This window comes from Helianthus annuus, chromosome 9, assembly GCF_002127325.2.
Source record: "Helianthus annuus cultivar XRQ/B chromosome 9, HanXRQr2.0-SUNRISE, whole genome shotgun sequence".
NCBI classification, from domain to species: Eukaryota; Viridiplantae; Streptophyta; class Magnoliopsida; order Asterales; family Asteraceae; genus Helianthus; species Helianthus annuus.
In genome coordinates this window covers 19,520,702-19,592,790 of record NC_035441.2, presented here as the reverse complement: position 1 = coordinate 19,592,790, position 72,089 = coordinate 19,520,702, and the positions used below count along the sequence as shown (strand labels likewise).

Genomic DNA, 72,089 nt, shown 5'->3' with positions numbered 1-72,089 from the left:
TTATGATAGAAACTTCAAAAAAACAACTATGACGTCATACCATTAACCAATTTAGGAGCTTTCAGAGTTTCAAACCAGACCACAAACACCCAAATTAAAAAGCAAAATACCATTATTTTAGATCACTAACAAAAAACAACAGTGCTTAAACCCATGCACCTTTGCCCTGCAACTCCAACCCAGCATCAACCTAAACTATTTAAAGTAATAATATATTTACAATTATATTGAGTTTATAAACCACCTAATACTTTTTACAACTTTTGAAAACAAACCACCAAGAAAGAGTAAAGGCCAATAGCAAACTCATAGTCCATGATGCATATTAGAGTTTTAAGAATCAATAGGCCCATGCCATATACAAGGTGATCCATCTCTAGCCCAATGCAATGATGCATCACATTCTGGAGCCCATACTTACACCTCCATCAAGCTGGACATCTAACACTTGAACCCAATGCCATCTTAGTCCAATACACTGATGAAGGCCAATTCGACCATCGATCGGATAAAAATTGACAGAAAAAGTATCCAAGGGGCACATGGAAGGAAGTTCATCATCGTCCGGATGGGCTTGAGCATCTTGAATTGCGGTTTCAGCCAATGAGGTAAGCTCATATGGAATCGGCGGTGGTTCAGAACCATCCCTTGTGTAAATGGTGTTATACCTTGTTTCTGGATCCCAGTTTCGACCAAAACACATATGTTGTCGATTATCTGCTCCATTTTCTATTTTCTACTTATAGATACCGATACTTGTACCCTAGATAAAAACACAAGCAAATCAACAAACTGTATACCAACAATGAATATAAAAATGATTAGTTGAAAAGGCTGTGAGATTGTGTAGTATTGCCGTATCGGTTACCTTCTCTTGTGCTTCTCTTTTATCTTGTAGTGCAAACATCTTGTTAGAAATAATGGTTGCGTTAAAATCTGTCACACCCTGGCTTTGCGGAAGCGTGGTTAATTTGGTGTGACTTCTTAATACCATAGCTTAATCATAACAAGCTATATGAATTAAAAATATGCAAGATCATCCATTAAAATAAAATCAAAACATTGTCTTAACGGGTTAACACCCAACAACCATAAACTTGTCTAAACATTACAAACCCAAACATAACATAAACATGATTCAAGGACTGTGACTTGTCCAGGAAAGAGTCACATTCCCCGAACCCTGGATGACCCTGGTGACTTATGCAGCGGAAAACATGCCATACCGTGCCAGATCTTTAATTCCCTGAAATACATGTAAGTTGAAAAATCAACAATAATGTTGAGCGAGTTCATGCGAAAGTGAGTAAATAAACCTTTGTATTTATCAAAACCCTGGTATGTAGCAAATAAGGAAAAAGAGATCACCAATGGTTTGCAAGGCCATTGATATGTGTGAAGTGCAAGTAGGAAGACTCAAACCTAGCGGATTTTGCGTCGGGCACAAAGTCACCCCAAGGTCCGTTATGCTGGACCTGGAGTTGGGCTCGCTACACCCAGATAGATCTACCGCTTACGTCCCTCGGTCCTACCATGAGGATTAATGGCCTCCAGTTCCCGCCTACCCACTCACATGATCTAAGTAATAACCCTCCTTACGCTAACCATACCATGTATCAAGTATTTCATAATCATAGTAACATGTATTTCACCCCCGCAGTTTATAAAACTGAAAAGAGTTAAGAGAAAAGGGGGACATGAACTCACAGTCAGTGCGTCGCTATACCAAGTACTCCAAATATCCGATAGCTGTGCAACGACCTACATGTGCTAATTCTATTAGACGGATGGCCGTGCCTTAGCTTTATAGTTTAAGTTTTGGGAAAACAGTTAGACAACCGTTCCTTGTATATACTTGGTAATTTAATCTCCTTCCCAAGGTTGGGGGATTTAATACATGTGTATCCGTATCATCTCATTAAGTCCCACTTAATATATTTTTACTTCTCATTCCAAAATATAAATATTTTTCTCAAAAATATCATATTTTCTCTTCTCATATTACTTTCCAAAATAACACGTTGACATAGTGCGCGTTTATGAATATTTCCGCATAATGCGTAAGTTACGTTTTAACGATTAAGCGGTAATAGTAATTACCGGTGTAACTTATACGTTCGTCGTGTAAGCGTTTGTATTATTTTGGGTTCGTCAACGTTTGTAAATATTATTTTTACTCTAAAAATAATATTTATATATTTTCACAAAATAATCATAAACAGTGTGGTGAAAATATATTTATCGAATAAATATTTACCACGTTTAGTTTTGTGAAAAATCCCACCTCCGATTATTTAATAAATAAAGTCATGGCGAAATATATTTGAAAATATATCAAAAATAGTCTAACACTTGTAAATAATTCTAAGTGTTAGATTTTAGAAAAATTTCGCCAGAGTTTCCCCTGTAACTGGAGGTGGCCACGCTTTCAAGCGTATCATTTTCTTTTACAAAATCACTTCAACACTTCATTAAATCAACCAATCAATTTCCAACACATCAAACTAATTTTCAACTAGTCGACAAGTATGTAAAATCGCATTATTACATGAACTTGTAGTTTTTCCGAAAACTAAAGTGTAGATCTCCTTATATTTGGTGGATCTATGTGTGAAATAGTTTAATCTTGTAAAAACCCCGTTTTTAGAACAAATCATCCTTTACAACTTCCCGTCATCTTTCTCAAAGATTGATATTTTGTCGAATACTTCTTATTTCACAAGTGTTTATACACTTGTGGTTTGTAAAATCACATTTGTTAGTTTGTCATCCGACTTTTATAAAACATGATTTTCTCGACACTTGGTTCTATGAAAATACCACTTGCAGATACGTAGATCCGCTAGTTTTAAACACCATTTTACTAGTAATAATACTTTTACACAAGTTCATGTTTCTCGTGTGGTGGAGTTTCACCTTTTAACCCTCGTACTGACAGAAACAAGCTTATGTCAAGATCTATGATCTTAACAAAGTCGGGTTAAACGATGATAAGAGCCACCACATCGTAGATCGGGCCTCAATAATCAACATATTCAAATACTACAACTTTTACACATGTTATGAGCTTTTAACCAACAAAAATCAAGTTTTAGTAGACTTTAAAGATTCAAAACGCATGATTCCGACTTTTAACCGTTAAAAATCATATTAACCACTTTAAATACGTTCGAGAGTGAGTTTTAAAAGCAAAGAAACGAGGTCCTTCCACTTCCGCTTGCTTCAAGCTTCCTAATACGTGACCCGTAAGCCTTGTATATGCTTGAAATGGATGAACAAGAACTCGAAAATGGGTGTGTAGGTGGGGGTGGGTTCGGCCGAGAGTAGAAGAGAGGGGAGGAGAGTGATTTTTGTGAGGTGATTAAGTGTGAGAAACTCTAGTGTTTAGGAGATGGTATTTATAGAAAAATTATGATCATCGTCCAACGGTTTCTATGTCCCCTTGATATTAGGCAAAGGTAATATAATAATCAAAAGGTGTCCTTCTTGGTTACCTTAGTTTGGCCGATCCCATTAGGGGGGGGGGGGTATCCGGTTGGTTTTCAATCATTCAGTTAGAGTTTAGTTTAGTTAAGTAGGTTACTTTAGAGATTAACCCCGTTAGCTGCATGATGCGTTATATTGCGAGTGTTAGGGAAATCAGGGACCCTAACTGGCTCAGAAAAAGACTAATAATATTTCTGGCAATATTTTTATGTTCCGGGTATAGTCCGGTTGTTCGGTTGGATAGTAATCCGTTAAAGTGCTTAAGTAATCTTTTAAGCGTCGTAAATAATATTTTTAGCGACACAATTTATTCTGCAAAGTGTCAGAAATACTTCCTCATGTTTTGGCACTTTATTAGTTAGCTAGAAGCTAGTGTGTTGATAAAAGTGTTGTGTTTCGTGCTCAGAGTACGTTTTAGGCACATCCAATCATTACATCTTATTCCTAGAGACGCAGTTTAACAACCCTTGTATCCCTACACACACTATGGGTGTAGTAAAATATTTCTGGCTCATTCAGGCCTTTAGAGGCAGTGTCTGCCTGATGCTGGCTATATCAGCATGTTCAATAGGTTATCCGTTCAAGTGCTACTGTGCTTTTGTGCATCATGTTTGTCACTAGAGTTCAGTAAGTAAATAATGTAGTGACGGAAATCAAAGTATGATGCAGATATGTACAAGTATCAATAGTCAAGTAGCAGTTTATCAGTAATCTCAGTTAAGCACAGTAATTAAGCAACAATTAATAGTTAATTAAGTCGTACGGATACCTGGTTTAGTGAGGGTTGTCACATTCTCCCCCCGTTAGAAAAATTTCGTCCCGAAATTTTAAGTTCTGCTTGTAGAAGCAGGGTTCTCAGGAAATAAGTGGGGGTATTTCTCTTTCATTCGGTCCTCACGCTCCCAGGTGAATTCAGGACCATGTCTAGCATTCCAACGAACTTTGACGAGCTTGACACTGCTCCGGCGGGTCTTGTTCACTTTCCAATCCGTGACCTCAACAGGTTCTTCAACGAAGTGGAGCGTGTCATCAACATGAATTTCGTCGGTAGGAATGGCAACGTTATCTTGAGTTGGACTTCTTTTCAGATTGGATACATGAAATGTATCGTGAACACCATTTAGTTCGGCAGGTAAATCCAACTTGTAAGCTACTAACCCGATTCTCTCCAAGATCTTGAATGGTCCAATATACCTCGGGTTCAACTTTCCACGTTTCCCAAATCGGGCCACACCCTTCTAGGGTGATACCTTCAACAAAACCATCTCACCAACCTCAAACTCTAGAGGTTTCCTGCTTCGATCCGCGTAGGCTTTCTGCCTGTCACGAGCCGCGCTGATACGGTCTCGGATTTGCGCGATCTTATTTGTGGTTTCCTGTACCATTTCAGGACCAACCAATTGTCTATCACCTGCGTCAGCCCAACAAAGCGGCGATCTGCACTTGCGCCCATATAAAGCTTCAAACGGCGCGGCACCAATACTGGTGTGGTAGCTGTTGTTGTATGAAAACTCAACCAGGGGTAAATGCTTATCCCAGCTACCGCCCAAATCCATCACACATGCTCTCAGCATGTCTTCTAACGTCTGAATCGTCCGCTCGCTTTGTCCGTCGGTCTGCGGGTGAAAAGCTGTGCTCAGATTCAACTTGGAGCCAAAAGCTTCCTGGAAGGATTGCCATATCCTTGATACGAACCTTCCGTCTCTATCAGAGATAATCGAGAGAGGTACTCCATGGCGTGTAACAATCTCTCTCATGTAAATTTCAGCCAATTTGCTCGTATGATCCTTCTCGCGGATAGGCAAGAAGTGTGCTGACTTCGTCAATCGATCCACTATCACCCAGATAGTGTCATGGCCTCTTGGCGTTCTTGGCAATTTTGTAACAAAATCCATGGAGATTTGTTCCCACTTCCACTTGGGAATCTCTGGTTGTTGCATAAGTCCTGAGGGCTTCTGGTATTCCGCCTTAACCTTGGCGCATGTTAAACACTTGCTCACGTAAACTGCAACATCGCCTTTCATCCTAGGCCACCAATAATAATCTTTAAGATCCTAGTACATCTTATCCGCTCCAGGGTGGATAGAGTACCGTGACTTGTGAGCTTCATCGAAAATAACCTTCCTTAAACCACCAAACAAAGGAACCCACATTCTTTTCTCAAAACACAACGTTCCTTCCCTGATTGGTACCAACAACTTCTCCATCCCACGGAGATACTCTTCTGCAAGGTTTCTTTCCCTAAGAGCTTCTTGTTGCGCTGCACGAACGCGCGAGGAAAGATCGGTCTGAATGATCATCTCCAAAGCTCTAACCCTTATGGGCTTGATTCTTTCCTTACGACTTAGGGCATCGGCGACCACATTCGCCTTCCCTGGGTGGTATTTTATCTCACAATCGTAGTCGTTCAGCAACTCGACCCATCGTCTTTGCCTCATATTCAACTCCTTCTGGTTGAATATGTGCTGGAGGCTCTTGTGATCTGTGAAGATTGTGCACTTCGTACCATAAAGGTAGTGTCTCCAGATCTTCAAGCGAAAACCACTGCGCCAAGCTCCAAATCGTGCGTGGTATAGTTCTTTTCGTGCGCTTTCAGTTGGCGTGACGCGTAAGCAATAACCTTCTGGCGTTGCATCAACACGCAACCCAATCCTTGACGCGATGCGTCGCAGTATACCACAAAATCATCTGTACCTTCTGGCAGAGCTAAGATTGGCGCGTTACAAAGCTTATCCTTCAATATCTGAAACGCTTCATCCTGTTTGATTCCCCAATCAAACTTCTTATCCTTCTGCGTGAGGAGTGTCAATGGTTGAGCGATCCTTGAAAAGTTCTCGATGAACCTTCGATAATAGCCAGCCAAACCCAAGAATTGCCGAATCTCGGTTGGCGTCTTTGGCGTTTCCCAATCCTTGATCGCCTCGATCTTGGTTGGGTCCACGTGGATTCCATCTCCGTTCACCACGTGCCCAAGGAATTGCACTTCCCTTAGCCAAAACTCGCACTTAGAGAATTTGGCGTACAACTGTTCTTTCTTCAGCAGCTCCAGAATGGCTCTAAGATGCTGCTCGTGCTCAGCCTTCGTCTTTGAATAAATCAAAATATCATCGATGAATACAATCACGAACTTATCCAAGTACGGCTTGCAAACCCGATTCATCAAATCCATGAACACTGCAGGTGCGTTTGTCAAACCAAACGGCATAACGAGAAACTCGTAGTGTCCATATCGAGTTCTGAAGGCTGTCTCCGGGATACTTTCCTCCTGTATCCGTAGCTGATGGTATCCAGATCGAAGATCGATCTTTGAATAGAAGCTTGAACCTTGAAGCTGGTCGAATAGATCATCGATTCTTGGCAAAGGATACCTATTCTTGATCGTCAGCTTGTTCAACTCTCTGTAATCAATGCACATACGGAAACTACCGTCCTTCTTCTTCACAAACAAAACTGGAGCTCCCCAAGGCGAGAAGCTTGGTCGGATAAATCCCTTGTCTAACAATTCTTGAAGTTGTGTCGACAGTTCCTGCATCTCAGACGGAGCAAGTCTGTAAGGTGCCTTAGCCACAGGCGCGGCGCCTGGAACTAAGTCAATGTGGAACTCTACTTGTCTCTGAGGCGGCAATCCAGGCAAGTCTTCTGGAAAGACTTCTGGGTATTCCCTCACGACAGGGATGTCTTCGATCTTAGGCTCAGCAGCTTTCTTATCTACAATGTGTGCTAGAAAAGCGACACATCCTTTCTGCAAACACTTTCTCGCTTTCAGGCAGCTAATCATCCTTAACGGCGTCTCACGCTTCTCCCCATGAACAACAATGGTCTCACCATCATCGGTCGGGATACGAATAATCTTCTCGTGACAAACTATCTCGGCCTTGTTACTCGATAACCAATCCATCCCTACTACCACGTCGAAGCTTCCCAACTGGACCGGTAGTAGATCGAGAGCAAACTCACGCTCTCCCAGCTCGATTACGCAACCTCGAATCACCTCGTTAGCTTCTACTAACTTCCCATTCGCTAATTCGATCGAGTACGGAATATCTAACTTACTAGCAGCTAAACCAAGCATATTCTTAAATTCTAGCGATACGAAGCTGTAATCGGCACCAGTATCAAACAAAACGGATGCATAGCGTTGGTTTACAGGGAACGTACCAGTGACTACATTGGGATCCTGGCGTGCTTCCCTGGCTTCTATGTTGAAAACCCTTCCGCGTGCTTGGTTTAATTCTGGGCAATTCCTTTTTGTAATGCCCAACATCGACCAGAGTGATGGCGTTGGCAAGAACTACACTTGGGATGAGCACCCATATATCCTTTACCTTTCTTCCTACCACCAGCTGAATCTTGAGCCGGCGCATTCGATTCCCCTTTCTTAACCACCATCCCGGTGCCCTGCTTGAAATTCGAAAACTTTCGCTTGTTGCCACCAGATGACTCCACATGAGTCTCTTTCTTCTTGGGCTCAATTTCATCAAACTTGTTCAACCGAATTGCCTCTTCGGTGAGAGCCACACTCAAATCAATGGCTTCCGTGATAGTTGCAGGTTTGGAGGAAGTCACCATGCTGATTATTTGAGGAGCCAATCCCCAAATGAAGCGTTCAATCCTCTTGAACTCAGGCGTAACCATATATGGTACCACATGCGACAAGTCGTGGAACCTCTGAACATACTCAGCTATCTTAGAACCTTCCATTTTTAGATGCCAGAACTCGGTCTCCAATCTCTGAATTTCGGCGCGAGAACAGTACTTTTTGCGCATGAGTTCTTTCAACTCAGTCCAGGTCAGTGCGTAAGCCGCAGCTTCGCCAAGGGTCTGGACCTGTAGATTCCACCAGGATAGGGCTCCGTCCACAAATAGCCCTGAGATATAAGTGACTTGTTGATCCAGCGCGCATTTGCTCATGCGAAGTACGGACTCGGTTTTCTCAGCCCAGCGGACGAAAGCAACAGCACCACCTGTGCCATCGAAGTTTACGGGCTTGCAGTCCAAGAACTGTTTGTAAGTGCACCCATGCGGTGGATTGTTGTTGTTGCCCGTGTTGCCGGAGTTGCTTCTACTCATTCCTCCTTGAGAGGCAGCATATTGAGCAATAGCAGCAGCAATTACTTGCTGTAGTTCGTCCTGAGTCGTAGGCATTGGCTGAGGTTGACGTCTTGGCGGCATCTTCTAAAGATGTATACGTCGGTCAGGCCATAATAAGCATACGTATATAGTAATAGTAATAGCACATAACATCTCATGTTATCAATATATCACACACAACATCCCATGTTTCGATCATTATATACACAACATCCCATGTCCCAACATCCCATGTCACAAGTATTATATACACAACATCCCATGTCCCAACATCCCATGTCACAAGTATTATATACACAACATCCCATGTCCCAACATCCCATGTCACAAAAATATAAATAAGCAATCAAGTGAATCAGATATGGTGAGAATACTGCGATTGCCATATATATCGAGACCACAATGTAGTAAGTGTATCAGTACATCACTGTGTCATACAATCATCAATCAATTAGGGGCTACATCACCCCTGTACAAAAGCTGTATCATGTCACATACATCAAGTACATCAAATAAGTATCAACAAAAGTCAGTATCATCAGCTGGTCTCCAAAATGCTGTGCAGTCACAATCGCGGTCGTCTCACCAACGTCTACCTATATAGCACTGATGAGCTCTAAGCGGATGGCGGGGGAGGAGGGGGAAAGTGAGGGTAAAGCAAGCGGCGTAGGTGAAGCCAATCCTCCTCCATAGCCTGCTGAGTGCGAATAACAGAAGCAACCTGCTACTCTAGTGTAAAGAGACGAGCAGCAAAATCTGGGGGTAAAGGTCGACCTGGCTGAAGAGGGGAGTGTATCTGACCATGGCATGAACATGGTGGCATCTGAGCTCTCTCGAGCTCCTGGAGTCGCTGCGCATGGGACTCATGCTGATGAACGAAGGACATCAAAACGTCCTCTATAGTGGGTCCAACATGAAATGAATGATATGGATCAGTAGGTGGCATGGCTGATGGCGTCGGCCAAAGCAAAGGCTCACTGGTGGGGTCAAATGGTGCCACATGAAATGGTGAAGTAGAGGATGGAACAGATGACATCTGAGGCATGAAGGGAATAGACATCGGTACGTGCCCAAAAGGATGGGCTGAGGAACCCTCTCCAGGCCTCGCTGGAGGTACAAACTGTGGAACCTGAAAAGTGAAATCAACAGATCGTGTAGCAGGGATCTGAGGGGGCAAAGGTGGGACGTCCTCGTCAGCAGGTATCCAACCGTGCTGAGCGTCCTCATCGGGTGGATCCATATGCTCTGCTAATAGTGCGTGCTCTGGCTCGAGTGGAATGGGATCAAATGGAGGAGCAACGACAGGATCAATGGGTGCAACATGATCAATAGGATGGTCAACAGGTATAGCATCAACAAAAGGTGGATCAGCAACAGGATCGATAGCAACAACATGATCACCAACTAACAAAGGAACATCATCAACAGGAAGATCGCCAACAGGAGGGTCAGCTATAATGGGCTCAACAGGAACGCCAGCATGTACCAGGTCATGCTCATGCATAGGATCTAGAGCAGCTGCCTGCTCAGGAGCCAAGGCAGGCTCATGGTCATCAAAAGCCATATCGAAGTCGAACTCAGGATCAATAGGGTCAACGGGATCAGCGGGGTCCTCCACGAGCTGGTCCATCGGGATAAACTCAATGTCGTGATCCGGGTCGAATCCCGGAGGGAAAATGGGATCCGAATCCTCTATGTCGTCATGCTCAAAAGCGAAGCTCGGAATAGGTGCTGCTGAGGATGCCTGGTCAGGATCCGAGTCGTGTGCGAAATGCTGTGCGCTCACCTCGTGAGATGGTGCAGATGCCACAGACTCAAAGGAGTCTGGGACCGGTGAATGTGCGGGCGAGTCCTCAGCAGGGGCGTCAGCGATCATCAGAAGATCGCCAGCGGGAAGAAGAGCTGCATCCGGAATCTCATCCTCAAAAGGCTCGTCCTCAAACAAATCGATATCGCCGTCAGCCTCGGCGTCGATTAGCAAGTCATATGCGGGATAGACAGCTAAAGGAATAGGAGCTGGTATCACAACTAAGGGTAAGTACTCGGCAGGAGGGTCATCAATAGGCTCATCAGCGCCGTCGGGCAGAGCGAAGGGCTGGAAGTCATCGTCATCAGTGCTCGTGTAATCGGAGGTATGCACCTCGTGCTCTGAGGATATAGTGTCGTCAGATACTATGGGTAAAGGTCCGGTGGTATCCGAATCACCCGTGCCTGGTGAATCCATGTGTCTGTAACAAACACAAAATATGCACAAATAATCAGTAAATCAGGTAATCACATAAGTTACCAAGTAATAATCACATAATCCTCCTAGTCCCACTAGCCTCCCAGCCTCCCAGACTGTCCTTCCTAGTCCCACTAGCCAACTTTCCCAGCCTCCCAGACTGACTCCCTAGTCCCACTAGCAAACTTTCCCAGCCTCCCAGACTGACTCCCTAGTCCCACTAGCAAACTTTTCCCAGCCTCCCAGACTGACTCCCTAGTCCCACTAGACAACTACCTTGATCCATTAGATCGAGCCTCGGCCTCCCAGACCGAGCCTCAGTCTCCCACACCGAGCCTCAGCCTCCCAGACTGAGCCTAAAAATAATAAATAAAATATGCTGAACATTTGTTTATAAAAACGTTTTGGATCTGGACTTAAGTGGTATGCAGTAGAAATGTTTTCGTGAGAGCCCTAGTGATCATAGTCTAGACTCAAGAAGGAATCCTAGTTCGCTATGATCAGAGCTCTGATACCAAGCTGTCACACCCTGGCTTTGCGGAAGCGTGGTTAATTTGGTGTGACTTCTTAATACCATAGCTTAATCATAACAAGCTATATGAATTAAAAATATGCAAGATCATCCATTAAAATAAAATCAAAACATTGTCTTAACGGGTTAACACCCAACAACCATAAACTTGTCTAAACATTACAAACCCAAACATAACATAAACATGATTCAAGGACTGTGACTTGTCCAGGAAAGAGTCACATTCCCCGAACCCTGGATGACCCTGGTGACTTATGCAGCGGAAAACATGCCATACCGTGCCAGATCTTTAATTCCCTGAAATACATGTAAGTTGAAAAATCAACAATAATGTTGAGCGAGTTCATGCGAAAGTGAGTAAATAAACCTTTGTATTTATCAAAACCCTGGTATGTAGCAAATAAGGAAAAAGAGATCACCAATGGTTTGCAAGGCCATTGATATGTGTGAAGTGCAAGTAGGAAGACTCAAACCTAGCGGATTTTGCGTCGGGCACAAAGTCACCCCAAGGTCCGTTATGCTGGACCTGGAGTTGGGCTCGCTACACCCAGATAGATCTACCGCTTACGTCCCTCGGTCCTACCATGAGGATTAATGGCCTCCAGTTCCCGCCTACCCACTCACATGATCTAAGTAATAACCCTCCTTACGCTAACCATACCATGTATCAAGTATTTCATAATCATAGTAACATGTATTTCACCCCCGCAGTTTATAAAACTGAAAAGAGTTAAGAGAAAAGGGGGACATGAACTCACAGTCAGTGCGTCGCTATACCAAGTACTCCAAATATCCGATAGCTGTGCAACGACCTACATGTGCTAATTCTATTAGACGGATGGCCGTGCCTTAGCTTTATAGTTTAAGTTTTGGGAAAACAGTTAGACAACCGTTCCTTGTATATACTTGGTAATTTAATCTCCTTCCCAAGGTTGGGGGATTTAATACATGTGTATTCGTATCATCTCATTAAGTCCCACTTAATATATTTTTACTTCTCATTCCAAAATATAAATATTTTTCTCAAAAATATCATATTTTCTCTTCTCATATTACTTTCCAAAATAACACGTTGACATAGTGCGCGTTTATGAATATTTCCGCATAATGCGTAAGTTACGTTTTAACGATTAAGCGGTAATAGTAATTACCGGTGTAACTTATACGTTCGTTGTGTAAGCGTTTGTATTATTTTGGGTTCGTCAACGTTTGTAAATATTATTTTTACTCTAAAAATAATATTTATATATTTTCACAAAATAATCATAAACAGTGTGGTGAAAAATATATTTATCGAATAAATATTTACCACGTTTAGTTTTGTGAAAAATCCCACCTCCGATTATTTAATAAATAAAGTCATGGCGAAATATATTTGAAAATATATCAAAAATAGTCTAACACTTGTAAATAATTCTAAGTGTTAGATTTTAGAAAAATTTCGCCAGAGTTTCCCCTGTAACTGGAAGTGGCCACGCTTTCAAGCGTATCATTTTCTTTTACAAAATCACTTCAACACTTCATTAAATCAACCAATCAATTTCCAACACATCAAACTAATTTTCAACTAGTCGACAAGTATGTAAAATCGCATTATTACATGAACTTGTAGTTTTTCCGAAAACTAAAGTGTAGATCTCCTTATATTTGGTGGATCTATGTGTGAAATAGTTTAATCTTGTAAAAACCCCGTTTTTAGAACAAATCATCCTTTACAACTTCCCGTCATCTTTCTCAAAGATTGATATTTTGTCGAATACTTCTTATTTCACAAGTGTTTATACACTTGTGGTTTGTAAAATCACATTTGTTAGTTTGTCATCCGACTTTTATAAAACATGATTTTCTCGACACTTGGTTCTATGAAAATACCACTTGCAGATACGTAGATCCGCTAGTTTTAAACACCATTTTACTAGTAATAATACTTTTACACAAGTTCATGTTTCTCGTGTGGTGGAGTTTCACCTTTTAACCCTCGTACTGACAGAAACAAGCTTATGTCAAGATCTATGATCTTAACAAAGTCGGGTTAAACGATGATAAGAGCCACCACATCGTAGATCGGGCCTCAATAATCAACATATTCAAATACTACAACTTTTACACATGTTATGAGCTTTTAACCAACAAAAATCAAGTTTTAGTAGACTTTAAAGATTCAAAACGCATGATTCCGACTTTTAACCGTTAAAAATCATATTAACCACTTTAAATACGTTCGAGAGTGAGTTTTAAACATTATACCTCTAGCTCGGGGCTAGGGAAGAATCTAGTCGAAAATGTGGTGGATAAAAGCAAAGAAACGAGGTCCTTCCACTTCCGCTTGCTTCAAGCTTCCTAATACGTGACCCGTAAGCCTTGTATATGCTTGAAATGGATGAACAAGAACTCGAAAATGGGTGTGTAGGTGGGGGTGGGTTCGGCCGAGAGTAGAAGAGAGGGGAGGAGAGTGATTTTTGTGAGGTGATTAAGTGTGAGAAACTCTAGTGTTTAGGAGATGGTATTTATAGAAAAATTATGATCATCGTCCAACGGTTTCTATGTCCCCTTGATATTAGGCAAAGATAATATAATAATCAAAAGGTGTCCTTCTTGGTTACCTTAGTTTGGCCGATCCCATTAGGGGGGGGGGTATCCGGTTGGTTTTCAATCATTCAGTTAGAGTTTAGTTTAGTTAAGTAGGTTACTTTAGAGATTAACCCCGTTAGCTGCATGATGCGTTATATTGCGAGTGTTAGGGAAATCAGGGACCCTAACTGGCTCAGAAAAAGACTAATAATATTTCTGGCAATATTTTTATGTTCCGGGTATAGTCCGGTTGTTCGGTTGGATAGTAATCCGTTAAAGTGCTTAAGTAATCTTTTAAGCGTCGTAAATAATATTTTTAGCGACACAATTTATTCTGCAAAGTGTCAGAAATACTTCCTCATGTTTTGGCACTTTATTAGTTAGCTAGAAGCTAGTGTGTTGATAAAAGTGCTGTGTTTCGTGCTCAGAGTACGTTTTAGGCACATCCAATCATTACATCTTATTCCTAGAGACGCAGTTTAACAACCCTTGTATCCCTACACACACTATGGGTGTAGTAAAATATTTCTGGCTCATTCAGGCCTTTAGAGGCAGTGTCTGCCTGATGCTGGCTATATCAGCATGTTCAATAGGTTATCCGTTCAAGTGCTACTGTGCTTTTGTGCATCATGTTTGTCACTAGAGTTCAGTAAGTAAATAATGTAGTGACGGAAATCAAAGTATGATGCAGATATATACAAGTATCAATAGTCAAGTAGCAGTTTATCAGTAATCTCAGTTAAGCACAGTAATTAAGCAACAATTAATAGTTAATTAAGTCGTACGGATACCTGGTTTAGTGAGGGTTGTCACAAAATCATACCCACGGTTACTGTAAACTCTTCATATGTGTGACTATATTCATCTTTTGTAATAAAATATGAAGATGAAGAAAGATACAAAATCAAACAAGTGGTGTGCAAAAATAAAGATAAAGAAAAGTTGAGCTACCCCCGATACCAATTCCTACCAACTAAGGGCATGACCTGACAAGAACATTCGGCCTACAAGATGCATAAAATTAAGCCAAATAAAAGTGAAAATACAAATTTTCAGCAATAAAACCATGAGGTTAATATAATTTACTTTGTAATTGTCACATCAACGTCTGATATCACAATTCTTGCATTTCATTTCCACAAATAAATATGAGCATCAACCTACAAGAATTCTGCACAACTCACATAAAAATAATAATAAGGAATTAAATGTATAGAAGAGAATAAATACATAAAAAAAACTTTTGAACTCCTAAAATGCGGGTCGAAAAAACAAACGAAACCACATTTTTTCGTCTTATAGTTTCAATGATTGATGTGTGTAAAATGCAACATATAAATTACATCAAAGGCATAAAACTAACCCTTTTTAGTACTAATGTGGAAAAAATGTGTTTTTGTCTTCCTTTTGAATTTACAAGGTCAAATGAGCTTAAACGAACAAAAGGAACAAATATATAGCCAAAACCAACATAAATACAAAGAAAAGGAAGAAACGTGGCATGCCCGACCCCTCGACAACATCTCCCAAAGCAAAAAACAAGAAGAAAGTTGAGCATGGGGTTGTGCCCAGCTGAGCATGGGGCTGTCCCCAGCTGAACACGGGGCGTGCCCAGCAGACACGGGGCCGTGTCCAGGATTCTGCAGAAAAGTCAAAACTATAGAAGCTTCTATTCCCGACACGGGGGCGTGCCCAGCTCAACACGGGGCCGTGGTCAACGATAAGTGATGTGGGGGTAAAATACACATATTTGTCCCGTGTAAAGTGTATAATTATTGTATAAGTTTTATTTATTTTTATTTAGTTTTTAGTATGTTATTATATTATTTTGTGTTGCTCCAGGTCCTGGTGTAAATGGAGCGAAAACGAGTATTAACTAAATGACTAGCTAGTTGGGCAGAGTGGGGCGTTAGTGACCGAATTAAAATTACAACTATTTTCAGTGAGTGAGTCAAGACCACTGTCTCTATTTTATAATGACACGTATACAAGTGAAAGGAGGTGGTCAATTAGAAGAAAAAAAAGAAGCTGCGATATAATTATTGATTGTTTATTGGGCCGCTAAAATGTAATTGCCCAAATGTTTACGTGAATTGAATGGGCCATGTGGATCAATTTTTGTATGTATGGTTAAAGAGATTAAAGATAACATGACTCTTATAAACCCTATTGGACCACAATCTATGATTCCATGCATACATATGTCAATAGCAGATATATTTATTAGAGGGCTACGGCTGAAACATCAGAGACCCCAAGGAATCATAGGCATACATCAGAGAGGGGACGGCTGTTAGGAGCAGACGAAGAACAGAAGGAACGATTTGGAGCAGGGGTTCATACGGTTAAAGTTTCAAGGCCGCAGTTCAAGATTCGATTATGGGTTTGCAAATAATTAATTTATTGGTTCGATATACTTTTTGTTTATTGAATTCATGATTATGATTTATTATTTTAAGACTTGTATTGCATTCTTGACTATGGTTTTTGGCTTGCTACCTAGGTGATTATTTAAAAAGTTTGGATTTCTTTTCATTTATTATCGTGTGGATGGATTTTTCTTAAAAAGTAAAGAACTTTGGAATCTTTAATTTAGTGCATATGCGTATCTAGTTTTGATTATTGATTGTTTATTCGTTTCACATGAACCTCGGTGAATGTCTTTCATAGGATAGGTTTGTGTTGATTGTTCGAGTCTTTGCGGGTTCGGGTAGTCTTTGGGTGAATTGGCCAATAACCTTAGAAACGATAAATAAAAGATAGTTAGAACTTGATATTCTGCTAATCTTGTCGCTGAGAGGCTCGAGGTTATTAACAGGTCTCGGTTTGATATATAGCTAGGATTAGGTTTTGAGAGAAATCGGTCTTAGTTCCCTAATCTTATTCGTGTCTATTAAACTAAATTAAAATCCATAGTTGCCTTAGACTTTCGCGCTGAGAGGTAAATTGTCAGATTAAGGCACTTTTAAAGAAGTTAGAGGACTGAGAGGAAGTCTAACCAACCGGTAGTCATAACAGCCCTGTAGAGTCTCACAGGTTTTTTCCTGAGAAGGGTAGGGAGGTCTTAGTAGGGATTTCTTAGGGTTTAGCACACAAAGATCCCGGTTCCATACCACTTTAGTTTCGAATAGAAATCCATTCCTAGTTAAATAGGATTCTAACCTAGGTAGTTATTCATCATCTCTGGTCTCAATCTTCGTCTAAGTTGCGTCTAGTTAATTTAGTTAATTAGTTTAAGTTTAATTGCAATTTTAGGATTGTTAGAAGACCCCCCAAAACAATAAAAACAGTTAAGTACTGTTAGGTCAGTTAAGTTAGTCGAGTCTAGTCAACGTAGTCAGTAGAGTCTCGTGGGTTCGATACTCGGACTTACTTAGGCTATACTACATTGACCGGTACACTTGCCGGTTGTGTGGTCTAGGTTTTAGAGAGTCTTAGTTTATAAATTTAAAACTTAGAGTGTCTAGTTTAGGGTAAAAATTAGTTAGTTTAATTAGATCACTTTTAGCACATCATGTTTTTGGCGCCGTTGCCGGGGACTCTTGGCGATTGCGTTTATTAGCTTTGATTAGACCTAACTGAAAAATCTGTGCTACTTGTATAGTTGTGTAATATTTTTTTTTTAGTTAGCTTTTTTTTATTCTCTCTACCTTGTTCTGCTCTTTCTACTCTCTTAATGGCAGGTGATCCTATTGACCTGGATATCTCTTATGATGAGTCTTATCCCACCGAACCAATATGGGATTTGTCAGATGAAGAGAATGAGGAAAGTGAAGATGATCTATTTTGGGAGAGAGAATTTGCGGATGAGCTAGAGGGTTTGCAGGAAGATGAAGAATTAAGTACGTTTGATCCGGAGGGGGACCTTGCATACTTAGAAGCTTTACTTGCAGGAAACCCAATGACGGACATCAGAAAAGAAGAAGTACTGGTGGAAGAGGAAGAACACCACAGCTGGCCCGTGGTACTGATAGCAAATGCGAGCCAAAGTTCAAAACCACGGGAGAAGGCTTTGAGAAGAACACCTAGGATCGTGTTTCAGCGGCTCCTGCTAGGTAAGTTCAAATTTTTGTGTTCTAACCCTTTAAAAATTTTAAAATCACTTTATAATTCCACTACAAAATTTTTAAATGTTTATGAGGACCTGGTGGAATTAAACGGGTTAGACCGGGTTCAGATCAAAGAGAAACCTCCTGATTAAATTCAAGTGTGATTATAGGGAAGACTATTGCACTTATGAGGAGGATGATTATAGGGAAGACTATTGCACTAATTGTGGTTACCCGCACTCGGTACAATATTGTAACTTATTTCAACCATCCACTTCATACACCTACTATGAGTAGCCCAGGTACGAACCATCAACTTCATACACATCCTATGAAGACCAAAGGTATGAACCTTCTCACTCATACTCATATTTTGATGAACCAAGGTATGAGCCTTCATACTCGTACTTTGAGGAACCAAGATATAAGCCACCACCTTCATATGCTTATTATGAGGAACCATGGCGTGAACAACCCACCTCATATGAGTATTATGAAGAACAAAATTGCGACCCTTATCCATCATATACTTACAATGAAGAACAATGGTATGAACCATCTACTTCATATGAGTACTATGAGGAACCGAGGATCGAACCTCCGGATTCAAGCTTTGAAAATCCCGATCCTTATTCTATTACCGAAGTAACCGATAGGATACTAGAACACCTTAAAACTATCGAGCGATACATAAAAGAATCTCGCGCAAGGGAAGAGGAGTCCCGCGCGAGAGAAGAACTAACTTGTAATAAAGAAGAGATAGTTGAAGAGGTAAAAATGGAAGAACAAATAAGTGAAAAACCGACACATGAGTTAAACAACGAAAGAGGTGAGTCCGTCAATGTTAAAATCCAAGAAGAGTCTAATTTTGAAGAAATTAATCTCTTGTCACCTTCTTTTGAAAATCATTGTTTAGTACCCACTCATGCTAAGTTTTTAAAAGAGCTAAACACTAACACTAAAATTGACGAAACGGTAGGCATTAACTTAACAAATGATCAAACTTCGCTAATAAAAGAAGACCCATTTGAAATCAACATTACACCAGTTCCATGTTTTTTTCAAAACTCCTTTATTAGTAATATAACAATTGATAGAGATCTTTGTGTTAATATAATGCCGAACTACATTTTCGAAAAATTAAGTATTAGTGATTTTTCTCCACTTCAAATACCCATTTTTCTATCTAATCGGAAAATAATAAAATCAATCGGTATAGTTGAGGATGTCTTGGTCCAAACAAATCAAATGGTAATCCCAACCGACTTTGTCATCCTTGATGACGCTCCTCTAGTGTTGGGACGACCTTTTGTAAAAACACACGAAGCCTTGAAAAACCGAAAGTACAATAATCTACATATTCAATTAGGGGCATTTAAAAAATGTGTCGATCTTGAACGATCAATGAAATATCCAATCGGCAATGACGACCCCCTAATTGAAGATGAGCCAGAACCACCCGATAAGGTGGGTCTAGCCAAGGACCCTTATAAACGTGGCGCACCACGGAGGCATTCCGCGGAACTATGCTTAGTTTTAATTTAGATTAACTTTTACGTTTTCTAGTTTAGTTTTACTTTTCAGGAATAAAACACACTCGAAATGCTGGAGGTTACTAAAGGACACTTGAACCCACACCCCATGCACAAAAACAGAGCCTCCCGACAATTTTTCTTCATTACAGCAAGTTCAGCACGGGGTCGTGCTCACCCAACACGCCCCGTGCCCGAGGTTCTGCAGAAAATGCCCAGTTCAGGTAACTGGACACGGGGCCGTGCTCACTGAACACGCCCCCGTGCCCAGCCTTCTGTTTAAATTTGATACTGGCAATCTGGACACGGGGCCGTGCTCAGCCCACACCACCCCGTGTTCAGCTACCCAGTAGCATAAAATCTTGTTTTTAACCCACTTTTACACATTTTAATCAACCGAAAAACTTATTTTTGGGACACATTGAGGACAATGTGTAATTTAAGTGTGGGGGGATGCTAAAACCTTGAATTTTGCAAGTCCTAATAGCAAATCTTACACAAAACTCTATTGGAACCGCTAATCACCCCAGAATTTTTCAAAAAAAATCATTTTTTTTACTTGTCTTGGTTTAATTTGGGAATAACAAGTTCTAAAAAGGTTATATTTTTACAAATTTACAACCGATTCGTGATAAAAAGAACCAAATAAGAAAATTATGAAACGGCATGACAAATCTAGTTAAAATTTGATTATATATACTTGATCACATAAAAACCCATTCCCATAAAAGTGAGTTTTGAGCCTTTATTGAGCATACAAATACATATCTTTAAACTAAATGCTCATTTTTCGTTTCTTGTGTGAATAGCCGCTTGGTTTCTTACAACTCTAGAACTTGCCACGACGATACATTCCCGGTCCTTACCAACTTAAACCCGAGTAAGTAAATGATGGAGGCATTAGAACTAACCCTTTTTATTTCTACACCATTATTTTTCTTTTTTTTCACCTACCCAAAAATCCCCCTAGTTAACCCCTTTGAGCCTAAACCTTTTCATTTCTTAACCAAAAACAAACACCCTTTTACCCACCAAAACCCTTTTTATTTTTAACCCTTTATTTTAGTAACAAAGCTCGGTTTTTCTTATGACTTCCTTATCAAAAAAAATTAAAAAAAAATTAAAAAAACTGATGATGAAGCCAAAAGAAATAAACAAACAAGTTTATCAAAAAGAACTTTGTTTGAAAGAAATGCTTCATCAAAATAAAAGTTATGAAAAATAAAAAGTCTTACGAAAACCGATGCTTTTTACGCCTAGGAGGAGGATTGATTGCTTGGCAAGCATATGGTAGAAGTAAGTTCCATGCCGGTCTCGAGTGTTTCACAAAAATACATCTTCGGCCGAGTGTTGAGTGATCTCCCGTGAGGTATGTGAACTTGTATATAAATGGAATTTTAAAGAGACATGTTATGCCCAAATAAGTAATTCTCTTATGAAATGTTCTAAATAAATCATAACGAATAGGATTGTAAATAGTATAAAAATAAAACCCAATAAAGATCTTGGATTCCCGACACTCAAGATAAGCCCAAAACTTCTCTTCTACCCATTCCATTTGGGTGTGTAAGCCACATAATAAAGAGTTTTGCTTGAGGACAAGCAAAGATTCAAGTGTGGGGGTATTTGATGTGTGTAAAATGCAACATATAAATTACATCAAATAAGGCATAAAACTAACCCTTTTTTAGTACTAATGTTGGAAAAAGTGTGTTTTTGTCTTCCTTTTGAATTTACAGGGTCAAATGAGCTTAAACGAACAAAAGGAACAAATATACAGCCAAAACCAACATAAATACAAAGAAAAGGAAGAAACGTGGCATGCCCGACCCCTCGACAACATCTCCCAAAGCAAAAAAAAGAAGAAAGCTGAGCATGGGGCTGTGCCCAGCTGAACACGGGGCGTGCCCAGCGGACACGGGGTCGTGTCCAGGCTTCTGCAGAAAAGACAAAGCTATAGAAGCTTCTATTCCCGACACGGGGGCGTGCCCAGCTCAACACGGGGCCATGGTCAACGATAAGATTCGCAGAATCTTGCAAATCTTGATAGTACAGATACGCTTCTGCACACGGGGTCGTGCCCAGCGGACACGGGGGTGTGTGGAGCTAATAAAGACAAATTGTAATTAATGAAGAAAGAGAAAAAGGGTGGACACGGGGCTGTGTCCAGCGGACACGGGGCCGTGTCCAGGCTTCTGTGCAGGCTATAAATAGGGGAGCTTGGCTCACTTCAAAGGCATCCCTTGGCACACTACCTCTCTCACACTTCACCCACCACCCACCACCATCACAACACTATCATCCACCGCCATCATCCATTCTCCATCATATAGTGTGTGAGTCGTCTCGGGATCCAAGATTGATCGTAAGAGTTCTTGACAATCAAAGGCCATGTTTGCCTAAGTCTCTTACATCACTTGGTGAAGACAAGTGTTTAGTGTAATACTTTTTATTTTTAATCTTTTCACACTTTTTATTTGCTTATGTATTATTGACTTTAATAACTAGTTTCTTATGTTGAATGTGATTCTTCCTTATCATTTGTCCGTGTTGTCTTGGCATTATTTTACCGTCTATATAAAATAAAAGATTTTCACCATTCATATCTCCACGGTCTATATGGAGATATGTTGGCTACCTGGTCGGGGGTTAAGGGAACGGTTTGGTAAGAGTCTTGCCATTGTTCAGTGTATAGATCCTGCAAAGGACCTGGGTCAAATTTAGTAGGACCTCCTTCAATACCCACCGGTATTGGATGGCGGGGGTCCAAACTCTTTGATCCCTTCATAAGTAAGCTACTATTAAAACTTTAACCCGGCTACTTAGGACTGTATCCCTGCTGACTCGGACTACTTAGCCGAGGGTAACGTCACCTTCAAAAGAGTAGCCTACCACATTATGCATTAATAACTTAATTAATTATCTTTCAATAATCCGACCCTTTAGGATTGTATCCTTGCTGACTCAAACTACTGGGTTGAGGGTAACGTCACCTTCAAAAGAGGGGCCTACTACAATAACTAAGATAATCTCTTAAAAAGTGCAAAAGTGCGGAAATAATCAAAGGTTACACTACACATGAGTCGGATCCAAGTGATTCATCTTGTCTATCTGTTTTTACTTTTATTTTATTTTTCAGCATCTTAGTTAGTTTTATTTTTCTAGTTTAAAAACATTTTTCTAACTTTTGATTTGATTAGACGTTGAGGATAAACCCGTACTAAAAGCTCTTGTGTCCTTGGACGACCTCGGTATCTTACCAACACTATACTACGCTCACGATGGGTGCACTTGCCCATATGTGTGTTTAGTTTTAGTAAATATCGTGTTTTATAAATTTAAAACTTGGCTAAAAAGTGTAAAAAGGGCTTAAAATATACACCTAAAATATATTACACCTAACGCACATCAATGATCATACTTGATTAGTTCGGGTGTTCATGGTAATACCTCTCCGAACCCTTTGTCGACCAAATCTGATTCGGTTTACCTGCGTTAACCACTTCGGCTTCCAGTTCCATAGTGTACGCCTACGAGAAGCCGGAAAAAAGTAAACAAGATAAACCATTATTAATTTTTTAGCCTGATTAAACACATTTGTTCATTCCTTAAACCATAATATTTATTCCAAGAACTATTGCCAACTAATGTTTGAGTTAATTTAAGATTTTAGAAACTTTTTGTATGTAATCTTTCACCGCATAAAGCGTCCAACTGTTCAACTCATTCTTCTCTATAATCAAACAAAACATTTACTTCACATTTAGAACAAGACAAACAAAAAACACCTTAAATACACAAAAACAACACTAACCTGCTTACGAGCTCGCGATCTAGCAGCTGATTCACGGTTTTTTATCATTCGTCTCTGTCTTCGTTCAACAACCTTTTCAACCGTCCCGCTTCTTCTACCCCTTACAATCCCAGTAAACTCATAAGGTGAAGGCGAAACCGACGACGTATCTCCATTATTCTTCCCCATTCTGTCTAACAAAACTGCGGGTGACCCGACAGTAACCGCAACCACACCGGGCACCCCTAACCCCACCATACCCCCACCCCACCCTGTAACGCACTGCTAGAAACGATATTATTATTCATCATCGGATCTGACACACCCATGATCCCGTTCCGGACTACCCAATGGTTTACTACTCGGTACCGTCTCCAAGCTTCTGTATTCATGAAAATGCATAAAAAATCAGTCTCCGCTTGCGAATGTCAAAAAGTATAGATACATAGTAGTTTTGTTTTGGCCTAGTTACCTGACTTGAGAAATATGCCAGCAGGATACATATACCATGCCCCTAATCACCAAACATCACAGCAAACAGGAAAGGGAATGTGACAACAGTATATACTCCATGATTTGCTTCTTGTTATTTGGCAACACTGCAAGATGAGTAAAATAGATGATTTACGGAACGTAAAACAAGTAAAACATTCACATAGACCAAATTCATATCATCCACCACAATACATCAGAGTATTAACCTTCCACTACTTTTTCCTTTTTTTTAAGTAACTACTTTATTTTTTGAACTTTTATTTGGTACACACTTTACCTCAAAAGGATACAGAGCTTCACGAATATCTTAGTTTTACCAAACCAGAGTACGATACAATTCAAGAATTAAATAAAAATTAGCAAAAAACCCTAAATTCAATTTTCCAAATAAAGGCGTGAATCTGAAAGGGGATCACAGATTGATATCAACAAAACCTAAAAATAAAGAACTGAAACAATTTTGCCCTAATCTGTGCAACCTTGTTTGACCAAGAGGAGCAAGCAACAGCACTGGTCGCCAGCGAATCAGCAGGGGGATTTTCCGGCAGGGGCAATAGGTCTGCGATGGAATGTCCAGTTTACTCTAGATAAAGATGGAATGTCTAGCTTACGCTATTTTGGAAGGCTCGATAACCGCTATTGATTGCTCAGAATCTTCTAATTATTAAAAAAGGAAATGGAAACGAATATGAGAAACTATACATACCCATAGAGCGTTGGAGCACCATAAAGAACATCCATTTTCACCAGTAAAGATGCACGAACCTCACTGTTATCATGTTCTCTAGCATTTTCAGGTCCTGCATCGTTCTCCAAGCCTCTGAGGAAACGATTAAGAAATAATATATACAAATGAAACTGTGTGATCATAAAGCATATAGAAAATAAACTTCTTCAGGATTTAATATCCACCCACCCCGTGACAACACAACTCAAAGATTGAAAAAAAAAACATTTTCTTGATGGTTGATATTATCGGAATCAACTTCATAAGCTTTAAATCTGTATATAAAAGCCTTACCTACAAAAGCAAAATTGGGGGTGAAATTAGGGTTAGCTCTTGCTGCTCCAAATGACCAACCCTGCTCGAAATGACCAACCCCATTATGGAACACCCAACCCAAATTGATCACATAAATCCATAGAACTAAAATCATCATAATCCAAAAAAACATAAACAAAAGATGTGGTGGTATTACAAGAAATCTTACCGGATTAATACAAACACAAAGAACAAATTGTTGGTAAAACTGAGATGATTGAAAAGGATATATCAACGATTACTGAAGGTGATTGGAAATTACCTGTTTTGCGATTGCTAATCTAGATGAACCGGAGAAAAGTAACAAGGTTAAGATTTAGCAGAGAGAGAAGTAGATAGAGAGAGTAGGAAGATGAGAAATGAAGCGCATTGTAATCACCACCATGGCAGTTATAGCCATAAAGTAAGATAGTCAAGAGTTGGCTATAATAGATAATGAATGCAACATTCAATCCTGTTGCAAAATCTCAAATAAGGTGTCTTAAAAATAAATCCATATCTCTGTTGTATTGGCTTCCACACTCTTGTATATCTTGCTTCAAAACTTGTACATGTGGTAAAATTACAATCTTGTACATCACTTCTCCTTTTTATAGTACTAGTGGGGTGCCCGCGCGTTGCGGCGGGTAACACGTACATTAGTGATTTTAAGGGTGTGCACAGGGCGGTTCGATGGGTTGTTTGCTTTTAAATGAGCAAAATAACTTTAGCTATACAAAAGTGTTGTCGTTCTCCTTTGTTCCCAGGATTGCTTGGGTTTAAGAATTAATTAAAAGATGAATTAGAAAAACATTAAAACATATTAATATAATATATATCTTATGATTTGCATGTATCTCATCATATAATGCGGCTTTGGTGAATTTCTTGATGCAAAAGGAAAAAAAAAACAGTTGAGTGTTACGCAGCTACCATTGTCTATAAAGCAACTTAAAATGCTATCGAAGTGATACATCCATATAAATCATTATATAATTATCAAGAGGATTCCCATAGTAATTTGAGTAGCCTTCTATGTTATTAACACGAAAATAAACTACTCTTAACAATAGTTTATTCAAGATAATCACTAAATGCTTTATTTAATAATTAAAAGCCTTCGCTTAATGGAAAGATTATTCAATCAAGAAAACCTTGAATTGTGATCTTAATCCCTTAATTTGTGAAATGTTTTTGGTTACATTAATGTTGTTCAACAAGAAAAACAGTCACCAATTCTGTCAGGGTGGAGGGGGCGTCATGCGGGTATGTACCTGAACCGGATACACCGCCTCCACCCCTATGGGTAGCTTCGGCGGGTAGGTGAGTAGAGTAAAATGGGTAGGGCCCATGGTTTTAAGGTAAGCACCCCTCCCCCTTAGTTATGCTATACAAAATGTAAAAGGTCTATAATTAAAGATAGAGCATGGAGACTTACGATCCAAAGTAAAATGGGAGATTGGCTCACAAGATTTATTCTTGTAATTAAACAAGCCAAGTCGAGTCGAGTCCTGGGCCATCTAAGCACCGGAATGGGTCGTGTAACTTAAGAGAGTGTGATCTCAACTTCTGATGGTTTCGAGCTCTAGGTCTAAAGCCCGACATTGTCTCGTGAGTAATTTTTTTAAGTTGAGTTTGACTCGTTTATTATTTATTAGTTATTTTATCTACATACATTTATAATTATAAATATAATATTTATGTATTTGGCTTTATCATTTTAACGTAATTTGATATATAATAATAACTTGAATGAGTGACGTACCATCTAGAGGACCTGTGTTGTTTTGTATTTGTTTTGGTTTCCCAAGTCTTCCACTTGCTCATCTATTCCCTTCCAACATAACCAAATCGTTGTGAAACATAAACATAAATATACATGTTCCCCAATAACAATAACTGGAAGGAAAAAAACTAATTTTAATAGGAAAATTAGTATAAAATATTGTAATAACCTTCAATCTACCTAAAGCCATAGTGAGGATACAGTAGAAAACATGAGATGATTTATCAGTATAAATTTTGGTACGTGTGTCTCTTTTTTACAGGTCATTGTATATACTTGTTCCTAAGTGCATAATGATTTATTTAAAACAAATTAGTTGTAACAGTTTCGAAGTTGAAAAGTATACAGTTTGACCTTAAAAAAGTCAAACTGTACCATTCACAATCACACTTCAAATGTTACTGAAAGTTAGAAACTGTACATACCTGAGAACCACCATGCCCATCATAGACCCCAAAGAAATGGGTGGTCAAATGGTTTAAACGTTTGCTCAACGGGTCAACAACACCGCGGTCACCGGTCAACATTTGAATAGGGACCTTCAAGAATCTAGGCACGGTCGCAACCACATCTTCCATCTCGGGTCTCCTTCCACAGATAGAAGTGAAACCCACAACGGTAGACAATCCACTTCAAACACGTTTCGCGCTACCGTCCCAGCCGCACTCGACACTTTCTCTGAAATTACAATACTACCCTCCACCGCCGAAAGGCCCGAAACACCCTTCTCCCCATCATGTTTTTTTAAGTTCTGGGATCAGCCTATGCACCTTGCCGCCTTGCATCTTTGACAACATAGATATGCATAACTAACGGACCCGGTATCACAGGGAACACTTGCTAAACCTAGCTGCCAAAGGGCAGGCTAAATGGGTCAAAAGTTTGAAGTGCATTTTTAGTGCAAACAACCTTACTAAATCACTTTACTCCAAACCTTACAATTTATTTAATAATATAAGCATATTTAACGCAAATGATTTATGAACACATTTTAGAAAGTGAACAAAAAGTGTGACCAGCCCGGCACAACCACTCCAACCTGCATGAAAACATTACCCCTTACGAATTGTTACCAAACCCACTAATTTTCCCACCCATAAGATCAACTACTGATACTAGACGAAGAAAAATAAAGAAAACAAGTTTCACAACAAGAATATACAAAAGAAAAATATTACCATTGCAGATCCAATGAGATATTGAATGGTTTTTTGAACTTGCCTAATGTCAACCCGCCGAAAGAGGTACAGATACCTGTGGAGAAGATCACCGTGTCTGTTTTCCTCAACCGTTCAAAACTAACCACCTAAACACCAAAAACAAATCAGACCTAATTCTAAAACACAAACAAACTATAAAAATGCTATAAATTATAAATCAACATAACAACATCCAAACCACATATCTACATAATCCAAAACATAAAAATAGTTGCAATCACAATATCTTATTCCTGTGACTACGAATTTTCTAATCGTTAACATACGAAATGAAACAATTAGTTTCGTAATAGAAACAAATTAACGACACACAGCTAATTCAACAGAATCAAAACACACCTAAATAACAAAATCACTATGATTTAGCAACTTACAAGATTCATCATTTACTCTGATTTCTTTGCAGACTTGTTGGAGTTCATCAAGGGTGATATAGGCATATAGCCACTGCCATCTTTATCAAAATATGAGAAAGCAACAAACAAATAGCCTTCCCCATTGAGCATAAATCATATAAATTAAACAATCAAAATACTCGAAATCTAACTTGAATCTGTGATCATCAAAATAGGAAACTAAAACCCTAAATTCATAGCAATTTCAATCAGGGGAAGTACTGTGGAAGAGAAAAGACTAATTCGGACCTGGTGATCAGGAACTATAATCATAAATGTTGTCTCCTGATTTCCATTGCTGACTGTAGATAACCGGAAGGGGCGATTGAATTGGCGTCTTTAATGTGAGGGTATTTGCTCCCACCATGAAACTAAAGAGAAACCTAAAATATGAACAGCTTATCCATCGCCACCAACACACTTGTGCGTGATTTCAATGATGACTTCTTAATACGTGGGATTGCTAGAAACGGACGGGCCATTGAAGAAGAAACGATTGGATTACATAAATTGATGATCAAATTTAATAGAGAACGCTGAAACATTGAGAATCATTGAAACTTCATTGAAGATGGGCAAATTTGGGAGCAGGGTATGAAAATTGGGGAAATAAGCTTGACCTTTGATATGACGTCTTAAAATTTGTGAAGGAAATTACAAATTTGTATATGAGAAATGCTTATATATAGTATATAGATATAGATTATAGATTATAGATTATAGATAAATATTGTATTGTATCTATATCTATATAATAAAAGAAACTAATGAGGGGACACATGTTTTTTAATTTTTTCCTCTCTATCCTACTTAATTATAAATAATTAATATTAATTAAAAGATAATTATAAAATTAAATTTAATATACATTTAAACAATTCGTAAAGGAGATAATATAATATTTTGAAATATTTATTAGATTTCAAAATTATCTATTATGCAACTCGTGTAATACACCGTATTTCTAAAAATATAATTTTTTTATTATGTGATATATAAAATTTGATTTATTCAATCCGTATAATACACTGGGTATATAAAGATATAACAAGATATAATTTTTTATTGTTTGTTATATAAAATTACATGTGCTCAACCCATACAATACATGAGGTTCTTAAAAATGTAACTTTTTCATTATTTAATATATAAAATTAAATTTACTCAACCCGTATAATACACGGGGTTCTTAAAGATATATTTTTTTTATTATTTAATATATACAATTACATTTATTCAACCCATGTAATAAACAAGATTGTTAAAGATGTATTGTTTTATTATTTGGTATATAAAATTATATTTATTCAACCCGTGTATTACGCGGGGTTCGAACCTAGTATTAATAGATTTGAGATTTATTATGGATAAACATGTGTGGTATCTGCATACGTAAATATTTTTTCTAATTAATATAATACATGCCTTAGATATTTCAATTCCTCGAAAGTTTTTTTTTTTTTTTTTTTTTGATAAAATTGCAGAAAACAACCTTTATGTTTGTCTCAAACTGCACTTTATACCTTTCACTATGAAATCGACAAAAACCAACCTTTATGTTCATGTTTTATTACACCCTATAATCTTTAGCACTAAATAGACTCACATGCCTAGCACATACACATGAGGACATTTAAGTCTTTTACTTTTAAATTAAAACAATATTTATTTTATTAATAAAAAACCCACTTCTTCATCACTATAACCCATTAGAGGACTCGGGGCACCCCCGTGATCACCATGTTTCACGCGTTAAAAAACAACGCAACACCGTCGCCACACAATTCATAACGCGTGGAATTTTAAACGCGTTAAACCCAGCACGCGTGAAACTTTTGAGTTTTATAGGGTATGACTTGTACATTGTGCATTAATACTTGTATATTGGAATACCCATCACTAGTGATTCCACCCCTAGTCCATTTCTATCACTAGTGATGGAAATATGGTTGATGACATGGCATTTCCTGATTGGATAGTGGGAGTGATGGAATCCATCACTAGTGATTCCACCCCTAGTCCCCTTAACCTGCATAAAAACTCCACCACCACCATGTTCACAAACCACCGCCGCCACCACTGCATCTCCACCATGTTCAGAAACCACCACCATCTTCATCACGGTTCTGCAAGTGGTAGTGCTAGTATTGGTGCTTGTTTTCTCAGGCATTTCAAAACACCAGTTTCTGATAAGATTTAACTGACCCACCTCTTTAATTTATCCTAAAACCATTTTAAGAATCAAAAACCAAATTGAATTGATCCAAATTTGAAACAGAACACATGAACAATCACCAATTTGGAATAAAAACAATTGAATTGAAAAAAATATTACCTTTGGATGTCTGAATGAAGTTTTCATGGAGCATAAATTCTTCTTCACTCTGGTATCCCATCTTGAATTGGTTGCATGACTTATAAGTTATAATTAAATATATTGCAGTTTTTTGTTTGTCCAACAAGTTGGAGTTAGTTTTGTCAACATTGGAGGATGCAGTGAACGATGCACCAAAAGCAGCAGAATTTCTTGGGTGATCCATCAATAACAATCACAATTCACAACAAATTGAGCATAAATGAACACTGCAAAGTCAAAAAAAAAAATAATAAAAAATAAACACAACAAAATGATCAAAAGAAAACAGTGTATTTAATGAAAAAAGTAGAAAAAACAGAGGAATCAAACCTTTAAAAAGATGGTTTCTTCAGTTCCCCAGTCAATTTCATTCTTTTTACAAACATTAATTGCTACAGTTGCGTTAAGTGTATGCTTCTTGCTTGCTGATTTTAGTTACAACTATGATTCTTTCTTCTCGTGCGGGTCAGTCCCGAGCCGACTAGAAGAGCAGCGGTACCTTGTCTCTGTGGTGGTGTCGGTTGAGCTGTAGAGTAGAGAGAGACAGCAGAGGGTGGCAACATTGTATGGTTTACAACGGTGGTGGGTGAGGGTGGGGATGCAGTGGTGGCAGCGATGGTTTCTGATGATGATGAAGAAGTGGGTTTTTATTTATAAAATAAGTATTGTTTTAATTTAAAAGTAAAAGACTTAAATGCCCTCATGTGCAAGGCATGTGAGTTCATTTAACTGAAGTTTTTGACGTGATTAGTGCTAAAGGTTATAGGGTGTAATAAAACATGAATATAAAGGTTGGTTTTTGCCGATTTCATAGTGAAAGGTATAAAATGCAGTTTGAGGCAAACATAAAGGTTGTTTTCTGTAATTTTGTCTTTTTTTTCACCCAAACTAAACTCTAGTTACAGTCACATATAAATTATAACTAGGTTAGTTCCCCGTGTGTTACACGGGTTGAACAATTTAAACTATATAATAAATATTTCTTGTAAATGCAAGTCAAAAACGGAGACATTTATATATATTTGATAAATAATGAAACTAATAATAAAGTAAAAAAATCTCATACATGTGTACGGAGTCGTCTGTAAGAATTCATGTACCCTGTTTGAGCTCGAAAAAATATGTTCTTTCGTAATGTTTTAATATTATTATTTAATTTTAAAATAAAATGGGTATTGGGCTCAGTAAGAGCACGTTTGGTTATGTTTTTTGAAACAACTTGTACACTTATTGGGGTTTTGGAAAAGTCAGTATGGAGTGACTTATTGACTTATTGGTTTTTTCCTCTCACATACACCCATATTGTCAAACATCATTTTGTAGATTATGACTTTTCAAAAAGCCAATAAGTCAATAAATTTTTTTCAGAAAGCTTAGCCAAACATGCCCTAAAGCTAATGCCAACGGGTATTGGGCTCACTAAGAGCATGTTTGGTGTGCTATTTTAAAAAAAATTAACATAGATATCGGGTTTTTTTTTTATAAAAACACCTGCCCCTCGAAATCATAGACCCTGTGCGGTGGTCCTCCCCGCACACCCTTATCACCGCCCATGCATGTGTATACTCATTTAAGTAATCGATATACATTTGATGATATCCTATATTTTTTTCTATTCAATTAACATTTTTCTATTTAGTATTATTTGCAATTATTAACATTTTTCTAAATGTATATATAGAGTATGGATGTTACTGAATTTTTGAAGAATAATTTTTAATTTTGACATATATATTCAAACTTATAATTATATAATGTAGTCATGAATTTTAATAAAATCCAAAAAAGCGTGAAACCCTTTTCAAATTTCAATAAAAAAGTTATAATTATCAGATAAACATTTTTCTATTTAATATTATCTACAAATTAGAAGATAAATTATTATAAATTATAAAATAAATATGAAAGAAAGGCGGGAAAGCTCAAAAATAGGTACATCCAATGAATGACACGTGTCACACATTGGTTTACTTTATTATATGTATAGATTACTTTTAATAATGGCCTATATAGCTTTCTTCATATTATCTTAATTTTGATATTATTTTTTGTGAAGTTTAACAACTTTAAAAAAACAACTTTCTTGTCGATATTTAAAAGTCTGTAGCCAGCATTAGAAACTTAAATAAAATTATATATCTTGATGTAATGATTAAATTTTAAACATGATACACATGTGGATTTGGGTTAAATCGCTCATTCATGAAAGGAAGTGGGCCAAGATCCTAGATCCAAATGAAACACAAAGCCCAAAGGAGTTTTCCAATATTTTAAACCTAATCTTTGTTGCTCTAAATTCATGCCCAAGTTAAAACCCAATTTCCCTGGATTCATATATTTTTTTAAGGGATGTCAACGGGTATATATAAAAATAGTCTTATAATTTGTTACTAAATGGACTAACCAAACTTGAATCGGATATGTGTAGAAATCGAACATGATTATAATCGTGGCTTAAGGTCGAGACGCATGGAAAGATGAGTGTTGTGTATGGTCAGATATACCTTTGTGTATGACGAGTCTGATGTGTTTCCTCGATTCAACATATCATAAGTTCCTTGGGCAATCATGTCCCTTGACCATTGGTAATATCTGACCCTCATATCAATTAATATAGTTACCCAATTTGAGAACCTTTCGGGAATCACTCAACCAAAAGTGCTTTAATGCAAGTACACTAAACTTGTTGGTTGTTGGGGAATTTCCGGACGATCAGAGAGGCGTGTAATCACTCTCAGATCAAATTATTTCGGTGGTTCACCCGAATAATTCAATCGGATACAACTCTGATTTTTCAGAAAAATTGAACCGGTGTATGTTGTTTCTTGTGAAAAAGATGAACCAGTAGATTGTGGCCAAAAACTGTCTACGAAATTGGTTTTTTGGGGTTGTAACTGCCTCATGGCAGTTGCCTCTATTTTTCAGACAAAAATTAGCCAGGGGCTCTGCCCCTTGGACCCCGCCAGGGGCTGCCGCCCCTTAGACCCTGCTCCCAGGGGCGCTGCCCCCGGACCCCCGCCAAGGGGGCGCTGCCCTCTTGGAACCCCCGTAGAGTACGGGCTCCGCCCGTACACTTCGAATAATAATAACTCAAACAAGCGTGCACTCCCGCACCTCCTAACTTGCTTGATGTGTATTATTATTCGCTTTGATCACCAAGTCAATCCTCGATTACACTAAAATATCTAATATTGGTCGCATCTCATTCAAGATCAAGGCCTCTAAAATGCGTTGGTGTTTTGAGGGTGAGTATTCCTTGATACTCTTATGTTAAAAAGATATGTCGGATTTTCCTAAAGTGGTCATGTGGCCGTTTACAAATACTTACAGCCGTTACAAACGAGATACTTCTTAAGATATAATCCAAAATACAAATACAATTGTTATAGCCAAATATTTCACATGATGCGGTTTAAGCATACAAGTGGAAAATTTTTAATTTCGAAACCACCAATTTCAACCGAATGTAGCTAATTCCAACCACCTTTGCAAGCATTTAGGTACATATGTATAGCAACTTTTCATTGTGATTTGCGAGATCACTTATTCCAACAAACATTACCTCTGATTCGATCAAGACCACAATGTTTATAAGACCACCATTATATCCATTTTGGAATATGGTAAAATATGCATCATTAGACGGAAAGTTTGAGATCAAGACATTAAGAAAAATAGAGGCTATTATGACTATAGATAATGAATAATTGTGACGGAATTAGCGGCGAAAAGCCGCCACAAATATTTTATTATCTACATAATCCGAAAAAAACTATATCTCACCAAAAAAACCCCCCAAAAAACCTAAACACCCCCCCCCCCCCCCAAAAAAAAAAAAAAAAAAAATCCTAAACACCCACCACCACCTAAAAATCTAAATATAATTAGCTCTTTGTTCATTAAAACATGTAAGAAGATTATAATGAGAAAATAATTTTTAATAAGAGTTTTTATATGTAAGAGTTTTCTTGTTTTAATAAGAGTTTCTATATGTAAGAAGATTACCTATGAGTGTCAAGAACATTCCATTATCTTCCGGAATCTTGGCATAGCATATCCACAAAAGATCCGAATAGTCAAACCCAAATGGTCAAAAGATATATTCTTATTGTATACAAAGTTTTTGTACGTCAAAAGATATAAATTTTTATTATTGAAGGTTTAATAATTTCAATACCATTCTCATTAACATTGATTCCTATAAATACAAGAGGATCTCCACTATTTTTGGTAGGAGATATCCTTAACCAATACATATTTGTCTCTAAATATACAAGATATAAATCTAATCTATATTTACAAAATTGAGCTAATCTATTACACCCCGCAGTCGAAGCGAGAGGAGGCCGAATGCTTAGACTGGACCGAAAATCATCAAATAAGACTCGCGGAAGACCTTTTGTAAAAATGTCAGCTACTTGTTAGCGAGACGGGATATGAAGAATCCGCACATCACCACGTTGAACCAAGTCACGAACAAAATGAATATCCAACTCAATATGTTTGGTACGTTGATGCTGTACCGGGTTTCCTGATAAATAAACTACACTAATATTGTCACAATAAACCACATTGGCCTTCCGAAGGGGGCGATGTAATTCCAACAATAAATTCCAAATCCAACACAATTCGGCGACCACATTAGCAACACCCAGGTATTCTGTTTCCGCACTAGAGCGAGATACCACAGCCTGACGCTTAGATGACCAAGATAACAAATTAGAACCCAAATAAACGCAATAACCTGAAGTGGAGCGTCTAGTGTCCGGGCAACCAGCCCAATCAGCATCCGTGTATGCGCGTAAAGAAAGTTCACTGAAGGTGCCCAAAGTGAGACCAAACGAGTGAGTGCCCTGAAGATAGCGAATAATCCTTTTAAGAGAATTCCAGTGATCAACCCGAGGAGAGTGCATATGCATACAAACCTGCTGAACTGCATAGCTAATGTCGGGTCTGGTGAAGGTAAGATACTGAAGCACACCAGCCAGACTACGATATAACGTAGGGTTCTCAAACAGGTCACTAGAAGAAGCACTAAGTTTGGATTTGGTGTCCACGGGAGTAGCAACAGACTTGTAAGACGACATACCTGCCCGATTAATAATATCCAATGCATATGATTGTTGCGATAAAAACATAGTATTTTGTTGTCGTGTTACATTAATCCCCAAAAATGACTCAACTGTCCAAGATCTTTCGTATCGAACTCAGCAGCTAGTTGATGAATGAGAGTAGCCCGTAGTATATCATGAGAAGTTGTAAGGATAATATCATCAACATAAATAAGTAGATAAGCCATGTCAGAACCCTGATGATATAGAAATAACGAATTATCACACTTACTTTGCTGAAAACCAATGGACAAAACAAAATCCGTGAACCGCTGGTACCATGCACGCGGTGCCTGTTTTAACCCGTATAAAGATCGCTTTAGTAAACAAACATGATCCTGATACTGACGATGTCGAAATCCCATGGGTTGATACATGTAGACAGTTTCGCTGATATTTCCATGTAGAAAAGCATTAGTTACATCCAACTGATGTATGGGCCATGACTGAGATAAAGCGACTGTCAAGACAGTGCGAATGGTGGTTGGCTTAACAACCGGACTAAACGTCTCCCCACAATCAATACCCACCTGCTGACTACTACCATCATAGACTAACCGAGCTTTATATCGCTCCAGTGTACCATCAGAACGATACTTATGTCTAAACAACCACATGCTACGTATGACATTCATGTCTTTGGTGCGAGGGACTAATTCCCATGTCTTATTTTTAATAAGTGCATTGAACTCAGTAGTCATGGCGTTGTACCAATCCGGTTTGGACAGGGCTTCGGTAGGGTTTTTTTGGTATAGGAGTGACAAGAGAAGCGTTAAGATTAAAAGGTTGTTTGGGCTTAGAGATCCCGTCCATAGATTGAGTGCGTATGGTACGGCCGGTTGAGGTTTGGTTTGGTACGATTGGAGGAGGGGGAGGGGGTGCCTATGTGGAGTGAGATTTGGGCCGGCGAGAGTATGTATGATTAATGGGTGGTTTAGGAGGGTGGTTATTGGGCTCGGGTGGGGGTGGGTGGGTCGGTGGGGAGGGGGTATGAGTAAGTGGGTTTGGAGGAGATAAAGGGGAAGTTGGGGAAGAAATTTGGGCCGAGTTGTGTGGTGTAGGGGAAGGGGTAACATGGGTCCAGAAGAAAGGATGTAGAGGAGTGGATAGAAAATCATATGAAGTTAGGGACTTTTGTAGAGAAGTAGAAAAAGGGAATGTTGTTTCATCAAATATGACATGACGATTTATAATAATTTTGTTGGTGGCGATATCGAGACATTTATATCCACGATGATTAGGGGGATATCCGAGAAAACCACAAGGCATGGACCGATGTTCAGGTTTACTGATAGTGGTGTGAGGAATTAAGGGATAACATAAGCAACCAAAAACACGAAGATGGGTATACGAGGATTGGGTGAGGTAGAGAGATTGAGTGGGGGACTTGTAGTTGAGAAGTTTGCTAGGAAGGATATTAAGGAGATAAGTGGCGACATCAAGAGCGTGATGCCAATAGATGTTAGGCATAGAGGATTGAGCGAGAAGTGTTCGAATAATGTTGTTAATGGTTCGAATTTTTCGCTCGGCTTTACCGTTTTGGGACGATGTATGTGGGCAGGAAAATCAGGATTTCATGCCATGAGTGTTACAAATTTGATCAAATTGAGCATTTACATATTCTTTGCCATTACCGCATTGAAATTGTTTGATTTTACGCTCAAATTGAGTTTTAATGTAGGTGGAGAAGTTTTGGAAGGTTGAAAAGGCTTGTGATTTGTGACTAAGAGGAAAGGTCCATAAAAATTAGTGAAATCATCTAGAAATAAAATGTAATAACGATGACCACCACTACTAAGTATTGGGGAGGTTCATAAATCACTATGTTAATATCAAATGGTAAAGAGGTAGAATTAATAGAATCAATAAACAGAAGTCGAACATGTTTACCAAAAACACAAGATTGACATAGTTAGTTTTTGAGTTATTACAATTAATAAAACTTGAACTTTTAAGAGAATGCAATAAATTTGTGCCAGGGTGGCCAAGGCGTTGATGCCAAAATCTTGAGAGACAGCAGTAAAGGTAGATGGTGAGGTGAACTTTGAGACTTGTGTAGGATCCAATGTGTAGAGGTCACTAGAACTATTGCATCGTAGGATAGGAGTCCTGGTCTTGAGATCCTTTACAATAAAACAGAAAGGGTCAAATTCTATGGAAACATGATTATCTTTAGTGAAACGACGGACAGAAAAAAGGTTTTTGATTAAAGATGGTGCATAAAGGACATTAGTTAATTTGAAAGGTGGGAAGGGTGGTGGTAAGGTTTGGTTTCCCTGTCCAAGAACGAGTATGGTTTTGCCATTACCGACTACAATCTTACGAGACATGCAATTATTAAATAAAGACGGAAAATTAGTAGAAGTCATATGATTTGACGCACCTGTGTCCATTGTCCAATTTTGATCCGGCGGATGAAGTGCCATGTGATAAAGAGCCTGAGTCAGATCCGTGGGAGTGTATCCATCTGAAGACGAGGCTTGACTGGCTGTATAATTCTGAGCTGGCCTAGAGCCCAACACACCTGGTCCTGCATTATTTGGTTTTGGAGCACTGGGATATGGGCATGGAGGAACCATCCAAGGAGCCCAAGACTGATGTTGTGGGCCGGCCCAATTGGAGGCAGAAACATAATTCCATGGGTTCCGTGGAGATGAAGTATTGTTACCCGATGGATTCCTTGGAGATTGATTCCAGCCGCTACTCGAGTAGCCCCATCCGTCGCCGCCATTCCGTCCAGCAGGGTGACCGGTGGGGTTCCATCCACCGCGACCCTGAGAAGATCCTCAGCCCCTTCCGCGACCTCTACCATGGCCGCGACCACGGCCGCGTTCCGAATCAGACCGATTTTCCGGTTGCCGTGCATCTGAATGTTTGTAGGAGGAGTTGTGATCAGTGGATGTGGTTAGAGCCGTGCCGGCTAGGTGAGCAGCTTGTTTCACCTTATTTAATTTTCGGGTCTCTGCCATACATAATTGAGACCTGGTTTCATAGAAGGTAAGCAGAGGTTTGGTTTGCTGAATTATGAGAGCAACACTTTCATAATGTTCGTTGAGTCCAGTTAGAATCTGTAATACGAGCTGTTCATCAGTAATCGGAGATCCAATGTTTGTGAGCTGATCGTAAATTACCTTCATGGCCTGACAGTAGGCGGTCATGGATGAGAACTGATATAGGCGAGTACTGGCGAATCGGTTATTTAAGTCGATTGTTCGAGAAGCTTTATTGTCTTGGAACAAATTTGCGAGTGCGGTCTAGGCGTCATAAGCAGTTGTGTTTGGTTTCAGAATGGTGTGTAGGAGATCAGAAGAAATTGTACCGTAAATCCATTGCAGAACTATCGAACCCAACCGTTCCCAGGTTTCAGCCGGTGCTTGTTCTTTGTCTTTGTCTTTGTCCGATGACGAAGTAGCAGGCGTTTCACGGGGCTGGAGGTGATCATACACTTGAAATGATTTACACTGGATTTTGAACAGTTCCGACCACGTTGTGTAATGGCCGGTTTCAATATCTAGGGTGACGGGAATAAGGGTACGTATATTAGAAACGGTGACAACGGGGTGAAGTTGGGAAGCCATTGGTGTGAAGATAAAAAAGATAGAGGGAATCGTATGAAGCTTAAAGAAACAGGGGAGATCGGATGAAGGTTGGGATCGAGAAAGAAGAAAAGAAACAGGTTAGGGGATCAGAACTTGAGCTTTGATACCATGAAGGTTTAATAATTTCGATACCATTCTTATTAACATCGATCCCTATAAATACAAGAGGATCTCCACTATTTTTGGTAGGAGATATCCTTAACCAATACATATTTATCTCTAAATATACAAGATATAAATCTAATCTATATTTACAAAATTGAGCTAATCTATTAATTATATTATTATTTTAAGAGTAACTTACAAAAAAAAAATGCCCTTTATGTTTACGTCATATTGCAAAGTATGTCCTTTGTCTTTAAAACTGACAGGAATCATACTTAATATTTGCAAAATCTTACATGGTATGTCCTTTAACCCTAACTTAATTTTGATTGTTAAATTTGACCAAGTGGACCCTACATGAGGGTATTTTGGTCATTTTACCCTAAATACCAAAATATAAAAATCACACAACATCCCCACACCTCTAACTACCAGACCGCTACCACCCGACCACAACCCACCTTCCAATCAGATTTCAAATTTAATTGAAAAGATTCCCTAGCGACCGACAATCTCCTCATCAAGATCACCTGCACAAGCAACTAACCACTGATCCGACATCGTCACTCAAATCACAATTTCTCCAAATGGAAATTAGGGTTTAGCAAGATGGCGGGAAAATTTGATGCAGAAGTGAAGAAAGGCAATAGAGGAAAACCGAAGGCTTCAAAGGTTGTTTCAAGATCTTCAAAGGTCGATCTTCAATTTCTTGTTGGTAGAATCCCTAGGTTTTAAAGGGCGGGCAATTTGCTCAACCTGTTGGCACCGGAGCTCTGTTATACATGTCTGCAGTTCTTGAGTATCTTGCCGCTGAGGTGTTGTACTTGGTTGGAAAAGATCAACAAGATGAATAAAATCATCTCCTCATCAAGATCAGCAAATCTCCATCGCCATTTTTATGACCACCGCCATGCTTCTTTTACAGATCTAAGGCTTCTCCATTACCGCCACTTTCTTCATGAAACCTCAGATCTGAAGGTTTCTTAGATAACTTGGTTTGAGCTTCAATGATGATGGTGGTCAGCGACTTTCAGGTTGTGAGTGGATTTCTCTGGCGGTGGCGGGCTGTGATGTTGCAGGAAGTGGTGGTGCAAGATGAAGATGATAAATTAGGGGGAAGGTTGTGAAAAAGGGGTTAGGTTGTTTTAGGATTATTTATTTAGGTATTTAGGGTAAAATGACCAAAATACCCTCATGTGAGGTCCACTTGGTCGAATTTAACTATCAAAATTAACTAAATTAGGGCTAAAGGACATAACGTGTAAGATTTTGCAACATTAAGTATGATTCCGTCAGTTTAAAAGACAAAAGACATACTTTGCAATATGGTGTAAACATAAAAGACTTTTTTTTTTTTTTTGTAATTTACTCTTATTTTAATATGTAAGTTATAAACAAACATAGTTCCTATTCAAGATTTAGAGCATTCAACATGGTTCCTATTTTTATCATTCTAATTTTAACTAGAGATCAGAGTGTAAGCAAAGATAACGAAATTTGTAAATATATATATGACTCAGGTATAACAAGATTTGTAAATATATATATAACTCGGGTAAATTACACTTTCCGTTTTTTTTATGTTTGTATCAGATTGCAATAGATACCCTTTAACTTCAATAATTATAGTCACAATCCTTTATTTGTAAAACTCATTACACTCTACATCCTTTAGCACTAACAAGGTTAACTTTTTCAGTTAAGTATGACATGTGCCTTGCACGTGAGGTAGTTTAGTAATTTTACCTATTATATTAAAAAAATGTATATATACAAAACATAACCTAAAGTCTCTCTCTCAACATCCCCCCCCTCCCCCCTCTCTCTCTCTCTCTGCACTCCTCCTCCACCTAAACGCCTCACCAGTCACTACCACCACTCCGGCCACCACTTAAACGATCTCTACCTTGGATCGGAGATGGTCATATATAGCAAAGCATATTCATAAAAAGATACGAATATATTATATAGTCAAACCAAAACTGTCAAAAGATATATTCTATGGTAGCCAAAGCTTTTCTTTCTAAGTAAAAAAGAGAGATTCTTATTATCTCATTTTCCACATATAAACATACATGTTCCTTTGAAAAATTAGAATAAAACTTTATTTGTACCATAATATATTCATACATGATCATTTAAACAATCACAGATATCAATCATTGAATATATTTCATCTTTATCAGTTGAGAACAAAGGGTTAGTAACGAAAAGTGCTTATCTATGAATGGTTGTGGTTTTAGTGTTATTCTAATACATTAGTGCAAGTTTAAACGTAGGTCTAAAAATTGTGTGAGTTACACGTTCTAAAAGATATATTGAGTATATGATAGCTTCAACAAAAACTCAATTTAAATCAAGCTTAAACTTACTTAAGTTGAGATCAAGTAAATAAATATATCTAATAAAATTTTACTCATAGCAGAAGATATTGATAAGGTGGAATGAGTGAAAACATTTACTCAATGCCAGACAATATAGAGGTTGCCTCCACTAAGATCTCCGGCTTCAAAAACTTTTATTTTACGTGTATTGTATGTATTCTAGTTTTCATAAAACATAAAAAAGTTTAGTGTCCTTTCTTGTATAAGTTGAGAGTGTTTCTATCATTTGAGAGAATACAGTTTGAGAGAATACAAAGCATCCAAAAATGCATCTCTACAAGTAAGAATCGCACTTTCATGTTATAGTCGCTTGAAAAGATAAAAACCGTCAAATTAAATATGTTATATGTTTTTTTAAAACAGCTTAACCGGTTAAAAGTTTTCATTTTCTTAATTACTAATTACTCATGTAAGAGACTCATGGTGCTACTAAACCAACATTCAAAAAATATAAAGGCGGCTTAGAGTGTTGCGAAAGATGTACAATGAGGTTTTTTCAACGTTTGTAAATAGATTATCAATTCATGATGATAATCTTATTATTTTCTTTTGTATTGTTGTGTGTGTTAGTGAAGATGGACATGTTTGTTAATAGAGTTATCAATTCATGATGATAACCTTATTATTTTCTTTTGTATTGTTGTGTGTATTTTTTTATATTCAACAAAATATAAACTCTATTCAATTTAATCCGAGAACTACCACACTTGAAAGGAATTAAACCAAAGATATTCTCGTACAACCAAAAGAATATCCCCCTTTCGTCCCTCCGCATATGCTTCCCCTCTTGATATCATTTTACACCCACCACTTTCCCCTTCATAAAACCTCAACTTCACTCACACACCCATTTCATCAAACCCCAAATTATTCATACCATCTCATCAAATTCCCCCCAAAAAAACGTCAAGAAATTCAAGAAAATCATACCCATTTCATCAAATCACCAAAAAACTTCAAGAAATCAAGAAAACTTCCATACCCATCTCACTAAATACCAAAAAAACTTCAAGAAATCAAGAAAAGATTCATACCCATCTCTTCAAATCCTCAAAAACCTTCAAGAAATCAACAAAGTTTCATACTTTCTTCAAGATATCAAGAAAATATTCATACCCACCTCATCCATTCCCCAAAAAACTTCAAGAAATCAAGAAAAGATTCAAACTTCTTCAAAAATCAAGAAAAAGATTCATACCCATCTCATCAAACCACACAAAAGCTTCAAGAAATCAAGAAAATTTTCAAACTTTCTTCAAGAAACCAAGAAAAGATTCATACCCAGTTGAAAAAGGCATGAAATTTGGCAAGAGTTTGAGCAACCAGATCGAACAAACCTTGCCGGAGTGGAGAGATAAGTTTTTATCTTATAAAGAACTCAAGAAACGGTTGAAACTAATCAACCCACAAGAAAAATCCGGTGATGTTTGCAACAGGGAGGCTAAAAGACCAAGATTGACCGGCGCCGGCGCCGGTGCCGGTGCCGGAGATGGGACGTTGGTTGACGGCGGAGGAATGTCTAAAGAGGAGGTTGATTTTGTTGAGTTGTTGGAGAAAGAGATTGAGAAGTTTAACTTGTTCTTTGTTGAGAAAGAAGAAGAGTATATCATCAAATTGAAGGTAAATTTCTTGATTTTAGTTTTTAGTAATTTTGGTTAAAAATGTACTTGTTGCATCTTTTAACTGCTTTGCTTTATGGTATTGTACTTTTGGTTAAACTGTACATGTTTTTATGCATTGGGTACAGCATGTTTATGCATGATCTTAGAAAGTGATGTGAGATGAGAATCTTCTTTTGTGAGGATGTAAGGATAGATTCTTTTTAGTGGATGTCCCTTGCTTGCAAAGATTCTTTATTTCTTGTACCACAAGAAATATTCCATACAACTTTTACTTTTGATTGGTATAGGTAGAATATGTGACCCAAGAATATTGTTAGGATTGATTATACAAAAAGAAATGCTTTTAGTTATTTAGTTGTAAGAACAAATAAATATATCAATAGTTTTAAAATGTGACCCAAGAATATTGTTAGGATTGATCATACAAAAAAAAATGCTTTTAGTTATTTAGTTGTAAGAACAAATAAATATATCAATAGTTTTAAATAATTAATCTAGTGCTATTTGGAATATTTAACTGAGTTTCTAGTGCAATAAAAGAGTCCAAAATTGGTTTAGGGTTGTGATATTTACGCCTTATTAAGAAACATCCTTGAATTCACACGTGACGAATTGGATTTTCTGTAGATCTGCATCTTATAACAAATCGCTACATGTCCGTGTGTGCATGTCCACGCACACATGTATTTGGTATCCTTGTAGATATGTTTTTATTTGACTGTGTGTCTATACGACGTGTAACAAACATAATTTTAAATTCGTGGTTTTATTTGGCTCCTAACTTTATAAAAGAATCTAGCGGGAATAACTACGATAAAGCGTGTGTTAAAACTCATTATTTCAAAAAACAAAAAGAAGATAGACGGTCCGGTTCTCTTGGAATATTTGGATGAGCTTCCTTAGCTTTATAAAAGAACATAGTGGACATAAGGCTATGGGGTATGGTGGGCGTGGGTTTGGGGGCATGAGTTGACATGTGGAAAACAAACTCAAACCCACGCCCATGGGGTATGGTGGGGCTTGAGTTGGGGGCGTGAGTTTGGTTTGGCCATTGAGAGCCCGCCATGTCACCTTGCTAGCCCGTCCCACGCCCGGCTTCAAATCCAAGCCCCAAGGGCCACGCCCAAACCCACGCCCCAACCCAAACCCCCAGGGTGGTGGCTTGGGCGTTTTCAGCCAACCTACGCCCCAACCCAAGCCCCATACCCCATAGCCTAGCCTGAGTAGGGAATAGTATTTCTTTAAAAAAGTTACCTAGTATTCTTGTCACTTTTTGACCATTGGTCCTATGAAAAAAAAGTGATTTGAATGATTTGACCATATTAGAATTTGATTAACTTAATCTTTGTTAAAGTGTCACATGTCATATGAGTCTTATGGGATATCTACTCATCATAGAGTTGTGAATTGTGAAGGAACTGCAAGACAATGTGGCAAAGGCGAAGGATTCGACCGAAGAGATGATAAAGATACGAAAAGAAATGGTCGATTTCCATGGAGAAATGGTTTTGTTGGAAAATTATAGCGCGCTTAACTACACTGGTAACTAACTAGTCATTGATAAAGTCAAGTGAATTTTGAGAAACAAGATTTTTGGTTATTTGGTTTTTGATATTAACTACATGATCATTTGATTTAATCAAACAGGAATAGTAAAGATTTTGAAGAAATACGATAAGAGGACCGGAGCGGTTCTTCGTTTACCCTACATTCAAAAAGTCCTACAACAACCATTCTTCACCACCGACTTGGTTTACAAGCTCGTGAAAGAGTGTGAGGCGTTGCTAGACCGTCTCTTCCCTCTGACCGAACCTTCAGTAGATGAAGTTTGTGGCAATGGTGGTGCTAACACCAGTGCCACCATGTTGGCCCCCAGCACATCAAACTGTGGTGAGACAACCACAGGAGTTGTGGGGGCCAAAGAATTTGTTGAGCTCGAGTTCATGAAGAGCTTATACACAAAAAGCACCATTTCCGCCCTACAGGTTTTGAAAGAAATAAGAAGCCGAAGCTCCACGGTTAGCGTGTTTTCATTGCCGCCAATGCAAGTAAACATATTGGAGGAAACTTGGAACAAGTTTCCGGTGCTTGAACAATTAGCAAAATAGGAAGGGGAAGTGATATTATTTTGTGTACTTTTTGGTTTTTATGGTTGTAACTTGTATTCGATATTAACTACTATTGTAAAATACATAGATATGAAGCTTTAAGTATAAACCATACGAATATTCCTCAGCTTGGTTATAATCGAGTTGTTGGGTTAGGTCTTTTTTTAAACATAAGATAAAATCAACATATGAATTTCTTATTTTTAGTATATTTGTAATGTTACTCATTTACGAAATAATTTATTTGAAAAGCATGTAACAAAACATTATATTATTGTATTCTCCATTTGTATATTGTTAGCAACACATTTTACAATAAAAGAAAACCAGAAATGCAAAGAAAGTATAACAAGGCCTTGTATGAGAAAACAAAACAAAATCATCCATAAGTTTTGGTACTTGTGTTAATTGCGTGTTTCGTCCTTAAGTTTTGGAAGATTCTTTTTATATGGAAACTTGTTTTTATCACAAGTTCTATAGTTGGACAATATGTTAATTACCGCTCATATAAGAGGGTACTATAGTCTTGTTACCCTCGTTTCATAGATAAAGTTAAAGTTAGGATAAACCAATCTTCGTACCCTAGCTTTGTTAAGAAAGTTAAAGTTGATATGAGAGATTTTAGTTCGAATGTCATTGTCGGTTACGAGTTGACGGGTTTCACTAACTCAAGTTCGAAAGAGAACGGAGTTAGAAGTTGGTGTGTCCAGGGGCGCAGCTCTTAAGGGCCGGGGTCCCCCCGAACTTTTCATTCAGTAGTGTAATGTGGTTTTCGTATAGAAATTTTTGGGTATATATGTTTTTGACCTCCTGGTTCTATAGAAATTTTTTGGTATATACGTTTTCGACCCTCCGTCAGAAATCTCAAGGTTAGCACTGGGTGTGTCAAATAATGATTCATTTGATAGCACATCAAAGATTCAAATCTGCTTAACATTATCATACTTAAGAAAAGAAAGTTAAAGGAGTTAGGTAAGAAGAGACATCACCAACATGGCAACATCCAAACATTTGGTAATAAACATGAAGTAAAAGAATTGGTCAAAATCATTCCATTGAAACTAGAAGGGAGTTGAACATTGTTAAAGAGTATAAAGTAAATGTTAAGAGATATGTACATGTTCTAAATGAGTTGGACTACTCGAAATTGAGTTACTAAAAGCTTAAAATGGGCCGAATTTAAACGAGCTCGAACCGTTCTTGAGCCTAATAATAACCAACTTTAATAGAAGAGTCTGAGCTTTAGATACCGATCTCGGCTAAACTCGGAAGCAGCTTTGTTATTTATATAAACATACTAGTTTTTTTAATATAATAAACATATATTACATAAAATAACAAAAGAATAAATAGCTAAAAGCAAAAAACGAGATAACGTTGGGTAATGACAGAAAAAAATGATGTAAATGAAAAGCTAAAAAACCGCTAGAAGGAGGGCTTGAACCTCCGACCTTGTGGTTAACAGCCACACGCTCTAACCAACTGAGCTATTCCAGCTTGTGTCTACTTTTTATTAATTAAATACTTAATATAGAAATAAATATTATAATGTACTTTTTTCGTCCGCTCCCATCACTAAAGACAATCAACAAATAGAACAGGAAATGAGAGTGAAATTTGTGACCGTATATAGTTTCATACTACTATCATATGTGATATAGGGAGGGTAATCATTTAATAATGAACTCGAACACAAGCTTTTTTTAACTCAGACATGCTATAACTTAGACATACTTAACATCGTGTAACTCATACATGACCTATTTAAGACTATTTTTCAATACTCACTGAATATTTATAATGATCACACAATACACATACACACATAACCTAGTTTCTACACAAGAGATCATGCTATATACAATGTTCTTCATGATCATTGTACAAACTTATCACCGTAAGATCTAGAGAGTTTGTTAGAAAGATTTAAAACCCGTTGGGATATCTATGGACCGAATATCATACTTCCTTGATTTGTTCTCCATGATATTTATTAGTTTTGGCTTTAAAATTTTCTGCGAGATTATGAGATGGTTGTCAGATCTCATAATCGAACTTTTTGTGTTGACCCACATATGATCTTTAATTTTAATTGAAGTGATTAATTTTTGTATTAGTTATCACACCAAAAAATATTACCGTTGATTGATTGAGATATCGTTACTTCTTAGTGTATCATAGGCTCACGATTCATTTGGTTGACTTGGAGGGTTAGTGTGATCTACACTTGGAATAATCTTGTGAACTTTCCACAATGTCATTGTGACATGCATTACACATATTTTGCACTTAGAGTACTTATCAACTTAATGGATCTCCCAAGCTGATCAACTTTTTACATACTCAACCATCCTACTAAGTATAAAAGTAAACCGACACATTGTAGTACTATTTTTACGTACTCAACCAGCCCACTAAGTATAAAAGTAAACCGACACATGGTACTACTATAAAAAAATATTTTATAACTAAATTAATGAAATTACATAGAGATAGAAGGTAAACGGACAACAAGCTGCGCCGCTACCTTTTTTGAATAGCAAAACTAAATCTACACAAATTTCTTCTAGAAGGCTAGGTAAGAGTTAAGTCTGATAATAGAAACTTGTCATACAAAGATAGAACACATGAAAACAAAATGATATGCCTCACTTTGTCGATTTATCAATTTCAGCCCATTAAGTACCATGACTCGTATGGCCGACTCAGGACGTGTGTTTGGTTTGAACAATGATTATATAACGCGGTAGAGTTTGATGTAAGAAACGGTCGTCGAGTCTATTAAAAAGGATGAGCGTCTAATCTTTGACACGGAAAAGGAAACTATGTGGATAGGAGAGTTCATGAAGAGTCTCAAGGTGGTTGTTAATATTTCCAATCCTATAAACATGTATTTTGATAATTTTGGTAAGGTTTTACAAGTAAAATAATCTAGATCACATCATACCATGAAACGTATGCTTAAAAGATATCACACAATATGAATGATCATCAAGAGATGTTAAGAGAAGATAATTAAGATACCAACATATGAAAAGTTGTTTGAGTCCATTAGGAAGAGTCATTATCGATTGGGCTTGGGCTTGATCTGTTAGACTTAATGTTCTTTAATTTATTTTGTAGTTATAGCAATATAAATATATTTAAAATAAATTTTCATTGTATCCATTGTTCGTGTTTTCATATAATAAACAATAAACAAACCGAAATAAAAACCTAACAGTTTGGTTTTCGGATTTTCAATAACTGAAAATTTCGGTTCATACATCGGATAACCAATCTAAATAACCAAAAAAACGATAGGTCATAATAGGCACATTTCATATTTTATTATGTTTATGCCTAACTTAATGCAATAATGTTTTATAAATATTGCATGATTTGATGTAGTAAACACTTTTTCATTTGGATTATGACTAAGGTAGTGTTGCATAGTGCATACTGCATACACGCAGTGGCGGCTTTGATGGTGTGCAGGGAGGACCTTCACACAAGGCTCGTGATTTTAAGGGGCATGCGATTTAAAAAAATCCGATATAGGCCCATACCAATTCCAATACAGGCTCATTTACAAATATTTTTTTATGGTTTAGAATTTAGTCCACTTGGCTTTAGGTTTATTGAGCCCAATACTAGTTTAATATTTTTTTAATGATAATAAAACATTATGAAAGAGCACATTTTTTCAAGCTTGAACAGGCTACGTGAATTCTTAGAGACGTCAGTATTACGTATTACGTATTAGGTATTTGTATGCATATCAAATAATTTTTTATATTTTCTTTTACTTACCTAGGAATCATATAATGATACAAATCCAACCCTACATAGGATAATACATTGTATGTCAGCTTCTAATTTTATGAGTTGGCTGATCGATTACTTCACGGCTTTAAACCACATGACAATTAAACCATACCAATACCCCTTTGTTGTTGGTTTCTTACCCTTTCAGTCCCTCAAAAACATTTAGTAACAATTTAACCCCCAAAAGAAATCAAGCTAATGCGGACGCCATATTCTAATTAACGTTCTTGTAGGGCTTTAAATGGACTGAACGTACAACAAACTGTTCGGCAAGAAGTTTGTTTGTGTACGTTCGTTTAATAGATAAAGGAACACGAATAATGAATCTCATTCGTTTAGGAAGGAACAAACATGAATAGAGGGAGCATCAGTTCATTTATGCTTGTGAATGTTCGGTAACATGTTTGTTTATATATGTGCGTGTTCGATAGTTCATTAGATTTTTTTTATTTGAAAACTTCAAAAATCCCACTAATAAAATATTAAATAGATAATAGTGTATTGTATTTTTATTAAGACTATTTAATATAAAAAGTAAGGTTCGTATATTATGGGTTAATCTACGTAATTCAATATAAGCTCGTTTGTGTTCTTGAATGCTTGTTTATGTTCATTCGTATTTATGAACGTTTGTTTGTGCTCATTTATGTTCATGAACGTTCATTGCCTAAAATTAACGAACGAACATGAACACGTTCATTTCCTTATCTAATGAACACAAACATATAATCGCGTTCGGTAATTGTTCATGAACAGTTCGTGAACACATTTATTTTTCTTAATGAACGAACACAAACAAGGCCTTGTTTATATTCTTTCAGTTCGCTTCCAGCCCTGCATCCTTGTCCATACTCGTTCTCACATGTAGCCCACTTGTTTTAAATCTGATATAATAAAAATGCTTTTGTACATTGGGTGGGGTTATTGTAAAAAGAGAGGTTTTTTGTGAGAAGTGTTTTAAACCCTTTGATCTTATAGTTAATGACTTAATGATTGAGATCAAAAAGGGCTTAAAATGTAAATTATGTTTTAATTTTTTGACTAATTTGACTAGATAGGGTAATAGTGTTTTTTTTGTTTAAATAAAGAAATAACCAGTAACCTCCATACACATGCAAGTTTCCTTCGTCTTTTTTAAACGTCAATAACTTTTATACGTAACTGTTTTTTTTAATTAACACCATAATAAAGAGCATTTTTTTATCTTTAATATGACTACCCTACTGATGTACTTATATAGAGAAAAAATTACGTTTCAATCGGATGTTTTAGTCTATGGTATTTTGTCTATGTTCATACAATGATGTTTTAATTATATTGTGATTCAAAGCGACATGGATCAAAATTCAAAGTTCAGATTGTTTTATAAATGCAATCAACGAACCTCCTTCGTCATTGCGTTTTATCGGGTAATCGCATGATATGAAACCTAATGTTAAAACACCATGACATGAATTATGTATCATCATCAGCATAACATAAAACACCACAAACTAAGAATACCAGAAAACACCATGCTAAGAACACATTCTGAGAATGCAGGTTATAAAACACTATACGAAGAACGTATCCTGTAAATACGCATTTAAAACACCATACGAAGAATATCTACAGGAATGCAGGTGTAAAACACTATGAATTGAACAACGAGTTTATTAAAACAACATGTTATGCAGACTTTGATTTATGATGGACTCGTTCTAGTTGCAATCTTTGTAACAAGTATGAGATATATGAAACGTAAATTAGGATATTTTGTTTCTTAAAAAAAACTCAATAACGGTTAAGAAATATTTAATCATTAAATTGGTTTTTGAGAAAATTATATCATTACCCTTTTTCATTAATATAATTGATGGACATGTGTGATCACTAGAATATTTTTTACACTTCTCACACACTTTCCACTTTTACAGGATCCTTAATCTTTCTACATTTATCAAATTTATAACGTATCATGTAAGTTATTATACTCGTAAAATATATTCTATCTTTTTTAAAGTTTAAGTCTTATTAAATTGCTGGTAACAGTCTTTTATAAATATGTTTGATAAAGTAATCACATGTAAAATTCAACGACTTGACTTGTTAAAAAGGTACGTAACATAAATTGTATACAAGTAGGTTATTATTCTTATCATATGTCGCTATTCGTAACAAGTCAAATTACATAAAACAAATATGAATCAAAGTTAACATGTAATCAAAATGTTAACTTATCGAATTGATAACGTATCATGTAAGTTATGCATACTCGAATGTGGCCCACTTGTTTTAAATCTGATATAACAAAAATGCTTTTGTACATTTATCGATTTTGTAACGTATCATGTAAGTTGGGGTTATTAGATTTTAATAATCCTAAGTTTCATCTGTTGGTCGATAATAATCTCAACTTTAAAAATTCCCCCAACGATCCCAACTTGTAAGAATTTGGCCCCTATTAATCATTTTCTAACATATAAGAATTTGGCATGCTCAATAGATTCAAGTGCACATGCAGACTCTTTAAATGATTTAAGTGCACCAATGTTGGAAAAATATCAATGATGGCCAAATTCTTACAAGTTGGGATCGTTAAAGAGAATTTTTAAAGTTAGGTTACAAGTTGGGATCGTTAGAGAGAATTTTTAAAGTTAGAATTATATCGGTGTTAAAATAATATGCCTTGTATGTAATTCACTTCTCAAACATATTTGCTATTGGGTTATTATAATTGTTGGGCTGTTATTCAGTTGTAACAGTTTGTTGAGGTTATTGGGCTGACAGTTGGGCCGTTGGCCTTATTCATTTAAGTCGGTTTGTCTCAAGGGGCTTAAGTGTAAATGCAGGGGCTTTAGTGTATATTCTCATAAAGTTCATGGGGCTGCTTGTTTGTTTTGATTGTTCGGCTATATAAAAGAGGAGAGAGATTGGACTGATCATTATTGGAGATATTATCTAGGGTTTCACTTTCACTTCTCTTATCGTCGCTCTTGTGGTGTTCAGCTGTGTTGTTCACCGGAGTTTCACCTGAGTTGAAGATCATCATCATCCAGTGTTATAGATCTCAGTGTTGAGATCTTGGTTGTATTTTGAGATCTTGTTGATCTCTGTTTTGGTTTTACTTTGTATTTCTGTTATGTTCAACAGATTCTTCTAATCTGTTGAACTTGTATTGTATTTCATATAGATCTCAGAAGTTTGAGATCTAGGGTTATTGGTTGGGTGTTTTTGGTTTGGGTAATCAATAAAAGTTTTGTCACTGTTTTTGTCATTATTTCTGGTGTTTTGTATATTCCTGTTTGAGATTGTGTTAGATCTGTACCAATTTTACATGGTATCAGAGCTTGAAGGCTCTTTTACCCAGATCTAAGTCTTCCGCTGTTAGATCTTGTATAGATTTGTTCTGATATTGTTTGTTTTTTTTGTAGATCTGTGTTTCATTTTGTCTGATCTTGGGAGTATAACGGTGTGGATCTTGACACTGTTCTTGGGATTCGTGTGAAGGCTGTGTTAGTCTTTGAAACCCTAGAAGGTTTCAAGGCAAACTAACCAGTGTTTACTCTTTGTTCTTGGTGTTGACTTGTAACCCTAGAAGGTTACAGTCTTCATCGTGTGTGAAGATATTGCACCCACTGTGAGATCTTTCTTTTTCTCTGTAGTTAGTTTACTGTTTTTGTTGGTTGATTAGTTGAAGTCGGGGTAGTGAGGACCGACACCATTGTTGCTTGTTATTGTTTGTTCATTGTTTGTCTGTCTTTGTGGTTTTCTCTTTTAGGGTTTGGCTCCTGTATTAAGACTTGTTCAGGCACTATAAGTGATGAACCTGAAATCTGGACACTGATACAGCTTCGCCATAGTGTGTTGTATATCTGTTTTATCTATTGCTTTGTTTGTGTGTATTATCTGTCTTCTTGATAGTGTGTGTTATCATGGTTCAGCCAGATCCAAATGCTAGCACATCTCAGACCTTAATAGGTAAACTGGATATTGGAGACCCTCTTTATCTACATCCTAGTGACTCTAGTGCTCTTACTATTGTTAGTGTTAAGTTGAAGGGTACTGAAAATTATGCTGTGTGGTCTGCGTCTATGAAACTTGCTTTAGAAGCAAAAAATAAGTTCGGTTTTATAAATGGAAAGTGTGAAAAATCCACTGAGGATTCTGTGCTTGCTAGTCAGTGGGATAGGTGTAATTCTGTGGTGTTAACTTGGCTATTAAACTCTGTGTCTGAGGAACTTTTCTTAGGTCAAGTTTTTTCTAGTCTTGCTTCAGAGGTTTGGGAGGATTTAAAAGAAACCTATGACAAGATAGATGGTTCTGTGGTTTATGATTTGTTCAAGAAAATTAATTGTATCTCACAAAATGGTTCTACTGTGGCAGACTATTATAATAGGTTAACTACTATGTGGAAACAGTTTGAAGCTATGCTTCAACTGCCCACATGTTCTTGTAAGGCAGCAAAAGATTACAATGATTTTTCTATGCTAATCAAATTAATGCAGTTTTTAATGGGGTTAGATGATGTTTATCAACCAATTAGAACAAGTCTGTTAACCAGAGAAGTCTTTCCATCTGTCAAGGTTGCTTATTCTGTGGTTTCTAGGGAGGAATCACATAGATTGGCTAGTAGTGGGTCAAAAGGACAGAATGTGTCATTTGTGTCTAAACCAAATCAGTCATTTGAGTCTAAAAAGAAAACAACTAATCAAAGAGGACCTAATCCAAACTTAAAGTGTACACATTGTAATATGATTGGTCATACTATTGATAGATGTTTTGAGTTAATAGGCTATCCACCAGGTTTTAGAAAAAAATCTAATAATGTATCTGGTAAAACAAATAAGTCAAATGCTGCTGTTGGTTCTTCTACTAGTATGTCTACTTCTGGTTTACCTTTTACATCTGAGCAGATAGCAAAGTTGTTAAGTTTAGTTGGTGAAAAGTCTGGTGTGGAATCAACAAGTGTAGGAGGTGAGTCTTGTATTGTTAATAACTGTGTTAGCTGTTCTAGTTCTTTGTTTTATGGAGGTGTGTTTAGTTGGATTGTTGACTCTGGGGCAAGTCAACACATGATAAATAATGATAAGGATATGTTTAATACTGTTGATGTTTCTGAGTTTGACATTAAAGTAGGTCATCCAAATGGAACTAATGTTAAAGTGTTAAAAATTGGAAATGTCAAATTAACAAATGATATTGTTTTAAAAGATGTGTTTTATGTCCCAGAGTATCATGTAAATTTGTTGTCTGTTCATAGACTTGCAAGAGATAATGATATAAAAGTGGTGTTTAATGAGGATAGTTGTATGTTACAGGATTCCAAATCAAAGAAAGTCCTGGTGACTGGTAGTCAGGACAGTGGTCTTTACTTTGTTGGAAAAAATGGTAACTCTATGAATGTGTGCTTTAATAGTTATGTTAAGGCAAATTTGTGGCATAGTAGATTAGGCCACCCTTCTGATCAAGTCCTAGCTGTGTTAAAAGATCAGTTTGATGTTAAGAGCATTGATCATGGTCCTTGTGATGTATGTCATAGGGCAAAGCAAGTAAGAGTTCCTTTCCCACTTAGTGAACACAAAACAAAGTCTGTAGGAGAGTTAGTTCATCTAGATGTTTGGGGACCCTATAAAGTAACAAGTTATGAGGGTTTTAAATATTTTTTAACTGTGGTTGATGACTTTTCTAGAACTGTTTGGTGTTACATGTTGATGAATAAAACAGAAGTGTTTGAAAATGTGTGTAGTTTTTATGAGTTGATGTTAACACAGTTTGAAACAAAAGTGAAAATTATAAGAAGTGATAATGGAACAAAGTTTGTAAATAATCAAATGAATTTGTTTTGTAAAACCAAAGGTATTTTGCATCAAACATCATGCTCTTATACACCACAACAAAATGGTGTGGTGGAAAGAAAGCATAGGCATCTTCTTAACACAGCTAGAGCTCTGTTGTTTCAGAGTAATTTGCCCCTTAGGTATTGGTCTGATTGTGTTTTAACTGCTGTATACTTAATTAACAGGTTACCATCATCTGTGTTAAATGGTAGGAGTCCTTATGAAGTTATTCATGGTTTTAAACCCTCACTTATTCATCTAAGGAACTTTGGTTGTTTATGTTTTAGTACTGTCTTAAGTGAGTCTGATAAATTTGCTTATCATGCTGATAAGTGTGTTTTAGTTGGTTATTCAAATGTTAAAAAGGGATACAAGTTACTATGTTTAGATAGTAAAAAGGTGTTTTATTCAAGAGATGTGAAATTTTATGAAACTGTGTATCCTTTTAAATCAGTTTTGAACAAAAGTCAAAGTTTTAACACTGAGTTAAATCAGATAAATTTTTTTGATATTACTGAAACAATAACACCTGAAGTTCCTGTAGTTCCCAATGATGAAGAGGGTATAACTGGTGCTCAAGATCACTGCAGTGATGATCAGCAGCCAGTGTTACCCTCTACATCTGCTACTGTTCCAAATGTTGAAGAAAGTCAACATGAACAGGAACAGTTAGGTAGTAGTAGCTTGGGTAACATTGGCGGGGCAGATAACATTGTAGAGTCAAGTGATGAGACCAACCTATCTGAGGGAAACACTATCAGGAAGTCTTCTAGGAAAGTGTCATTTCCAAAAAAATTTGATGAGTTTGTTGTCGAGGGAAAAGTTAAGTATGGTATAGAGAAAGTAGTAAACTATTCCCATTTGTCTGTGGATAATTTTTGTTTTATTGCTTCCTTGAATAAATCTGTTGAACCAAATTCTTACTTTGAGGCCATAAAAGATCCTAGGTGGGTCGAGGCCATGAATAGTGAAATGGAAGCTCTTTATAGGAACAATACTTGGGTAGTTGTAGATTTGCCAAAAGGTCGGAAACCTATTGGCTGTAAATGGGTGTATAGAATAAAGTATAAGGCTAATGGGGAGGTTGAAAGATACAAAGCTAGGTTAGTGGCAAAAGGTTTTAATCAAAGAGAGGGAATTGACTTTGGTGAGACTTTCTCACCTGTGGTCAAGATGGTTACTGTTAGAGTAATTTTAAAACTTGCTGTCAATAAAGGTTGGCCTTTGTATCAATTGGATATAAATAATGCCTTTTTGTATGGTTCGTTGTCTGAAGATGTTTATATGACCTTACCTCAGGGTTATTATGACAATGACAAAAATAAGGTGTGCAAGCTTGTGAAGTCCCTTTATGGGCTTAAACAAGCTCCTAGAAAGTGGAATGAGAAACTTACTTCTGTATTGCTTAAAATGGGTTTTGTTCAAAGTCTGTGTGATCATTCCTTGTTTGTTTTGTGTAAAGATGATGTGTTTGTTGTCTTGTTGGTATATGTGGATGATATTGTGATTACTGGAAATAGTATTTCAGAAATCACACAAGTTAAGAAAAGTTTAAGTGAAAGTTTTAAAATTAAAGACTTAGGAATACTTAAGTATTTCCTTGGCATAGAGGTGTTATATTCTGATGAGTCAATTTGTTTGTCTCAAAGGAAGTATTGTCTTGAACTGCTTAATGAGTTTGGATACTTAGGGTGTAAACCAGTGAGTACACCAATTGAGCAGTCACATGTTGTTACTAGTAAAACAGATAAAGATAAACAGTTTTTGGAAAATATTAATGGTTTTCAAAAACTAATTGGAAAGTTGATATATCTGTCTTTAACTAGGCCTGATATAAGTTATGTTGTGCAGTTTTTGAGTCAATATATGCATAAACCATGTCAGTCACATCTGGATATTGCTTTAAGGTTATTAAGATACTTAAAGCAAAATCCAGGAAAGGGTGTTATGTTCAGAAAAACAGATAATTTTGATCTATCTGGTTTTGTAGACTCAGATTGGGGTAAGTGTACTGTGACTAGAAAATCTGTTACTGGTTTTGGTATATTTCTTGGTGGTATTCTTGTTTCTTGGAAAAGCAAGAAACAAGGTATTGTTTCAAGATCTACAGCTGAGACTGAGTATAGGGCTATGTGTTCAGCTACATGTGAAGTAATGTGGATTAAGAACATTTTGTCTGAATTGAAAATTATCTGTACACTGCCTATAAGATTATTTTGTGATAGTAAATCTGCTATTTCTATCTCTCAAAATCCTGTTTTTCACGAACGAACTAAGCACTTTGAGTTAGACTTGCATTTTTTGAGAGAAAAAATAGCAAGTGGCATTATTGACCCACAAAAAATTGCTTCTGAAAATCAGATAGCAGACATTTTTACTAAAGGTTTAAATATTGCACAACATGATACTTTGTGTGAAAAATTGGGATTGTTTGATATGTTTGCTAATTGAATTATGAGGGGGTGTTAAAATAATATGCCTTGTATGTAATTCACTTCTCAAACATATTTGCTATTGGGTTATTATAATTGTTGGGCTGTTATTCAGTTGTAACAGTTTGTTGAGGTTATTGGGCTGACAGTTGGGCCGTTGGCCTTATTCGTTTAAGTCGGTTTGTCTCAAGGGGCTTAAGTGTAAATGCAGGGGCTTTAGTGTATATTCTCATAAAGTTCATGGGGCTGCTTGTTTGTTTTGATTGTTCAGCTATATAAAAGAGGAGAGAGATTGGACTGATCATTATTGGAGATATTATCTAGGGTTTCATTTTCACTTCTCTTATCGTCGCTCTTGTGGTGTTCAGCTGTGTTGTTCACCGGAGTTTCACCTGAGTTGAAGATCATCATCATCCAGTGTTATAGATCTCAGTGTTGAGATCTTGGTTGTATTTTGAGATCTTGTTGATCTCTGTTTTGGTTTTACTTTGTATTTCTGTTATGTTCAACAGATTCTTCTAATCTGTTGAACTTGTATTGTATTTCATATAGATCTCAGAAGTTTGAGATCTAGGGTTATTGGTTGGGTGTTTTTGGTTTGGGTAATCAATAAAAGTTTTGTCACTGTTTTTGTCATTATTTCTGGTGTTTTGTATATTCCTGTTTGAGATTGTGTTAGATCTGTACCAATTTTACAGTCAACATGTGAAACTTATGATTATTAGAATGCAATAACCCTGTAAGTTATTATACTCGTAAAATATATTCTATCTTTTTTAAAGTTTCAGTCTTCTTAAATTGCTGGTAGCAGTCTTTTATAAATATGTTTGATAAAGTAATCACATGTAAAATTCAACGACTTGACTTTGTTAAAAAGGTACGTAACATAAATTGGTATACAAGTAGTCTATTATTCTTATCATATGTCGCTATTCGTAACAATATGAATCAAAGCTAACATGTAATCAATATGTTTGCATACTGTATTCTACCATGTAATCAATGTGTTTGTCTACTGTATTTAAATGTTTTAGGTTTCTAATTACATATGATACTTGGCATATTTTAATTTTATTATATTTTACGAGGTTTGTATTATTTTCTTAGACTTCAAGTTGCCATCATGACTTTTCTAGCGTATACTTTATATACACATTTGTTTATGCATAAACTAAGCAAGTTGTTTATTATATCCAAATATTTAGTGAGTGCAAATTGCAGAAAGACAAGCTTTGATATACCTTTTAGTTTCCTATCGTTTTAAAAGTTAATAATTTAATGTTGTTATTCTTACAAAATGTTTATTTTTCAGTCTCAAATGCATTAGATATGTTGGCGTCACAAAAACAAAAGAATTAAGGCTATGTGTAATGAGTATTAGTGGGTGTGAAGAAGTTTACCGTCTCTCTTGAAATTATAGGGGCATGAAGAAAAAGGAGTATTTCTAGTATAATGTCAAATAAGAAGCAAAGAAATTGGAAAGTAATGATTGAAATAGCATTAAGGGGCGTTAACCATTACAATTTTTTGAAGAAGCGGTATGATGCTAACGTGATGAAAAATTTCCTTTGTGGGGCATTAACCATTACAGATGGTTTAATGAAACCTAACTGTTATAAACTAATACAAGTTGCCTATAATATTTATAAGATAAAGTAGGGTCTAAAATGTAAAATCTGAAATGTATTATTTGAAGTCACAGTAAATATATATTTGTTACCGGGTCCTATTATTAAGACACCCACATTTAGATATTCTCTATACATCACATATGGCCCTCTGTGTGACGTATAGATTTTTCAATTTCCAACAAACTGCCATAGTCCCATCAGTTATTCGCCCAGACTTATACGACACTTATAAGGCTATACGTGTCATAAAGACCTATACGACACATACAGGTTTTAAAATCTAAGTCAAGTTTTACGCTCCAATTATTTGACGAGACGTAAGATTCCCTCACAGCTCACTATATATACCAAACGATTGTAAATCAGAAATCTCACTTGGAAATAGGGGTGTTCAAAAAACTCCCGGCTCGCAACTCACTCGAAAAAAGGTTCGAAAAAAGCTCGGCTCGAAATTGGCTCGGTTATAAACGAGCCAGCTCGGCTCGGTTTATAAAAGAGTCAACCTCGAGCTTGGCCTGGCTCGGCTCGTGAGCTCGTGAGCCTGCTCGATAAGGTTTATATTCTTCATTTTTTTGTCCCACGTCGCTCAGAGGACAAAAACTAGGGAAGTATCTCCCCTATAAAAGAAGGTAAAGACAATACACAAGGTAAACTAACTAGTTATACTTGCATATTTAGCCATTTGGTTAAATTAAATAGCAATTATGGCCCTTAGTCTATGAAGAGATTCATTTTTAGGGCTTTTTAAGTTGTAAATTTTGTGGTTCTTTGTTAATTCGAGCCGAGTCGAGCTAGCTCGAATTTTAATCGAGTCTAGCTCGAGCTCGAGTCGAGCCAGCTCGAATTGAGTTCGAGCCAAGCTCGAGCTGCTCGTTTACAACCCTACTTGGAAATAATTCTATTTGCTAAATATTAGTTCACTAAGGTATATTTGTTCGGATCTTTTAATTCAATCTTATTTGTGAGCGATCTCGTTTTGGAACAACAACTACTTTTTTGGAGAATATTCTAATGAGTCATGGGTGACTGAAAAAAACAAGAGGAGTTCGTATCTGACGTTCAATCTTCTAAGGAATAGCTCGTGTTTAGTGTTCAATCTTCTCACGAGAAAGGGTTGCCAGATTTGAATCAAGCGAAACACTTTTAACTTATTTGGCGTTACCTTCTTAAAGACTAATCATACTGTTGTTTCAGAAGTACGTCTATGAAGGTGAACCTTCGTACTGATTGTGCGGCTGCCTCCTTCCCCGAAACAGTTGCGGCCCATGTGAAATTAGATGCGTCTTTTTGCTTATGCAACCCGGTTACTCACATAAGGCCCAATTAAGTTTGCATGCCATCAGTTCAACTCATTAGCCCAAAGCAGATTTGTATGTTATCAGTTCAATTTCACCAATTGTCATAATCATTCTAATCAATATTCAGTTTAACCTAGCGTAATCATCATCAAGTAACCTTGAAATCATGAGCTAATTCTTGTTACACATCATTATTTAATCGCACATAACAGTTTCTTCATATCATCATGGTAACCCATCTATCCTATAATCACATAACAATTTCTATATATGAACATATCACGCCATCATCATCGAATCATTACTTCATGCAGATTCTTGATTTATACTAATCATTATTAGAATCACGATGATCATTATGGTATTATTCACGTAGCACTCATCATAAGAACAATCAGATCATTACCCAAACACCCAGATTAGCATAACAACTTATGTTTATCGACCCTAAGTTATTAAGCATGTCTATTCCATAAAGTTCTATCACCACTAACAGAATGTGTATTAACCAAAACAAATCAATAACAATGGAGTACCTATGCTAAATCAATAATCACACTTACCACAAGATACAGGAAGTTGAGGATATTAAAAAGAATCGATGAAAGAGGAGAGCTTCACAGTGAATAAGGTTGTCGCCTCAAGCAGAAGAAGTTAGGGTTTCTTTGAAAATTGCGTACAATAATAACTAATGGTAATTAATCCATTATTTAATGTGCTGCTAATTAAGGGGGGGGGGGGGGGGGGGTCCGGGCTCGGGTTGGGCTTATGATTGGGCTAGTGGTAGCCCATGTGACGCAAGGAGTGTACGACTAGGCTTAACGAACTGTCGAACAACTTACAATCGTAAAATAATAACAATCTCATAGAGCCATCATGTGTTTAACGTAACATATGCTCGATTAGTACGTAGTGAGACATAATATGTAACCATGCAAGCTAGAAGTCAAGAAATCAAGAGATACTAACCTTGAAAGTTCGGGTTGTCACATCATCCCCAACTTGAAAGAAATTTCGTCCCGAAATTTGATAAGCAAATTCCAGAGGAGTGAAATGATAAATCAAGATGAATGCGGATTTTCCTCAGGTGCCACATCATCCCCAACTTGAAGTGGAATTTCGTCCCGAAATTCACCAGTTGCACCTGAATTAGATTGGTCAACAGGGAAAAGTTGAGGATATTTGAGCTTCATCTGATCCTTGCGCTCCCACGTGAACTCCGGTCCACGTCTTGAGTTCCAACGAACCCTCACGATCGGGATTCGACTATGCTTACGAACCTTTACTTCCCAATCCATAATTTCGATAGGTTCTTCGACAAACTGCAACTTGTCATCAATCTTCAACTCTTGAAAGGGCACCACAAGTGTTTCATCAGACAAACACTTGTTAGTTGCGAAACATGGAAGACACCATGAACATTACCCAACTCAGTAGGTAACTCAAGCTTGTAAGCCACTTTACCGATTCGCTCCAGGATCTTGAATGGCCCAACATAACGCGGATTAAGTTTGCCGCGTTTCCCAAAGCGTACTACACCCTTCCACGGCGAGACTTTCAAAATAACACGATCGCCTACAGCGAGCTCCAAAGGTTTCCTACGCTTGTCACCGTAGCTTTTCTAACGGTCGCGCGCTGCCGCCATACGGTTTCTGATCTGGACAATCTTTTCTGAAGTTTCAAGTACAAGCTCAGGACCTGTGATCTGGCTGTCACCCACCTCAGCCCAACAAAGAGGAGAGCGACATTTTCGCCCATACAATGCTTCGAACGGAGCCGCCTGAATTCTGGTATGGTAGCTTTTGTTGTAAGGGAACTCTATCAGCGACAAATGTTTCTCCCATCCCTTACCAAAATCGATAACACATGCCTGCAGCATGTCTTCAAGTGTCTGGATGGTTCATTCGCTTTGACCATCCGCTTGTGGTGATAAGCGGTACTCATGTCGAGACGTGAGCCGAATGATTTATGCATCGACTGCCATAAATCAGATATGAAACGCGGATCACGATCAGAGATAATAGAGGTTGGCACCTCGTGCCTAGAAACTACTTCCTTTAGGTAAACAGCAGCTAATTGTGAGAACTTATCCATTTCTTTATTGCGAGAAAGTGCGCTGACTTCGTGAGACGATCAAAGATAACCCAAATGGTGTCGTTTCCGCTTTGAGTCCTTGGCAAACCAGTGACAAAATCCATAGCAATCTACTCCCATTTCCACATGGGTATCTCTGGTTGTTGAAGCAGGCCTGAGGGTTTCTGGTACTCCACTTTGACTTTAGCACAAGTCAAACACTTACTCACACATGTCGCTATGTTAGCTTTCATCTTCGGCCACCAATACATGACTTTCAGATCCCGATACATCTTATCCAAACCTGGGTGAATAGAATACCGAGACTTGTGCGCTTCGTCCATCATGAGTTCTCTAAGATTACCATACAAAGGAACCCATATCCATTCCATAAAATAATAAATGCCGTCAGATCTCTCCATAAGTCGTTTCTCCATGCCCCGCAAGTACTTAGCCTCAAGGTTTTCTTCTTTCAATGATTCGGTCTGAGCGGCACGAATCTGATTAGGTAAGTTAGAGTGGATAGTGAGTTGTAGAGCGCAGACATGTCTCACCCCCAAAATCCACTCGCGGGGTATCACCGCATGGAGGCGTGACTGACCAGGATCAAGCCACCAATCATATTGAACATTGCAAGTAATAAATAAAGTTCAACCCATCAATACAAAAGGTGTTCAAAACAAAACATTGTTAAGTGTTTAGCGGAAGCATAAATGTGAAAACCCAAACATAAGTATTAAGTTCGAAAATGTTATAATGTTTTTAACATGGCATCCATTGTCCATGTCCCACAACGACCGTGCCTCCCTATGTAAGCTCCATGAGTACCTAACGACCTGCAAGGCATGTAACAGAGTGTCAACAACAAAGTTGAGCGAGTTCACAGTGAGTTCTTTTCAGAAATTGTCAGTTCTTTTCATAACCATGCGTTACCCAGTACCCTTGTTCCCAAACCTTTACAATAATGAGTGGGGGCTTCCCATGTTGTAAGTACTAGACTAGTTGTATCTATAGGTGTCCTTCCCAATTCGAGGACAATGGTAAGTATGTGTTTACGTAAGTGCCCTTCCCTAGCCGAGGACAGTAGTACGTAGCGAGTACGTAGATTTAGCGCTGTTGTCCTTCCCAATCCGAGGACAATAGTACATAGGTTTTATGTAGGTTCTAACAATGGTGTCCTTCCCAAACCGAGGACAATAGTACGTAGGTTTTACGTAGTTTTTAGCACTGGCGTCCTTCCCAAACCGAGGACGGTGATAAGTAGTCTAGTAGTGATGAAAGTACGGGTAGTCATTCAATCCCATTCCCAAACCCACCGGGAATCCCATGCCTTGGAAAGAGTATGAACTCACCTTGGTTTGCTCGGTTTGATTAACTACTTGGTTCCAATTAATCAGTTCGGGCCTATGGTATGCACATTTACATAATCAGTTTATATTCACAAAGTTCACGTATAAGTACAATCACAGTGGGTATTGACTCAGTGATCACCAAATAACACAAAGCACGTAATCTAGCTCATGCAAGTCATGTCTATCATTTAACAATAGTTAACTAACGCAGTTAACCCTTAACAGACTTAACTGAGTTCACTGTGCAGTTTAACCCCTTGACAAAACATACTTGTTTCGTCGTGTAACCCTTCGACGAAACCCATCCCTTTCGTCGTGATCATCTTCGGCGAAACACCCTCCGTTTCGTCTACAAGGTCAGTTACGTCGTGTAACTGGCGATTACCCAGAAAACCTAACCATTATCCACAGCCGTTACACACTATCATCGATCATCATTATACGACAATTCATATAGTCATACAGCAATCATCGATACCATTTATTATACCAATCGTAATATAAACACGTGTTAACCTTAGGCGATCTAGCATATGTGTTAGCCATTACATGAGAGCACATTCACAGATTCATCAATATCAACATCCTATTCTGATCATCAACAACAAGCAATCCGATCTCGACACACGAAATTGTGACCGATAAACTAGATTCTATTATAGACAATTCATCATCTAAACATGAATATAACATTACTTAGCATCAATCCCTAACGATTTTGATTAACAGTTAATGATTTCAAGCAACAATCATGCAAGGGTTTAAACACTAACCACGATGAACAGAAGGAATGATTTGATCGATTATAGATGGCTCCAAGGGTACACAGTCGCCGTCAATAGGGAGTGAGAGTTCTAGGGTTTCTAAACTGCCAACAACGTGAAGAATGAAGCAGAATACCCAATAAGTACCCGCGTAGCGTACTGGGCCCTTACTGGGCTTCGGCGAAATGTTGGGCCGGCGAAACACCCGTTTTGACGGGGTGCTTGTGACGAAACAAACTCTGTTACGTCGGTGTGGGTTATGGCGAAACTCTTGTGTTTCATCGGACCTCTTCAAGGTTTAAGTAGTTTAAGTTTTTCAAACAGGATACATGATAAACACCTTAATCACATTACATAGATAATACATCAAACAAGCATCACAACATATAATCCAGTGTACAATTACAAGGTAAACAAATCATGTAAACAAACAACGTAAACAGTTAACGTGCAATTAATGCGAAGATGGAAATCTTGGAAACTCGAGTTGTCACATTATCCCCAACTTGAAAGAAATTTCGTCCCGAAATTTAGCATGCGGTTACTGAGGAAGCTAGTTGTGTTGATTAGTTTACTAGTTTTCCTGGGGTGTCACATCATCCCCCCGTTGATTTGGAATTTCGTCCCGAAATTCTATAGTAGCTTCAGCCTCAGTAGCGGTTGCATTGGTCTTGAACAACTGGGGATATTTGAGTTTCATTTGATCTTCTCGTTCCCAGGTGAACTCTGGGCCACGACGGGAGTTCCAACAAACTCGAACAAGAGGTATCCTGGTGTGCTTGAGAACTTTCACATCATGGTCAGTAATCTCAACTGGTTCCTCGACGAATTGAACCTGATCGTCGATAGTGAGCTCCTTCAAAGGAACTATGAGGGTCTCATCTGACAGACACTTCTTCAGATTTGACAAGTGAAAAACGTGTGAATTCCACCAAGTTCTGCTGGTAGGTCCAGTTTGTAGGCCACTTTGCCTATTTTCTCGATGATTTCGAAAGGTCCAACGTAACGTGGGTTAAGTTTACCTTGCTTGCCAAAACGAACTACACCTTTCCAAGGTGAGACTTTGAGTAGCACTCGATCCCCAACCTGGAACTCGAGTGGTTTCTTGCGCTTATCAGCGTAGCTTTTCTGACGGTCACGAGTTGCCGCCATTCGTTGTCGTATCTGAGCAATTCTTTCCGTTGCGTTTACTACAAGTTCTGGACCCGTGATCTGACTATCACCCACCTCTGCCCAACAAAGAGGTGATCGGCATTTACGCCCGTACAATGCCTCAAATGGAGCGGCTTAAATGCTGGTGTGGTAACTATTATTATACGAAAACTCCACCAAAGGGAGGTGTTTTTCCCAGCTGTTGCCGAAGTCGATTACACATGCACGTAACATGTCTTCTAGAGTTTGAATAGTGCGCTCAGACTGCCCATCCGTATGAGGATGATAAGCTGTGCTCATGTCTAATCGTGAGCCAAAAGATTTGTGCATTGCTTGCCATAGTTCAGAAGTAAAACGCGCATCCCGATCGGAAATAATGGAGGTTGGCACCCCGTGCCTCGAAACCACTTCCTTTAGGTAAATGTCTGCTAATGTAGAGAACTTGTCTGTTTCCTTGATAGCCAAGAAGTGTGCAGACTTAGTGAGTCGATCCACGATCACCCAAATAGTATCATTCCCACGTTGAGATCTAGGCAGGCCAGTAACAAAATCCATGGAAATTTCCTCCCATTTCCATTGTGGTATCTTTTGTTGCTGGAGTAGGCCCGATGGTTTCTGGTATTCGGTCTTGACTCTCGCATAAGTCAGACATTTGCTAAATAAGTTGCTATGTAAGCTTTCATGCTAGGCCATCAATACGTAGTTCTGAGGTCGTGGTACATCTTATCCGAACCAGGATGTACTGAGTAGCAAGACTTATGTGCTTCGTCCATCACCAGCTCGCGTAAGTTTCCATAGTGTGGGACACAAATGCGTCCTGTTACGTAGTAGGCGCCGTCTTCCTTTTGTTCTAACCGTTGCCTTGAGCCGCGTAAGGCTTCAGCCCTGACGTTTTCAGGTTTCGATGCTTCCACCTGAGCATCTCGTATCTGTGCAGGAAGGCTAGACTAAATGGTGAGTTGTAACGCTCGCACGCGCCTAGGTGCAGTATCTTTTCGACTGAGGGCGCCAGCCACAACATTTGCTTTGCCCAGATGGTACTTGATGGCACATTCGTAATCATTCAATAGCTCGACCCATCGACGTTGTCGCATGTTTAATTCCTTCTGTTTGAAGATATGCTCGAGACTCCTGTGATTGGTGTAGATGGTGCACTTGGTATCGTACAGGTAATGTCTCCATATCTTATGCGTGAAAACAATAGCTCCCAGCTCTAGATCATGTGTAGTGTAGTTCCTCTTGTGAACCTTAAGTTGGCGTGACGCATAAGCAATAACCTTGTCACATTGCATCAACACGCACCCAAGACCCTGGATGGATGCGTCACAATAAACTACAAAATCGTCTGTGCCTTCAAGCAATGAGAGAATAGGTGCGCTACAAAGTCTACACTTCAAATGTTGGAACGCTGATTCTTGGGCATCACCCCAACGATAGGTGACCCCTTTCTGAGTCAGTAGAGTAAGTGGCTGCGCAATCTTCGAGAAGTCTTTGATGAACCTTCTGTAGTAACCCGCCAAACCCAAGAATTGGCGTATTTCCGTTGGTGTGCGAGGTGCAGGCCAGTTCTTAATCGAGTCTACCTTGGATGGATCAACGTGAATCACATCCTTGTTTACCACGTGGCCTAGAAAGTGGACTTCACGAAGCCAGAAGTCGCATTTCGAAAACTTGGCATATAACTGTCCTGTTCGAAGAAGTTCCAAAATAAGTCGTAAATGCTGCTCGTGTTCCTCCTGACTCTTAGAATAGATCAGGATGTCATCGATGAATACAATAACAAACTTATGCAAGTAAGGCTTGCACACTCTGTTCATAAGATCCATGATAACTGCAGGTGCGTTTGTTAACCCGAATGGCATGACCAGAAACTCGTAGTGGCCGTAGCGAGTTCTGAATGCCGTTTTGGAGACATCCTCATCCCCGACTCTCAGTTGATGGTAGCCTGACCTCAGATCAATCTTTGAGTAGTAGCTCGAACCTTGCAGCTGATCGAACAAATCATCAATGCGTGGAAGAGGATAGCGATTCTTCACGGTCACCTTGTTTAGTTCGCGGTAATCTATGCACATACGGAAGGTACCGTCTTTCTTCTTCACAAACAACACTGGAGCTACCCAAGGCGAAGAGCTAGGACATATGAAACCCTTATCCAAGAGTTCTTGTAGTTGTGTAGATAGTTCTTCCAGTTCTGATGGAGCTAAGCGATAAGGTGCTCGAGCTATGGGTGCTGCTCCAGGAGCTAGCTCGATCTGGAATTCGACCTGGCGATGAGGTGGTAGCCCCGGTAAATCTTCAGGAAACACTTGAGGAAAATTACATACTACTGGAATATACTCTATTCTCTTCTCTTTCATTGATGTGTCAGTAACAAGTGCTAAAATAGCGGTGTGGCCCTTTCGCAGACACTTCTGGGCTTTAAGAAAGGAGATGATGCCTACCACGGCACCACTCTTGTCGCCTTGAATTTCGAGAGGTTCTTTACGAGAACGGGGAATACGAACAATCTTTTCCTTGCATAGGATTTCCGCTTGCTGTTGAGATAACCAATCCATCCCAATGACGATGTTGGAATGAGATCGATAGAGAAGGTTTGACCAGCGAGGACAAGATTACAACCCTGAACTATGTGTGTGGCCTCTAAACTTCTACCGTTTGCTAACTCTACGACATGCTTGGTGTTCAAAAGTGTTGGTGTGCGCTTGAGCATTTGACTAACTTTTAGAGACACATAATTGGTATCGGCACCCGAATCAAATAAAACAGTAACATAAAAGTCGTCGAGAAGGAACTTACCCATCACCACGTTAGGATCATTCCTTGCTTCACCCTGACCCAGCACGAACACTCGACCCCTAGCACCGTTGTCGTTATTGTTTCCCCCATTGTTGTTCCCGTTATTGTTCCCGTTTCCTTGGTTGTGGTTCTAATTCTGATTCTGATTCAATTGTGGGCAGTGTCTCTTGAAGTGACCTTCAGCGCCACAATGAAAGCATCCCGTGTTGCCCTGTTGCCGCTGCTGATTCTGTGGTGCTTGCTGTTGCTGCTGACGATTCTGATTTGCAGGCCGTGAGCTCCGGCAATCTTTGGCCTCATGACCCATCTTGAGACACCTCTGACAACGTCCCCTGTTGCACTGACCACTGTGGTGTCTGTTGCATCTATTGCACTTTGGGTGATTTCCTCGATATCCACCCTGCCCCTGACTACCAGAAGATTGCTGACCAGGACTCTGGTAGTCATCAGTCTTTCGCTGCTGTGCCTGGGACTGAACTGTAGTCGAACCCTTGCTGGAATCTCCATCCCGTTTTCGCTTGTTGTCACTGGGAATGGAAGGAGTAGTAGTGGTACTAGCACCGATGCGCTTAGGCAACCTGTTCTGTACCACTGCCTGGTCTGTGAGACGATGAGCAAGACGAGTAACATCCTGGATAGTAGCAAGATTAGCAGAGTTCACATGTCTTTGAATCTCTAGTACAACTCAATACGCTTGATAGGAGGGTCCACCATAGTTGGACACAAGATGGCCAGCTCGTTTGACATTTTCGTATACGCCTCTATCTTTGACCCTGTCATCTTTAGGTTAAAGAACTCCACTTCCAACTTGTGGATGTCATCACGAGTGCAGTATTCCCGCTTGATCAGTTCCTTGAAGTCGTTCCATGGGGTGGCATTAACAGCCGCCAACCCCAACATCTGAACTTGCGCATTCCACCAAGTCAGCGCAATGCCTTCGAGAGTACCAGTGGTATACTTCACCCTACGAGCCTCAGGGCATTCACACATCTCGAAGACCGATTCGAGCTTCTCGAACCAGTGGAGGAGTCCAACGGCTCCTTCAGTGCCACTGAAAGTACTAGGACGACATTCCATAAAAGTCTTGAATGTGCACACATGTGGCTGAGCGTTCTGACCTGTCGTGTATAAGAACAGGACAAGGTTAAACACAAGAGTTGGTTTAGGAGTGTAGGATCTAAAGATCCTAGAGGGAGTTGCGACTGCAGGGTATACCTCCTGCTTGAGCGGCTGCAAGTGCCGCAGCAACTTGTTCGTTGACCAAAGCCGTCAACTGGGCTTGAGTCATATTGACACGTCCACCCATGATCTTCATAACAAAAGGAAACATGAGTGAGAGAGGTTCGCAAAAATGCGATGACAGAAGAGAGTAAGCACACATGTGTTTCAAATGATAGTTGCTACGTTTATCTAAGCATACCATGAGCAAAGTTCTATGTAACTAGCAAGTAGGCAATAAAACATAAACCATATCACCTAGAAATGTGAGTCTTGCACGTGGAGCGAAGCGTCGTTGTGGATCATTGAGCACTGTACAGGTTATAGTCTGGTTTTAACAAAAACTTTTTCCCTTTATTAAAACCAAGTTCACTATAACCAATGGCTCTGATACCAATCTGTCACACCCCCAAAATCCACTCGTGGGGTATCACCGCATGGAGGCGTGACTGACCAGGATCAAGTCACCAATCATATTGAACATTGCAAGTAATAAATAAAGTTCAACCCATCAATACAAAAGGTGTTCAAAACAAAACATTGTTAAGTGTTTAGCGAAAGCATAAATGTGAAAACCCAAACATAAGTATTAAGTTCGAAAATGTTATAATGTTTTTAACATGGCATCCACTATCCATGTCCCACAACAACCGCGCCTCCCTGTGCAAGCTCCATGAGTACCTAACGACCTGCAAGGCATGTAACAGAGTGTCAACAACAAAGTTGAGCGAGTTCACAGTTGATTGTTCAGTTAATGAGTTCGTTTCAGAAATTGTAAGTTCTTTTCATAACCATGCGTTACCCAGTACCCTTGTTCCCAAACCTTTACAATAATGAGTGGGGGCTTCCCATGTTGTAAGTACTAGACTAGTTGTATCTATAGGTGTCCTTCCCAATCCGAGGACAATGGTAAGTATGTGTTTACGTAGGTTTTACGTAAGTGCCCTTCCCTAGACGAGGACAGTAGTACGTAACGAGTATGTAGATTTAGCGCTGGTGTCCTTCCCAATCCGAGGACAATAGTACGTAGGTTTTATGTAGGTTCTAACACTGGTGTCCTTCCCAAACCTAGGACAATAGTACGTAGGTTTTAAGTAGTTTTTAGCACTGGCGTCCTTCCCAAACCAAGGACGGTGATAAGTAGTCTAGTAGTGATGAAAGTACGGGTAGTCATTCAATCCCATTCCCAAACCCACCGGGAATCCCATGCCTTGGAAAGAGTGTGAACTCACCTTGGTTTGCTCGGTTTGATTAACTACTTGGTTCCAATTAATCAGTTCGGGCCTATGGTATGCACATTTACATAATCAGTTTATATTCACGAAGTTCACGTATAAGTATAATTACAGTGGGTATTGAATCAGTGATCACCAAATAACACAAAGCACGTAATCTAGCTCATGCAAGTCATGTCTATCATTTAACAACATTTAACTAACCCAGTTAACCCTTAACAGACTTAACTGAGTTCACTGTGTAGTTTAACCCCTTGACGAAACATACTTGTTTCGTCGTGTAACCCTTCGACGAAACCCATCCCTTTCGTCGTGATCATCTTCGGCGAAACACCCTCCGTTTCGTCATATTTACTCTCGGCGAAACACACCCTGTTTCTCCGTGATTTGCGTTTCGTCTACAAGGTCAGTTACGTTGTGTAACTGATGATTACCCAGAAACCCTAACCATTATCCACAGCCGTTACACACTATCATCGATCATCATTATACGGCAATTCATACAGTCATACAGCAATCATCGATATCATTTATTATACCAATCATAATATAAACACGTGTTAACCTTAGGTGATCTAGCATATGTGTTAGCCATTACATGAGAGCACATTCACAGATTCATCAATATCAACATCCTATTCTGATCATCAACAACAAGCAATCCGATCTCGACACACGAAATAGTGACCGATAAACTAGATTCTATTATAGACAATTCATCATCTAAACATGAACATAACATTACTTAGCATCAATCCCTAACGATTTCGATTAACAGTTAATGATTTCAAGCAACAATCATGCAAGGGTTTAAACACTAACCACAATGAACAGAAGGAATGATTTGATCGATTATAGATGGCTCCGAGGGCACACAGTCGCCTTCAATAGGGAGAGAGAGTTCTAGGGTTTCTAAACTGCCAACAACGTGACGAATGAAGCAGAATACCCAATAAGTACCCGCGTAACGTACTGGGCCCTTACTTGGCTTCGGCGAAACATTGGGCCGGCGAAACACCTGTTTCGTCGGGG

General features: G+C 38.2%; 1 protein-coding gene, 1 long non-coding RNA gene and 1 other non-coding gene across 20 annotated transcripts; 1 reads left to right on the top strand and 2 right to left on the bottom strand.

Annotated features, from left to right (window-relative positions):
• Positions 1–14,937: 14,937 nt before the first annotated feature.
• LOC110877371 lies at positions 14,938–28,834 on the bottom strand. Of its 18 annotated transcripts, none has more exons than XR_004866582.1 (8): positions 28,175–28,834; positions 27,006–27,886; positions 26,560–26,628; positions 24,795–24,855; positions 24,480–24,593; positions 23,751–23,877; positions 23,300–23,660; positions 22,600–23,015 (listed from the first exon to the last, which is right to left on the bottom strand). It is a non-coding gene; the product is annotated as an uncharacterized LOC110877371 (long non-coding RNA). The 18 variants fall into 18 exon arrangements; XR_002556996.2 differs by lacking the exon at positions 24,795–24,855 and adding an exon at positions 24,690–24,794; XR_002556994.2 differs by having other exon boundaries at positions 26,560–26,621.
• Positions 28,835–41,973: 13,139 nt separating this feature from the next.
• Positions 41,974–45,686, top strand: LOC110877373 (SPX domain-containing protein 1). Its single transcript, XM_022125512.2, has 3 exons — positions 41,974–43,370; positions 44,788–44,914; positions 45,020–45,686. Exons 1-3 carry the CDS (start codon positions 43,047–43,049, stop codon positions 45,478–45,480), a joined length of 912 nt encoding a protein of 303 aa, XP_021981204.1. The 5' UTR covers positions 41,974–43,046; the 3' UTR covers positions 45,481–45,686.
• Positions 45,687–46,903: 1,217 nt separating this feature from the next.
• On the bottom strand, positions 46,904–46,977 carry TRNAN-GUU. The gene has a single exon. It is a non-coding gene; the product is annotated as a tRNA-Asn (tRNA).
• Between the last annotated feature and the right edge of the window lie 25,112 nt (positions 46,978–72,089).

Excerpts from the sequence above, each read along its gene's own strand:
- LOC110877373 (XM_022125512.2), top strand. The coding sequence starts at position 43,047 with ATGAAATTTGGCAAGAGTTTGAGCAACCAGATCGAACAAACCTTGCCG. Across the intron at positions 43,371-44,787 it reads AGTATATCATCAAATTGAAG|GAACTGCAAGACAATGTGGC; the intron begins GTAAATTTCTTG and ends TGAATTGTGAAG. Across the intron at positions 44,915-45,019 it reads TAGCGCGCTTAACTACACTG|GAATAGTAAAGATTTTGAAG; the intron begins GTAACTAACTAG and ends TTAATCAAACAG.